At 43.7% G+C, this 72,089-nt stretch overlaps 1 protein-coding gene and 1 pseudogene across 1 annotated transcript; one reads left to right on the forward strand and one right to left on the reverse strand.

The window, feature by feature from the left end:
- The first annotated feature begins 30,348 nt into the window (after positions 1–30,348).
- LOC144696186 (small nucleolar RNA SNORA53) lies at positions 30,349–30,526 on the forward strand (annotated as a pseudogene).
- Positions 30,527–43,654: 13,128 nt separating this feature from the next.
- On the reverse strand, positions 43,655–53,694 carry LOC144696145 (transcription factor Sox-12-like). Its single transcript, XM_078567490.1, has one exon. The coding sequence runs from the start codon at positions 53,599–53,601 to the stop codon at positions 52,555–52,557; it is 1,047 nt and encodes a 348-aa protein (XP_078423616.1). The 5' UTR covers positions 53,602–53,694; the 3' UTR covers positions 43,655–52,554.
- Between the last annotated feature and the right edge of the window lie 18,395 nt (positions 53,695–72,089).

Raw genomic sequence — 72,089 nt, forward strand, 5'->3', positions numbered from 1 at the left:
AGGTCGGGGCCCAATCACGGGCGGTGGCTGGCTTCCCGACCACTCCCGGGCCCGCCCGATGACACCCGGCCCAGGGCACAAAGGAGGAGCCAGCTGGCCTTCCTGTACACAGATTCACAGGGCTGAATTCTCCCCCCGTCGGGGGGGAAGTTGATGGGAGGGTGTGTGTGGGGGCGCTTCCGAACGGCGCCCCCCCAATCAGAGACGCAGCGCCATTTTACGTGGGCGGGCCAATTAAGGCCCACCCACCATGACGTCCACGGGGAAGCGCAATGCGCTCCCTGTGCGGGCGGGGGGATGCCTAAAATCGAGAGTGCACTCTTTTGTGCGCATGCACGTGAAAGAGCGCACTCATCTCCCTGAAGCTAAGTGCTGCCTCAGGGAGATCGCCAGTACTTTCAAAAATATTAAAAATAGAAAAAAAAAATTTCCCTAACATGTCCCCTCATGGGGCATGTTTTTAATTTCCAAAAAAGCTTTATTAAAATTTTTCAAACCCTACATGAAACCTCATCCTGCCCATGGATGAGGTTTCATGTTTTTTCCATTCCCCGCCGGGGCTCCTGGCCTGTCCGCCAACCTTAAGGTTGGACGGGCAGGTCCACTAATTACTTTAATTGATCCTGTCAATGGCCTCAATTGGCCACTGACAGGTCGGTGGGCCCACAGCTGATTTTGCTGCGCCCCCGCCTTCCTGAAAATTTAAATGGGGCGGGATGACATCGGGGGTTCCGCCCAACGTCACCGTGCGTCATTTTGCACGTCGGCGAGCGGGCCCCGCCCCCTGCTCACCGACGGTAAAATCCAGCCCAAGACTCTCAGAGTCGGTCTGACAAACATCTGGGGAAGAAGACTGGCAAAAGGTGCTGCCATGCCAAGCAGGGAAAAAGGACTGTTTTCGGGTTAACCACCCCAAGCAGAGCGAGGATGGATCCCCTGCTCGAAGAAACAAAGCTTGTGGTGAGTAAAAGACCAAGGAGTCACCAGAAGATGCTTTACTTGCTACTGGAGGTTCATTCGCTTATGCTGAGAAAGTTGACTGAGGAGACATTCTTTTAAAAGGGAAATAGAAGATTCCTGTGGGGCAGGGAGAAGAGATTCTTTTAAAGCTGGGTGAAACTTGGGACTGCAAACACAGGACTATGGCTGGACTTTGTGACAGAAAGGCCACCCTTTACGCGTATGTAAAATATGGCGTGGTGATGTCAGGTCAGCAATCGAACGTCCTCACGCCAGTCCCTGATATTACTGAAGGCCAACAGGTGTGGGAATCAGAAGCCCGCCTGCCATTTTAAAATGACCAATTAACAACCCAGTTGTATGAAATTTATCGACGCCTGCCGCATTTTTAGAGCACCGGACGGGAAAAGTCTGGGAGTGTTTTACAGCAGGTACGAGGAGGCGGCACAAGGGCCTGGAAGAAAAGGCCTGTCACTGGAACCAGGACTGTGTGCAGCAGCAGATTCGGGGGGGGGCGGGGGGTGGGGGGTGAAAGTGGCAGCATCTGTATGATTTTTGACTTTGTTTATCCTCAGTTCTGAGCCTGCCTTAAGAAATAAGGAGAGATTGAGAGAGCAGGGGACCTTTAAATTTGTAGCTGAGACCGGCTTCCTATCCACAGCATAACCCTTCTCCCACCTGGTGTCCTGGCCTAGAAGTACAATTGGCTGCAGCGCACCCGGTCGCCCTGCTAATTGGCCACCCAACACTTTATTTTACTGAGTTGAGGTGTTGGGAGTAGAAGCAAGTGGATCAGTCACTTTCAATCCCACCTCCCTCACCCCACTCAAAACCAATAAAAATCCAGTCCTAGGTTTCTGCTGAGAGAGCTGTGTAATTTTTAAATGTGGCGTGGGGTTTTTGATTGTGTTGGGAAGTTAATCGGGAATACCATTTCAGTAGTTTAATGTATTAATTGTTTATTAAATAGTGTCTAGCCAGTGTTGATTTTAGTTTGTTTATTACATTAAAAATCTTAAACTTTGAAATCTTATCGTGTGATCAAGGGGAATGGAGATAGTCCAGGGAAAATGGCGTTGAGGTGGATGATCAGCCATGGTTTTATTGAATGGTGGAGCAGGCTCAAGAGGTTGAATGATCTACTCCTGCTCCTATCTTCCTATCCTCAATTTGGTCACTGAGAAATTCATATCTCTTTTTAAAAGTTATTGGTCTCTACGGGGGTTGTAACACTCTGTAGAACCAAGGAGCACAAATGGAGGCCATTTGATCATCATGTCCATGCTGATTCTTTGCTACAGCAATCCAAAAATTAATCCCATTGCCCTGCACTCCTTGTAGCCCCATAGCTTTCTCTGTTTCAATTATATACTAAAAGGAGTTGCCTTGAATTTAATGGGGTTGGACAATGTACTTTTCATCTCCTGGTGTAACTTTGGTGGTTTGGTGGAAACCATGGTTATAGGGTGTACAAGCCTGGTGGTCTGAAAATTATATTGAGGAATTGGGAAGCCCTGTCAAAAATCTACCTCGGTAGGTGGCCCAAAACATTCCATGCAGTACCTTTAGCCCAGTGGGTGGTGCTGTGTTAGGTAGTTCATGAGAATTATCAGGTAATGTTACAAGTAATGTTACCTATTGTCCTGCAGTGTAGTACTGAGGGAATGCTGCACTATTGGAGGTGCGGCTTTTCGGATAAGATATTAAGCCGAGAAATTAACTGCCCACGTAAAAGATCCTACAGCGTTAATCTCCCAATATCCTGAACAACAGTTATCCCTAAATAAACACATATACACGTGATTTGATAATTTATCTCGTTGCTGAATGCAAATTGGCTGCCACGTTTCATGCATTACCCCAGTGATTACATTGTTTGAAAAAAGTACTTAATTGATTTTAAAGTGCCCTGGGGTTTCCTGATGCTGTGAAAGATGCTATATAGATGGAAGACCCTTCTTTTCTTTCAAGCGCAACAGCTGATATTTTAAATTTTTGGTACGATCAAACATGCAGTTGTACATCCTGCCCACTGGGTGGCTTCGCAGCAGTATACAGTATTCCCTGAAAGCTTTCGTCTGGTTAAAGTGGGTTTGTGAGTTGGTTACGGTAGAGAAATGGCATCAGATGTTTGTAGCTAACTACAGTAATGGAAATGGCTGAAGGACACATCCACTCAAGTCCAGTTGGGTTGATCCGGCTTGGAGCAAGTGATTTGACATTGTCGCATTATTTGCAACAAATGTCCAAGTACTACAACTTAAAAGGTTGTTAAAATGCCCACTTTTGAATGAATTTCAGCAATAATAAATTATACGCCCAAGTCCTTGTTACCTTATTAATTGTAGCCAGTGAGTTCTTAAGTAACTTACTTGTGTTTATACCTTCCAATTTTAATGATGTTTTGCTGTATTTTAATTCCAAAATAACCCACACCTTACGTTCAAGACTACATGATACAAAATACAGTAAGATTTAAAATTATTTAAATTATGCATAGAGTGTAATTGCAATATTGAATAGTAATAATAGACATTCATTTTTATAATTGGCAAAAGCAGTCGTTTGCAATAACTAAATCTTCACTTCATGAGATGATTTCCCATCTCTGCTGTTTCTCTGTGGCAGGCCAGTGCCTTGTGAGGATTGGACCTAATTAACATCGGACCAGCAGACTAGGGTGTGGAAAATGAGCCACTACGTGATCAGGCAGCCCGTACCTGGGCTCCTCTTCAGCTGGAGGGCTAATAGTTCCTGGGTGGAGCACAGCATATGCTTCACCCAGTTGAATCCTAAAATGGTATTCAATGTCATTGGTGCTCAGTTGCCAGATTAGAACCCCCCCCCACCCACCATTGCTGACTCAGGTTATGTCATCAACAACTATTTTCAAGATACAACCCTGCTGTCTACTGAACAGCTAGTTTGAACTTCACCCCTCAACAGTCACTAAAATTTCTTTATAACTCTTTGAAGCAAATACCATAACACTAGTACAGGTATGATTTCCTTGTGTTGTCCTATTTAGTGTTGCTATTTTTAATTTCAAAATTCATTTTATTTGCCTTTATATGATGAGGCTAACTCAGTAATCCATTTTATAATTACCTACTGCACTTTTCCCTTCATACATGATTTTCTTTTTCAGCTTCCTATTATTAGAGTCTAGGCAGGCATTCACTTACTTTGCTTTTTCTTTTGCAATCAAAGAGTTGTGACATTTTGGTGGTGCAAATTGTGTAGAAGGCAGAATGTGAAGAGAAACGGAGAAAAATGGCAGAGAGAGAAAATATGATTTACATTAACTTCAGTTGAATGAACAAGTGTCCTTTTACACTGTGGCTTGGTACAGGCTGGAAGAATAATGACGAAATGGTTTCATGGGATCACTCTCCTCTTTTCACAATTTGAAGCCTGCCATGGGTCTATTGTACATTAATTACATGGGAATTAGAATGGCAGGACAGGTGTTATGTTGCAGCTGTGGAATGTGGGATCTTTTGGACGACGAGGCGATCCAGGACAAACACGTCTGCAGAAAGTGTAAGCAGCGAGAGGAATTCTGCACCAGGATTATTGATCTGGAAGCCAATCTGCAAACACTGTGCATCAAAAGGGAGGGGGGGGCGGGAAATACCTGGACACTTTGTTCCGGAAAATGGTCACACCTCTTAGAATAGGGTCACCTGTTTTGGTCAGCAGTGAGGGACAGGCAAATGTGACCATGAGTGAGGAAGGCAAAGGGACCGAGCAGGCAGTAATGGAGGAGCCTCAGGCTTTGCAATTGTCAAACAGGTTTGAAGTGCTCACAACCTGTGTGGACGAAAGTGATGTCTGCAAGGTGGATGAGCAGGCTGGCCATGGCACCATGGTACAGCAAATTCAAATGGGGGCAGCAAACAAGAATGTAGTGGTAATAGGGGGACAGTATAGTGAGGGGGATTGACACTGTTCTCTGCAGCTAAGAGAGAGAGTCCAGAAGGCCATGTTCCAGGGTTCTGGACATCTACTCAGAGCTGGAGAGGAACTTGCAGTGGGAGTGGGAAGGATCCGGTAGTCGTGGCCCTTTTAGATATCAACAACATGGGCAAGACAAGGAAAGAGATTCTACGTTGTCAATTTGAGAAGCTAGGTACCAAATTAAGAAGCAGAACCTCAATAGTAATAATCTCTGGATTATTACCTGAGCCATGTGAAAATTGGCATAGGGCAATTAAGATTAGAGAGACGAATGTGTGGCTCAAAGACTGGTGTGGCAAAAGCGGGGGCTGTACCGTTGGGACAGTCTACACCTGAACCATGCTAGGATGAGTGTTCTTGCGAATTGCATAACTAGAGAAGTAAAGAGGGCTTTAAACTAAACATGAGGGGTGAGGGATCAAGCTTGGGTACAGGTAGCAAATCAAGGAGTAAAGTCAAAGCAGGAGAGCAAAATAGTAATATGGGAAATGAGGGCAGGAAGAGACAGAGAGAAAAAAACTAAGAAAGCACCAAGAATCAAGACTAGATGTTACAAGATAACAAAAAGACAAAACTGAAGGCTCTGTATCTGAATGCACGTGGCATTCATAACAAAGTAAACAAATTGATAGCTCACATTGATGTAAATAAATATGATCTGATAGTAATTAGAGAGAAGTGACTGCAGGATAACAAGGATTGGGTCCTAAATAAAGGCAACTATGTGGGCATGAAAGCTGAGCTAGTGGAAGCTAGGTTAGGGGATAGATCAATAGAGAAGCAGTGGCAGACATTTAAGTACATTCAGAATAAGTACATTCCTATAATACAGAAAAATTCTAAGGGGAGGACCCATCATCCGTGGTTAACTAAAGATGTTAAGGAAAGCATCAAACTTAAGGAAAAAGTATACAACTCCGCAAAGATGAGTGACAGGACAGATGATTGGAAAGAATATAAAGAACGGCAGAGAATGGCTAAAAGGTTAATCAGGAGAAAGAAATTAGAGTATGAGAGGAAGCTAGCTAGAAATGTGAAAATGGATAGCAAGAGTTTCTACAGGTATTTAAACAAGAAAAGAGTAAGTAAAGTGAGTGTTGCTCCTCTAGACAGCAACAATGGAGAGTTAATAGTAGATAATAAAGAAATAGCAGATGAAATGAGCAAATATTTTGTTTCTATGTTCATGATAGAGGATACAAAAAAATTCCAGTAAAAGCTGCAAATCAGGGGGTGGAAGGGAGAGAGGAACTTGGTGAAATTACAATCACTAGGAAAGCGATACTGAGCAAATTTATGGAGCTGTGGGCTGACAAGTCTCCGGGTCCAGATGGACTTCATCCTAGGGTCTTAAAAGAGGTGATTAATGAGGTGGTTGGTACGCTGGTGTTAATTATCCAAAATTCGCGAGATTCTGGAAAGGTTCCATCAGACTGGAAAGTAGCAAACATAACTCTTCTATTCAAGAAGGGAGGGAGGGAGGAAACAGGAAACTATAGGTTAGTTAGCTTGATGTCTGTTGTGGCGAAGTTATTAGAATCGATCATTAAGGAGGATATAGCTGGGCATTTAGAAAAACTCGAGGTAATCGGGAAGAGTCAGCATGGTTTTGTGAAAGAGAAATCATGTTTGGCCAATTTATTGGAGTTCTTTAAAGGAGTAACATGGGCTGTGGATAAAGGGGAGCCTGTAGACATACTATACTTGGGTTTCCAGAAGGCATTTGGTAAGGTGCCACATCAAAGGTTATTGCGGAAAATAAAAGCTCATGGTGTAGGGGGTAACATATCATCATGGATAGAAGATTGGCTGGCTGGCAGAAAATAGAGAGTATGTATAAATGGGCATTTTTCTGACCGGCAGGAAATGTCGAATGGAGTCTCCCAGGGGTCTGTGCTGGGGACCCACTTTTTACATTTACATCAATGACTTAGATGAGGGGAGTGAAGACATGGTAGCTAAATTTGTAGATGACACAAAGATAGGTAGGAAAGTATCTTGTGAAGAGGACATAAGGAGGTTGCAGATGGAGTGAGTGAGCGGGCAAAGACCTGGCAAATGGAGTATAGTGTGGGAAATTGTGAAGTTGTTCACTTTGGCAGGAAGAATAGGCAGAGTGTTACTTAAATGGTGAACGACTGCAGAATTCCGAGCTGCAGAGGGATCTAGGTTTTCTACATGAGTCACAAAATGTTAGCATGCAGGCACAGCAAGAAACTAAGAAGGATAATGGAATGCTATCCTTTATTACAGGAGGAATTTAACATAAAAGTAAGGATGTTATGCTTCAGTTATACAGGGCGTTGGTGAGACCACATCTCGAATACTGCGTGTGCAGTTTTGGTCTCCTTATTTAGAACATAAGAACATAAGAAATAGGAGCAGGTGTAGACTATTTGGCCCCTTAAGCCTGCTCTGCCATTCAATAAGATCATGGCTGATCTGCCCCAGGCCTCATCTCTTTCATGCCAGCTCCTCGTAGCCCTCAATTCCCCAATATTTCAAAAACCTATCTACCTCCTGTTTAAATACTTTCAGTGATCTAGCCTCCACAACTCTCAGGAGTAGAGAGTTCCAGACATTCACTATCCTCTGAGTGAAGAAATTCCTTCGCAACTCAGTTTTAAATGAGCTCCCCTTATTCTGTAACTATGTCCCCTAGCTCGAGATTCCCCCACTAGTGGAAACATCTTCTCAACATCTACCCGGTCAAGCCCCCTCAGAATCTTGTGCATTTCAATAAGATCACCCCTCATTCTTCTAAACTCTAATGAATAAAGGCCTAACCTGTTTAGCCATTCTAGATAAGTCAACTCTTTCATCCCAGGAATCAGCCTAGTGAATCTGAATTTAAGGAAGGATGTAAATGCATTGGAGGCAGTTCAGAGAGGTTTACTAGATTGATAGCTGGAATGAGCTGGTTGTCTTATGAGGAAAGATTAGACAGACTGGGCTTGTTTCCAGTGGAGTTTAGAAGAGTGAGGGGTGACTTGATTGAAGTAAATAAGATCCTGAACAGTCTTGATAAGGTGGACGTGGAAAGGATGTTTCCTCTTGTGGGTGAGTCCAGGACTAGGGGGCACTGTTTTAAAATTAGGGGTTGCCCTTTTCTCTGAGGTTTGTGTGACTTTGGAACTCTCTGCCTCAGAAGGCAGTGGAGGTGGGGTCATTGAATATTTTTAAGGCAGAGGTAGATAGATATTTGTTAGGCAAGGGAATCAAAGGTTAGCGGGGGTAGATGGGAATGTGGAATTCAAAACACAAATAGATCAGCCATGATCTTATTGAATGGTGGAGCAGGCTCGAGGGGCCAAATGGCCTACTCCTGCTTCTATTTTTTATGTTCTTATGTTGTTAATTGACTCCATGGAGGAGGTCACCCTGATAGCAGGCCAAGGACCTGAAGAATGTAGGTCTCCCATATTGTCCAAACAGTTGTATTGGTGATTAAGTCTTAAAGTCAATGACATCACAGTAATGCGATATACAAGACCTTGAAATGTAAATGGTCCTTCCACCAAGATAACTTACCTCTCAGCTTGCAAGGTTGATGCTTCATCGATAAGATGCTCTTATTAATCTATATTTTACCTGAAATCCCTTTTTAAACTCCCATTGAGAAACGAGAGCAGGAATTGATCAATCAGCCCTTTGGAGCCTGCTCCATCATTCAATAAGATCATGGCTGATCTGTTTGTGTTTTGATTTCCATATTCCCATCTACTCCCGATAACCTTTGATTCCCTTGCTTAACAAAAATCTACCTACCTCTGCCTTAAAAATATTCAATGACCCCCACCTCCACTGCCTTCTGAGGCAGAGAGTTCCGAAGTCACACAACCCTCTGAGAAAAAGGGCGACCACTATTAAGTAAGATCATGGCTGCTCTTCTACCTTAACGTCACCTGCACCACCTGGGGATTTCCTTAGTGCCCAAAGAGTTTACTGATCTCAGTCTTCAATATACTCATCAACTGTGCGTCTACATTTCTTTGGGGGTAGAGGACTCATAACCCTTTGAGTGTAGCCATTTCTCCTCATCTCAGTCCCATTTGGCCAAACCCCTATCCTGAGACTCTGACCCACTAGTTCTGGATTCTCCAGCCAGGAGAAAACATCCTCCAGCGTCTACCCTGCCAAGCCCTTCGAGAATTTTATCAACAGGAAGCTTTGCCAGGTGCATCATAAGGAATGGCTTTTTAATTTTGTATGTGATCAGCTATTGGACAATGTCAAAGCAGACATTCTTATTATAATCGGGTGCCTAGATTTTGAACTTTAACAATGCTACAAGTATAAGATTTAAAAAAAAAAATCAAGTTTAGTCCCTCTCCCACCACCAGAACAACCCCGCCCCTCCCCTCCCCCCAACCAAACCCCAAAGTAGATGATTGTGCACAGGCCTGGTACGTAAATGTCTTTGAAACATGATAGGTGCTGCCAAACAAGGCTGGAGGCTACTAACCTTGTAAACTATCCCTCACAGTAAGCTCCAATCGTCTGTTTGAAAGCTTCCCAGTCTATTCCCCAAAGATTTAACAGGCTTGTTCTAATGCACTTATAAAGCTTCATTTTTAAATAGCTTTGCATTTTTTATTTTTCTTTCTCCCAATTCTGCCCCTCTAGCGTATGGGACTCGAAGATCCATGGCTCCTTCCATTGCCTCGTACTGGGGAGCTGATGCTTCTGTCTTTTTTTTAAACCTTTATTTGTCTCTTATTCATATAAGCGAGGAATGCAATTAGCTCCACTATGGTCTTTCTCCATTAAAGTTCCGATATCCAATTTCCTCAACCAACACAGTCTGTTTTTCAATACTGTCACAGACAAATCCTTACGACATTGCCTTTTATTCCTTAACCTTATTCTACAATTCATTTATTAATATGCCCCATTCACATTCATTGCACTGTATTGAGCATAGAAATGAGGACACATTTGTTAAAAAAAAACACATTCTACAACAAAAGACTGGTGAAGAAAGTATAATCCTGGAAGAACAATCCACTGGCTGGATCTACTGGAAGCTGTTACACCTCTTGGTTATTAAATTTAAAATTAATTTTTAATAATTGTATCCATCAAATATACAGCAGTTGTTTTAGCTGTGCTGAGTCTCCATTTGTTCAATATTATTACCATGTTGTTACTAGTGAGCTGGTTACCCATTTTGCTACGTTTTACTATGAGAGGGTACAGCTGTTTTCTAGCTATGAACTGGAATAATCACAGTTGAGTTTGTGAAATGCGTTCTAAACAAGTGGCCTGAACGTGACTTTTCAATCGTGATGGCATCTGAACACGTTATGACCTGACTGGTTGCTTCATTATCCACATTCTTATCTGAAATATTTTCGATGAGGGCAAAGGGTTAACAACGTTCTTCGCAATGCTAGCCGTCCTAGTACTTCTGAGACACTTAATGTCAATTTATGGATTTTTGGATGAATCATTATATCAGGTATCATCCCTTTAGCCAACCACATGTTAGACAGGAAATGATATGAAGAATAACCTCACCAGGGTATTTACCCTTCTGTTAAACTGAAATGATAGAAGCAAAATTCTTACCAACAATGGCTTTGAATATTTTATTTTAAGTTGACTGGAACATCCTTTGAGCATCTGAATTCTATTACTATAAATGGTCTTGACCCATTGAAAAGGCTAATTGTGGACAACATTTTGTAAAACAGCATGTTAATAATTTTTGGCAAGTTCAGCTCTCCTGATAATTCTTTTATTAAATGCACTTCAGCATTGAACATAACCATCTGGACCCACATGGTTCTAGGTTTGGTCCCCGGCCTGTGCTGAGTCAAATTATCTCCGTTGAGGAGGCAGGAAAGTTGGCAAAATTGGTCTCAGTTCTTCCTGAACTGAGAGGAAGGGTGGAGATTGGGAGGTGGTCGGTGGTTGGTGGAGAGGAATTGTATGTTTGGAATGTTGGGTGAGAACAGGTTGGGGCTCAGGATATTTGGATGAGTGTTTACCCTGATACGATAACCGGCTGACCCTCACGTCGGGACTCACAGTTGAATCAAGTGATTGTTGAAATGCACTGTAGCATCAAGCAGCATCTTCACAGAGGACACAGGGGGAAAATTGATGGAAAATCAAAAAATCTATTTTCTTGAAGAAAGAGGAGAGATGTGTACTCAATGTTATCAGGCAAGGGAAAATGCATGTATGTGGCTATTGGGTGAAGTTCAGGATTGAGAACCAATTATATCAGCACTAATGCCTCCCCAGCAGAGATCCATATCTGGTGATTAAAGCAGTTACCATCAGTGTCAGTATGGCTCAGTTGCAAGAAAATTAAGAATGTAATCTGACAATAAAAGCACCACCAGCTTGAATTGAGGAAAATAATGGGAGATATGAATGCAGAATGTGTTCCAGTACCTAAGTTGCACAAAATAAAGAATGTATTGAAACTTTTGGATTAAAATCATTTCAGGATTTTCAATGGGTGAGATAAAAAGCAGTAATTTTAGGATCAGAAATGTTCAATGTGTATGCATGTTCATATATTAGGCAAAAAAGGAATATAGTTATAGAATGTGTTACACTGTGAGGTTATTAAAATCTTGGTTTGAATAAGAAGTAAATGAATATGAATGTATGTAAACTGTGTAACAGCTAAAAATACACTGAGATCATTTGGTAAGGAAGACAACGTTAGATCTGCATTACGTGTCTAACTTGTGAGGTTGGAGTGTTCCAGCAGCTTTACTGAGAAGAGTATATGAGGGTTATACAAAATGTGGAACTTTGAGATTGCTTAAATATGACAAAGAGGGTCCGTATATTATATCAGCCATAAAAAGAAACTAAATTATGTTCACGAATATTATTTGTAAAATTGCAATTTATGAAAAGTTATGCTGTCACCACAAAAACAATAAATGAGTTTGATCAGCAATGCACCCATATACTTTCTAACCAGTCACCACCTAATCTGCTCTTAAGCAAACTGAATTGCAACTGCTAGTCTATAATCAGACATGTTTCTCTTAAAGCATCCACACTTGCTTTAGATTAAAGCCAATGACTCAGTCCACTTTCAGCCTGAGTCGAGTTGCCAATTGAATACAATTAAAGGATGAATTTATCATGAATTCAAATTTTTTTCCTTCATTATCTTTTATGGGATGTGGGTATCACTGGCAAGGCCAGCATTTGTTTCCCATCCTTAATTGCCCGTGAACTTAGGTGGCTTGCTGGACCATTTCAGAGGGCAGTTAAAAGTCAACCGCATGTGGGTCTGGAGTCACGTGTAGGCCAGACCAGGTAAGGACGGCAGATTTCCTTCCCTAAAGGACACTAGTGAATCAGATGGGTTTTTATGATGATTGATGATAGTTTCGTGGCCACCATTACTGGGACTATTTTATATTCCAGATTTATTGATTAAACTTATATTCCACCAGCTGCCATTGTGGGATTTGAACCCATATCCCCAAGACATGAGCCTGGGCCTCTGGATTACTAGCCCAGTGACACTACCAGTACACCACCATCTCCCAAAATCTCTCACTGTCAGGTCTTTCAGTAGGTGTCATTTGGAGGCGCTCAACTCATTGTGCCTTGATTACTCTTAAAAACTGGCCAATCTTTCTCTTGTTAAGTGTGGCCCAACAATAAAAGGGTGCACATGACACAGATGCAGCAAAGCAGATTTTCATGATTAATGATAAGATGGCTAATTCATATATGTTTCTAAGCCTGCAATAATATTTTTACATGGTCAAATGAGTTTGACATTTCTCGAATTGAGCAGAAAGCCAGGAAAACAAAAGAAAACATGTTTTATTGCTTCAGGCCAGCATTATACCAGCCATCCACCACTGAAACAATTGCTGTTCATTTGTATTTAATGAGTCCTCCCGTTAGCTGTTTAATGGGTGAAAGGTTTAAACACAGGAATGTAGCTGGCAATAAAGGGAAAGCCAGAGTAATTCTTAAATGTTAAATGAATCACGTAGATTAACTGATTGAAATATCTGTTACCTAAGCTCCTCTAGAGTCTTATATATGTTTGTCCATATTGGAAATCAACCAGTTTGTAATTTATCCTGAAGGATTTGTTTTGCAAATATATAAAAATCTTAATACTATTTCTAATTAGACTTTTTTGGTAAGGAATTACAGTGAAGTTCTGTGAATGTAATCTGTAATAATACTCCGGTCCTCTGTTTAGAGGTTTTACAGGGCAGTATTATGTTTCATCATTAGTGCTAATTTAGCAAAGTAAAATATAATGTTAAGTGTAAATTGTTCCCATGTGTGTTGACCAATTGATACTGACTCCCAGAACTCAAGGGCTGAATTTTTCTGTAGGCTTCGGGACTCCGGCTTTCCACGAAAGAGACCAACACAGGGATATTCCAGGAAGGGCCCTCCTAATTGCCTGCCTCCAAGCTCGCCATCCAATGAAGGATGACCAGCGGACTCCTGATGCTGTCGGTCAAATTAAAGCAGGTCAGAAGGCTCGACAGCCCCGATGGGAAAGGTGGGTACTGCTGAGGCAGGTAGGTGATTGAGAGAGAGAACCTGAGGCACCCTCAGCGGGATAAGTGTAAAATGAAAATTTAGAGGGGCCAAGCGAGCAAGTCCCCCAAATCAGAGGTGAAACACCTCCGGGTGCTGGGCCGTGGGGGTCTAACTTTCCTGCCCACAAACGCCTTTTTTTGGGGGGGGTGAAGCCTCTGGCTCCGATGGCCCCACAACCTGCTGCAGAGATGGAGAATACAGCTGGTGGCCTCCACATGGGGCTGGTGGCCGCTCCGCTGCTGGGAAAATGTCAGGGTGCCATCTATATTGCACCTAATTGGGGCCTTAAGTATGCAAAATGGCTGCCCGCCTCGGTTCAATGAGCCAAACTGTCTCCTTAAACCACCATTGGGAAAGTCCCCAAGCGGCAGGGATGCATTGGGGAGCCAGACCAAGGTGCTCCCTTCCCTATTTTCCTCACACCCCGGCCTGCAAATCTGCCAATGCAGGGCTGGGAAAATTCTGCCCCAAAAGTCAGAAAGAATGGCAGAGCTTTTAATGTGAAGATTATATTTTGGAAAGGAGGCACATAGATTCATATGGATTCAACAAGTCGGCACGAAAGAGGAACCAGCAGCAGTTTGATTTAATACTGCAGTGTGAGAAAGGGGGGCACAAAACCAGTATGTTGCTGATAAAAGCAGCATGGCACTTTAGATTAAATTGTGCAAGGAAGTTATAAAATTGTTTTGCTTATGCCAAAAGGATCTGCTACCACTTTCACTTATTCACCGTGTGGGTTTTAGGATGTGACTACAGGCTGCAAGTTATTGTTGGCAATGTGAGTGGCCAGATGTGTAATATACTGATATGACATTCCTCTACCTGCTAATTCAATGCAGTGTTTAAGGGAATCTGTAAAGTTTTGTCTAAAAGGCACCATTTGACCTCCCCCCGACCCCCGCCACCCACCCTCCCAATTTCATTTATTCCAGTTTGATTTCAGGATAGAAGTCTGGTGCCCAGGTCTATGAAAATCAGAACGCAGCAGTAAGTCAGTGTGACCAACCACCTCTTGACTTTGGTTCCACGTCCGCCCCAGTTTTGACTGCAAACTGCCTCAAAAATCATTCCCTGGTTGTCTTCCTCTCAAATACGCACTCCTCTACTATTACACGCATACAGATTAATCAATTAATCAGTACACGAGAGAGATGACATTAAAACATAGATGACTCACACAATATCAGTTAATTGTACATGTTACTCTGTCACCTGAATGATCAAAAGTTGTGCTTAATGAATATGTAAAGGTGCAACTTATTATGCAATATCTCAAAAATCATTCAGCCTGGTCTGATTTTGGTGCAGTTACAGAGACATCTTAAGTACAGATTGATTCCCCTCCCCCACAGATGACATCATAGCTCCAGAAGCATGTTATAGATGCAGACATTAACTATTCCATGTAAGTCAGAGAAGGTAAAGCAAAAGACATGACTGGCAATGTATTCTATATAGACAAGGGAGATTATGCACTAACTACCTGATTCAATCATGCAGAGATTTCTCTTATGTGAAATAAAAGATAAATTATAAAACCCAACCACAATATTTATCTTATAACCACCCTTAAGGCCTATTCATGTTGCACTAGTGCTCCTGGTTGCCCACAGTACAGGTATCTTGGGTATTATGCAGTCAGCTACAAGACATATATAAAACTGCTGGATCTCACTAAATCTGGCTGCACAAGGTCCAAGCTTGAGGATCTTGACAGCACATGTGGGGTCTCAGGCAACATAAAAGTGTCTTCACTTTCCTTTTCAGTGGCATCTTTTGCAAACATCAGTCCAGACTGGGTGAGTGGACAAGAACTTGACACATGGTATATAATGTGGCAAAATGTGAAGATCTCCACTTTGGGAGGAAAAATAAAAAAAATCACAATATTCTTTGAATGGTGAGAGACTGGGAAATGTTTACATTCTGAGGGCCCTGTGTGTCCTTGTATATGAATCACAGCAAGTTAACACGCAGGTACAGCAAGCAATTAGGAAGTTAAATAGTATGTTAGCTTCTGTTACAAAGGGGTTGGAGTATAAGAGTAAAGAAGACTTACTACAAATATACAAAGTATTGGTGAGACTGTGTACAGTTTTGGTCTTCTTAAGGAAAGATATACTTGCCTTAGAGAGAGTGAGCAAAGCTTCATTAGGCTGGTTCCTGGGATGAGGGGATTGTTCTATGACCAGATACTGCATAGCCTAATCCTAAATTCACAGGAGTTTAGAAGAATGAGAGGTGATCTAACATAAAATTCTTAAGTGGCTTTTTAAAAAATCATTTTATGGGATGTGGGTGTCACTGGCTGCGCCAGCATTTATTGCCCATCCCTAATTGCCCTTGAGAAGGTGGTGGTGAGCTGCCTTCTTGAACCGCTGCAGTCCATGTGGTGTAGGCACACCCACAGTGCTGTTAGGAAGGTAGCTCCAGGATTTTGACCCAATGATTCCCCCAAACTGGGGAATCCAGAACACGGTCTCAGAATAAGGGGGCAGCCATTGAGGACTGAGATAAGAGAAATTTGTTCACTCAAAGGATTGTGAATTTTAGTAATTGCCTGCCCCAGTGAACTGTGAATGTTCATTCATTTGGTATATTCAAGACAGAGGATGATTGGTTTTTGGGTACTATGGGAATTGAGGGATATGGGGGTAGTGCGGGAAAGTGGAGTTGAGATAGAAGATCAGCTATGATCCTGTTGAATTGTGGAATAGGCTCAATGCAATGCTTTACCTTGCATTAGAGAGAGGAAATGACAGCCATGGTTCCCAGTCCCCAGCATTGAATCCAATGCTCACTTCTTGAAGCTAGGTGAAGTAGCTATGGTGCGTTCCATTGTCAAATATTTTTTCAACACACATTACCAGGGTGACTTGGCTGACGTGTTGATGCTCCTATGATCCACAGCATGAATCAGTGCCTTGAAGGCAGCTGGACAGGAGTCCAGAATTGTGACAAATTAAACAAGCAAGCTTTGTAATAGCTGTAACAATTTTATATTCCTCCAAAAATATAGGACTATGTACATGTCATAAAAATCACATAGAAGCATTTCTTACTGCCCAGGGATAAATAATCAGCCTGGATAAACAAGGTCATGGATAAATGAAAGCCAAGAATCATAGCTTTTCAGATACACTGCACAGCAGTTTGCATTACCATGAGTCAGGGAACTGGAAATGTGCTCTATTAGATTTCACAAATATCACTCCAATCAAACAGGGATACATTAATAAATTAATGAAATTAAACCTATTTCCTTAAAATATTACATAGACCTCTAGTTACATGATTCTTCCTTACATTAATAAATTCATCTCATTTATGGATCATAACAACTCTGTTGCCTACAGCAACACTAATTAAGAGTTTGACGAGGTTAACTCTTTTCATTTCAACCAGACAACTGTGTTAATAAAATATAATAGGTGGAATTTTCCATTTTTGAGACTCGGTGATATGGCGGGTGGGTTCTGCGGCCTGTATCCCGATGGTCGGAATGGTGGGAAATTGCGGCCGATTCATTGCTTGGAAGCTCATTAATTATGCCCAGGCGAGTATCTCTCTGAATCACCTGGCAGGTTGGGAGCTGATTCCTCCGGCCGCTGTTACCTGACGGGGTTGAAGGTTTGGGCGCCGTATTTAAATGCCACCTGAGCGCACACACCTCACTCTCTCCAGCCCAGCTGTCTCCAGGACACACACACAGATGTCTGGTGACCAGAGGAAGAAGGCTGCAGGAAATAAGAAGAAGGCTGCAACCTGGTTCTGCCCTGATGCCCTCCAGGCCTTGGTGTGAGGAGTGGGTGAGCATAGGGATGTGCTTTACCTGAGGGACGGCGCCAGAAAGCACACCAGCCTCCTCCCTGGCCTGGGAGGCCATCACAGAGGAGGTCAGCGAGGCTGACCACCACACACACAATGCTACCCAGTGTAGGAAGTGGATGAATGATCTCATCCACTCCACCAGGTTCAACTCCCTCAAATATCAAACTCTCATCGTGGCATCATGTACTCAAAGGGCTATTTCCTTCTGGGATCCTGTACAACCATTAGCCTGGGACACATATCCCCACTGACTGTCTCAGGGAAACTTTCACATCGCCACTATCCCATCTATCATGCTGCTCATTCTCCATCCTCAGCCTCTCCTGCTCAACACACACAGGGGCACACATCATTCCCAACCTCTGCTCCATCCCTTTTCATCACATTCTTTTCTTTTGTCTTCAGCCAGGGCAACCTGGTCAACAACAGACATGAAAGATCCCAGACCGGGGGTTGAGGGGGAGGAGACGGCTGACATTGTTCCTCTCACCCAGTTTGAGAAGGATGCTGCTGAGCTGGCTGGGGAGGACAGGGATCGCTCCTGTGGAGAAGGGGAGATCAGCTTGTCCCAGCCAACCTGATACGGACGACACCTCCATGAGCTCATCACATCCTGTCATTCACAGTGAGTGACGTGCAATCTTGTAATCTGCCTGTTCGTGAACTAAAACTCTCTTCTCTCTCTTACAGCAGATCTAGGCAGCTGAGGATGGCCAACATAGGCCCCAGCCCCCAGACCGCCTTGGGTGAGGAAGTTGAGGAAGCCACCGAGGAAGAAGCATCACTGCGCTCACCAGCACTCTCCACCAGTGCAGAGTCACACACCTCAATGGGTCATAGCTCAGGGTCACCTACTGGAGAACTCCTGACTGACACGTCTCGACAGCAGTCGGAGGCAGGGACAGCCCATATCTCCGGCACTCAGAGGGCTGCTGGAGATCAGCCACCTGCTCAGTCCAAGTCAGATGATGAGCCTCTGCCAACTCAATGCTGAGGCAGGAAGAGGAGCATCAGGCAGCGATGCGGCAGTCACTTAGCAGATTGGAGCGAATGATGGAGGAGTCCGTCCAGGTTCTGTTTGATGTTGTGGCTCCGATATGTGAGCTCCTCAAGGTCACCACGAGAAAGTTGGTGGCCACCATGGAGACCTTGGTCCAGCAGGTTTTGCCGGATTTGTGCTTGACCCTGCACTCCATGGCCACACATCCTGGTGGGCACCATCAATGTCTGGGCGAGAGGGTGGCGAGGCACCTTAATTTCCCTCCAGGTGCCCGTCCTAATCAAGAGTCAGGGATGGGCCCTCAGGCACCTACAGGGAGGATGAGCATCAGCCGGACATCCCGGGGCCTCCACTCAGGACACTCCAAGGGTGTCCAGCCACTCTGAATCTCCTCTGCCTGTGACCCCATCCACTCCATCCACTCAGGCCGAGGAGGATACATCTTCCCCTGAGCAGCTGGGCCCTTATCAGGCCGGGTCCTCCAGGTCTCAGGCCACCAGAGGACACCTGCCAAGGTCATCGCAGACATCAGGATGTAGCAGTCAGCAGGCTGCCTCCACCTCTGCTGTGGATATTGGAGTTGCTCTCAGGCGCAGTGGTAGGGTTAGGAAAATTAAGAAATATTGAAATCACTTTGAGGTCACGGGTGTGCAACTACTGTAAAAATATTGCACTTTTGTTAATGCATCTGATGTTTATGTGAATGGCTTGGTCAACTGAAGGTGTTGTGATTATGTACATATGAATCCTCTTATTTCGAAGTTTAGCCATCCTCCCACTCAGTGATAATCTCTCTTTGTGAGATTCACATTCATGTGATGTCAACCTCACCGAAGATATATTCTGCACCCTTGTGTGATGCCAGGGAGATGTGTTGAAATCTTTATTGGCATTGTGTGATTCACGCGCTTGTAATCCTTCTTCCTCACGGCACGCCATTGGCTGAGGGCAGCTCAGCAGCCAGGGTACCCGGCGCACTCGAGCATTATGCGATTCCAATGATTGCAGGCCAGTTGAACATTGAAAGCCTTTATGGTTGATAAACATGGAGCTGCTGCCATGGAGCCCTTAAAGCCACATGGGTGCAGTCGATTGCAGCCTGCAATCCTGAAAAGTGTGAGATAGCTGCAAACCCACCGAATCTCGTAGCCTGGCTTTCTTCATTGAGAGCAAACCTCACATAGCAATGTACCTTGCTGTAGAGGCAGACTGAGTAGTGGCAGACTGTGAGATGCCACACAGGTCTCCTGTGGATCCCTGGAACGACTCACAGGCAAAGAAATTGAGCGTGGTGGTCACCTTCAATGCCACCGGCAGGTGACAGCACCCCCCCACTCAATTGGGCATTAGGTCCTCATGAAAAATGTGGCACGTGTGATCTACAAAATCTCGGAACAAGCACAGACGAGGGTGGCATTGTCTCTTACTCATCTGTATATAGGACAGTCTTCTTCAGTAGACCCTTGGTCTAGCGAGTCGTCTCCGTGCTCTGGGTCTATCCTCCATGTTCTTGCTGTGGCTCCCCTGCACCCTGGACCTCAGGCGGGGCCTCTTCCTGAAGCTGTGCTCAGCATAGTCTTTCCTTTCTTCTGCTCCTCCATTGCATTCGAACCCTCAGAAAGGCAGCTTTGAGACCTGGATCCATAATTGTTTTACCCTTCTCTCTGAAATGAAGGATTGAAGAGATTACGAAGTAACAGATGAATGTAGTGACGCTCACAATCTGTAAACAATAGCAACTGTCATAGTCTACAGTGGCTTCTGCCCTACTAGCCTTGTCACTGATGCTGCCATGTCTCTGAGGCACTAATAGACACATTGAGGTGACCAAGATGCCATCTCCGAGGCTTAACATCTGAATCCACAGTTTAAGCGGTTCAAGAAGGCAGTTCACCACACCTTCTTTTGGGCAAATAGGATGAAGAATAAAAGCTGGCATTGCCAGTGACACCCACATCCCTTGAATGAACAAAAAAAAATCCCACAGAGGCTGGAGAAGGTTTGAATGACACAAGTGACCTGACCTACCTCAGTGCTCCAATCTCTGATCTGGAATGCTTATTAACAACAAGTAGCTCATGATTAATGACTTGATGCCCTTTGGCCCGTTATGAAGGCCCATTCTGGAAAGCACATAGCAGTCCCCTATTGATGTGATTCCATATATGCAGCACTTGTGCCTCCTTAATGGTTGTCGGCATTCCCAAATTTCACATTCCTGTGTGTTAATGTTGAAATACAGCGACGGTGATGTTAAGCCAGGGACTCCAACATTTCCCTTTTTAAAAATTCATTCACAGGATGTGGGCTTCGCTGGCTGGGCCAGCATTTATTGCCCATCCCTAGTTGCCCTTGAGTAGGTGGTGGTGAGCTGCCTTCTTGAACCGCTGCAGTCCATGTGGTGTAGGTACACCCACAGTGCTGTTAGGGAGGGAGTTCCAGGATTTTGACCCAGCGACAGTGAAGGAATGGCGATATATTTCCAAGTCAGGATGGTGAGTGACTTGGATGGGAACTTCCAGGTGGTGATGTTCCCGTGTGTCTGCTGCCCTTGTCCTTCTAGATGGTAGTGGTCGTGGGTTTGGAAGGTGCTATCTAAGGAGCCTTGGTGAATTCTTGCAGTACACACTGGTACACACTGCTGCTACTGTGCGTCGGTGGTGGAGGGAATTAATGTTTCTGGATGTGGTGCCAATCAAGTGGGCTGCTTTGTCCTGGATGGTATCAAGCTTCTTGAGTGTTGTGGGAGCTGCACTCATTCAGGCAAATGGAAAGCTTTTAGAGCATGGCAAAAGGCATGGGTTCCAATAGCTGTCTCCTTAAGGAGGTCTTCCTCTATTCTATCAGCTCTGACTCCACTTTAATCTTGCGGCACCAACAAGTTAGAGTGTGCCCCCAGAAAGAGCCCCTTAGTCCAGCAATGCGCTCCTCCCACACGGCCTCAGATCCCTCCCATGAGAACCACTTCTACTTTTGATTTATAACTGCATCATAACTCCGATACAGCAAGACCAGCTCCCTCCTGTTATTCTCCAGCCTCCCCCAGTAATACTGGATCCCATCGTTATTGGTCAACATTCCCACCCTTCCCCCCTGAGCCCATTGCTGCTGATGTGCCCTTGCCTCATGTGGACCTGCACCCCCTCCATCTTGAGGCTGTGTGCATGGTCACCTACCGGGGAGAACCACACTCCCCCAGAAAGCTTCATATCCCCCTCACCCTCTGCCGCTTTATTATGCTTTCCCCAAATACAGGCTGCAGATGCCTCCCATAACCATCACCATCCCATCTGCAGCCCAGTACAGAGAGAGACAAGCCCATGACAGCGACTGTGAAAATGCCCAGCACAACAGGCTGTGCATTATCCCAACTGAGCACACAGCCCTTGCCCCTCCCTGGAGTGGGAGTACAGTGTACGTATGATGCACAGCCCTTTAGCAGGGCCCGCTGCATCCCATGACTGTCTCAACTCTCTTACTCTTGACTGTGAGGTCCACAGAGCCCCAGGGCTGTCTCTACTTTCTGACTCCGGCCTTCTAGCCCCCAGACCAAGGACTTTGACTTTCACAGAGTTCCCCATTGTCCCCATGACTGAACACTACACTTCCTCCTTTCCCAACACCCCCATTTTGAGTCTCAGTGCGACCCATCCCACTTGAGACACACTGAAACAATCCCTCTTTCCTATTTCAGAGTCTGCATGCATCCTCTCCCATTCCTGCACGTTGCATCCCATCCAACCCCTTGTTCGTCAGCATTTCAGTTTCCCTTGTCGGGCTCCATCTTCCATCACCCCTTGGCCTCCCCTTTACCTATCATTGTTTCCCCTCGTCCTCCATCCCCTTGCAAAGCCTTCCTGCCCCTCTGCCTTCCATCATTCCCCCTCCCCCCACCCCTCACAATGCCCCTTTGACCCCCCCCCCCCCCCACCCTGAGTTTGTTATCCTTCCCACCCCCGCCCCTGGTCGAGATGCCGGTGTGCGGATGTTCAGCCTTGCCTGAGTGCCAGTGGTGTCCTTCACGACAATGGAGGCATCCATCAGAAGCAGACCAACCCTACACCCCTGGCAGTGTGGCATCTCACTGGCATCGCAACGGGACCGGCGCAGTGCTGTGTGGCAGCTGGGCTATGAATGTTGCACTCACCCCGAAGCTGAGGTCTGACCGCTGTACGCCAGAATATTTTCAGCGTGATCCAGGCCGATTTGGTTTCCCGCTGGCGGCCCGTGATTCCAGCGAGCAGCTCATTTAATGAGCATTCGTGAGATGGTAACGAATGCAAATTGCGTTGGTGCCACTAGTCAGCGGGATCTGACCCGCCATTGACCGGCCATCAGGAGAATTGCAAACTGTTTTTACAGTGGCGGCTTTCCAACTTTTTGGCTCCCACTAGGTTCTCCACTCCCGCCCGCCAGAGACCTGCTGCAGGCAGGATGGGAGAATCCCGCCCGTTACCTTTTCCCACTATCGTTGATTGCTCCCCATATTTACTACTAACTTGTAGCAGCAAATGTTGTTGCAAATAATGCCCAAAAGCAGCATTCAGATTACAACGTCATCAACAAAAATAAACTTACTGCATAAGTGAAGAAACGTACAATTTGGATTTCAACCTTGCTGAGTTAGCTCATTTCAGATTGGACTGTGATGGGGGCCACAATTAATCTTCGAACTCCTGATCACGGGCCTGAGCTGGAAATTACACATCTATGGATAAAGAACAAACCTGCCTTGATATGGAGCAATTCACAATCTCGAGATGCCTCAAAACGCTTCACAGCTACTGAAATATTTGGATGTATAGACATTGCTGTAATGTGACAAAATGTGGCAGCCCACTTGTGCACAGCAAGATCCCACAACCAGTCAGATAATTTGGGGAGGCAGCGGTGAAGTGGTATTGTCACTAGACTGGTATTTTAGAGACCCAGGGTAATGCTTTGGGGAACTGGGTTCAAATCCCACCATGGCAGATGGTGAAATTTGAATTTAATAAAAATCTGGAATTGGAAGTCTGATGATGACCATGAAACCATTGCTGATTATTGTTAAAAACCCATCTGGTTCACTAATGTCCTTTAGGGAAGGAAATCTGCTGACTTTACCTGGTTTGGCCTACATGTTACTCCAGACTGCCGGCAACGTGGTTGACTCTTAAATGCCCATTGGGCAAGGGCAATTAGGGATGGGCAATAAATGCTGACCCAGCCAGCGACACCCACTTCCCACGAGAGAATTAAAAAAAAGTAATGATTTGACAATTTGCTTTTGGTGAAGAAATAAATATTACCTGGGACAATTCACTTGTTCTTTTTTGACTAGCGTTAATGGGGTTGATTACGAACAGCTTTGAAAGCATTCAGAGTTTCAGTTTTAACATCTCATCCAAAACATGGTAACATCAACAGTTCAGCAAGGCAGAAATTAAGATTTGCATCTTTCCTGACTCCAGGGTGTCCCAAAGACCTGTTCATGTCCTTTTTGAAGTGTTCCTAATTTAGGAAATGCAGCAACCAATTTGAGCACAGGAAGGCCCCACAAATGAGGGGTAAATACTGGTCAAAATACCAGGGAGAACTTTGCAAATAGTACCATGGGATGGAATTTCCGCTTCCAGAACTAAGTTCCATGGTGGGGGCGAGGACAGGAGTATTTCCTGCTGGGAATTTGCACCATATTGTGCGATCCCGGCCTCGTCAATTCTGCAGCCAGGGGTTTCCCGTAGATTTTTGCAGAAGGACGGGCTGGATTGACACACGCCCCACCATAATATCCAGGCGCCATATTTAAAAGGCACCTGGACAGCTGCTCACCCACCCCATTGATTGAGGAGGTGGGCAGAAGAGGACACGGATCTCTGGTGCTCAAGTTCAGGAATGCCTCCCTGGGCATCCTGCTCAACCAAGTGCAGGTCAGGAGGGACGCCCTCTTTCCACTGGATTGGAGGAGGAGACCGAGCAGGAATACGAACCCTGAGTGGGAGCAGGTCTCCTGGGCAGTCAGTGCCCAGGGCCTCCAGCAGAGGACTGTCCTGCTATGCCGAAAAAGGGTGGATGACCTCACCCGCGTCACCAGGATAAAAGTGAACCCTCAGGTAGAAGCAAAATGCTGCAGATGCTGGAAATTTGAAACAAAAACAGGAAGTGCTGCAAAAACTCAGCAGGTCTAAAAGCATCTGTGGAGAGAAAGACAGAGTTAACGTTTCGAGTCTGGGCGACTCACACGGGTTTGAAACATTAACTCTGTTTATTTTCTCTCCACAGGCTTGAAACGTTAACTATGGCCAGAAGTTTCGGGTTGGCGAGCGGGGGCGGGGCCTGCTCACCGACGTGTAAAAGGACGCGTGGTGATGTCGGGCGTGCATCCTAACCTCACCGTGCATCATTCAGATCTTGAGTTCGGTGGGCGCGCACCAGAGTCGGCTGTGCACCTGGCGAACTGTCAAAGGACTGTCAAAGGCCATTTAAACACCAATTAAGCTGATTAACTGAGCTGCCCGTCCAACCTTAAGGTTAGCGGGGGGCAGGCAAAGAGCCCAGGTGGCCTTTGTATTTATTATGAAACCTCATCCATGGGGGCGGGATGAGGTTTCATGAAGGTTTTTAAAGTTTAATACAAATTTTTAATGAAGTTCATTAGCATGTCCCAGCTCATTTGACACTGTCATCAGCCTTTTAATTCCTGAATTTTTTTTATTGAATTCAAATTCCACTATCTGCCACGGTCCCCAGAGCTAGTCCAGTGACAATACCGCTTAGCCACCACCTCCCCCATGTCCCCCAGAATCAGGCAAGTGCAGGGAGACAAAGGTCTTTGCCAGGACCCATGTGAGCCGTGTGCAAGACATTTCCAGCGCACACTGAACCTTTACTCTTCACACTCTCATCTGTCCCAAGGCCCTAGCATTGTAAATACCACACGCTGGGATTCCCCTTAGTTGTCCAGCTGAGCTGACCTGCATCTCCACCCACGCCCGGTGACCCATGAAGCATCTCAAGATCTCCACCACGAAGCCCTGCAGAGTTGCAGAGCAGCTGTGATTGCAGGTTGCATGGTTGGAGGGTGACCCCCCACAGGAATCACTTTGGACCTTCCCACAGTTGTTCTTCGACCCTCTCCCATCACCTTCTGCCCTGTGTAGGTAAATATAGAAGTCCCTTACCTTCCAGAACCATCCCACCCCCATTAAGATAGACATGCCAACTACCCCACCTTTCCGATCCTCCCGTGTCACCTTTCGCATCCCCTCCAAACGACATCAGTGCGCCTCCACTCAACATCACCGCATCCTTACCCTCCCATCCTTCCGGCTCCCACTGCCCCCTTTAACTGTCACCACCGGTACCCTCAGTATGCCCCCCCACCCCAGGAATCCTCCATTGATTCCACTTACCCCTCCCTCTGAATCCTTTCTCCTCTGCAACCCCACCATGCCCCTTCACACCTGCACAAGTACGTTCCCTGCCCACAATACAGCACAGCCCTTCCCACACTCCCGCTTTGTACTAGCTCATCCATTGCACGACCCCGCTGAATCTCAGTCCCCTACACCCACCCCACCTGTTCAGTCCTCTCCTCCCCGCCCATTCACAGACCCTAACCACCCACCAATACTACCTGCAGCCTTCTACCTACAGCTGGAAGATCCGAATCCCGAGTGAAATTGCTGCACCGAGAATGACCCCCCCCCAAACCGGATGCTGCTGTGCAGAGAAGGTCCAGGTTGTTGATGCTCCACCCAGTGTTGCTGCAGTGTCCGGTTGCTGGAGACCTCCATCTTCTCCTTGTCTCCGTAGGCTGCCCCAGGCTTTTCTTCAGCTAAGTGCTGACATGTACATGTCATGTTGGTCCAGACGTCTCCTGGGCCGGTGTGATTTTACGCTGGTGGTGCAGCCGGCTGGGCGGGGGTGGAGGGGGTGGTGGGGGGTGGGTGGAGGGCGATTCCGGTCGGGCCTACATCTGCCTCTGAGTAAATCGGCTTCACATCGGCCTCTGGCGGGGGAATTGTGACCCGCCATGGTGGGCTGGAGCCAGTGTAAAACGACGGTGCGAAACTGACTTTTCAACTCCCGCTGCATTGTCACCCCCCCCACCCCACCCCCCCCACCAATACACCCCCACCCACCACCCCCACCAACCCACCCACCAACCCACCTGCCATGAGGGGGACTGGAAAATTCCGCCATGGAATCTTTTACATTCATAGGAGAGGGTCCCCGTTTAATGTCTCATTTGAAAGATGGCACCTCTGACAGTGCAGCACTCACTCTGTGAACTGTTAGCTTAGATTATATACTCAAGGTTCTGGAGTGAGGCTTAATATGAGTGTATATAAAATACAGAAGCTGGTCTATTGGCCCATCAAGACTGTGCAGGCTCTTTCGAAAAGCAGCCCAGTTAGCATCACACTCCTGCTCTGTCCCTATATCCCTGCCATTTTTGCTCCTTCAAGAACCTATCTAAATCTCTTCTGAAGGCTACTATTAAAACTGTATCCACTGCCCTATCAGTCAGTTCATTCCAAATCCTAACCACTTTTTGCATGAAATAATGTTTTCCCTCCTGTCCCATCTGGCTCTTTTGCCAATCATTGTGGAGTGGTGCACGTTTCTTATTGTCATGCTTAGTAGAGGCATGTCCTATTCATAACTATAAACATGGACTGCATTCACTATATAATTATAAACTGTCTTTTATTTTAAGATGGACACTAATAAATCGGCTTAGATGACTACCGATTTCTGCTTCAAGTCTCCTGAAAGTTCCTGATTGAATAACCATCTGTGGGATTTACTCCTGCTATTGTTTATGGTTTACCAAAAACTCAAAGTCTATAGACTCCCAGGGTCCACTGTCTCTGAGCTTGATATTTAACAAAAGAGAGTTGCAGAAACCAGTTAATCACAAGTAGGTGTGAATAGCCAGCATCTCTTCCCCCATTGTGTGGCAATAGTTTCCGGACATCCAGACCATTCTGAGCGAACAATAGTAGTTGACCATGTGACTGAAACCGGCTTCAGATCACAAATTCTGGTTAATCTACACAGACCGTCCAGCTGTAGGATATCAGTAGAAGAAAAAGGCAGTAGACCCACACCTTTTTAAACTTGAAGACTGCTCCATCTTAAAAGTCTCCAAGCCTGATTCCTATTCCAAGCCCACCTGTACAGAAACCTAACCTCCTGGTAAGAAAACCCCAAGTAACCAATTTCAAGGCCTGCAGGAAAAATCCATTTCTTCGAGGGAATCCTGCAACAATTCTGACATACCACTCTGGCATTCTGGACTCTGGATCTACCTAGACTAACTCTTCAGGAATGAAAATGCCTACTTCAACAGGCCCGCAATGATTACTTTTTCATAAGACAAGCCAAACATTTGAATTTTTTTCCCCTTGTTCACGGGATGTGGGCTTCGCTGGCTGGGCCAGCATTTATTGCCCAGGCCTAAGTGCCCTTGAGAAGGTGGTGGTGAGCTGGCTTCTTGAATCGCTGCAGTCCATGTGGTGTAGGTACACCCACAGTGCTGTTAGGGCATTCCTATTCTTTTGTTTACAGCGTGTAAAAGGCCAAAAAAGTTCCTCTCTAACTATTTCTTTCTCAAGTGTGTGTGTGTGTGAGTGGGTCCGTGATGTGTGTGTACTGAGTGATGGACATAATGTTGGACATTCGGGTTCAATTTGTGAATAAATAATCATCTTTATTTAAACCCACAAAAGCTTACTGCTGGTTATTAAAACATTGACCACACACTCAGGGGTTGAGAAACACACAAACCTTCCTTTCCAAAACACACTGAAAGGGTACAAGGGATTCAGTTCTCTCCCATCCCTTTCTGTAATAAGAAAACCCCAAAGTTAAGTAATCTGCCAACATTTATTGCCAAAGCTTACCTGTGAAGAATAGCCAATTACATGAGAGACCAAAGGGCTGTTAATACCTCAGAGCAAGTCACTGCTTTCAGAATAGGTTTGGAGAAAACATATGGAACATTTGAAACACGCTATTGTTTATTGAATTACAATACTCTGCAAACCAACTAGCAGGAAGACTAACAACATAGCGCCCTGAAGAATTAGTGAACAATTTTAATTGAATTGAACTTGAATTGAAGACAAACACAATTTTATTCTTATATTCTTACAGAAGCATATTTATGAAATGTTGCATGTAATTTTCCAGTTCAATTAACATTTTTGTGAAATCTCTAACCTGGAAGAACCAACAAAATAATCTTTTTATTTAAAGAAATCAAGGCATTAGGTCAGTATGCAAAGGGTGTGGTAATATGGATGGAAGTATCGAATCAAGCTGGGCATCATAACTCCCCAGTTCAAATGCAATATGGGCCTTGAGTATCTCCTATTTGCAAAGGTCCTGAGCGTATATGCATGATACAAAAACCATTTGGTGCCTGGAGCGACCCTTAAAACAATGATTGTCCTCAGATTTCCATTCTAGCTGTTGGCGCAAGCGTATGGAGTGGGATTTCATATTTTCCCAAATAAGGAAAGATTTTGCATTGGAGGAAAACATGCCTTAGCTTAATAAGGGAATCCTTACGTTGATTCCCACTGTAGGTAATTCCTGAAATGGCAGCTAAAAACACTCATACAAATAAGGCTGTTTTTTGGATGATTCAATTGTTTAAAATTGTTTAAGGTTGGTTAAAATATTCAGCTCAAATGATTCATTTTTAAAATGTTCAGTTTAATTCGATTGGTTTTGAACCAAAGAGTAAACTAGCGCATTGAACTAGTGAACAAGTTCAAATATTGTATGGACTCAGAGTTCCCAACCCACAGCCAACTCTCATGTGCCTTTTCCTATCAGCAATTTTCAGAAGAAATCCCACATATTTCTTCAACAATAATATTTTTATGAAAGGGTGGTTTGGGGTAGATAGAAGCAGACTCTGCACTTGAGATGGTTAGAACGAGGGGCCATAGTTACAAGATTAAATGCAGGAAATTTAGAATAGAGACCAGGCAAATTTTCTTTACACAGGGAGTTTGCCAGGATGTGAGTTATTTCCAGGGATAGTTGTTGAGGTAATAATTAAGTGAACATTCATGATTGGATTGGACGAAGGAAAAAGTGTTGGAGAGATATGGGACAGGGTGAGTAAATGTAATTAGGACTATATGCTCGCACTGACAGTACATGTTGAAACAGTATACTTGAGTCATTAGCCTGTTTCCGTGTTGTAAGGTAAGGGTGGCTCGGTTCACCACAGTTCTTTTGGTCTAGGAAGAGAGAAAATCAGCTAAAGTCTTTGCATGTGATGGCTGTCCAGTGATCCCTGCTGGAGTGTGTACAAAGATGGATGTCACTGAAGACAAGAGAGGACTTGGTTGTGTGCCCCTCCCCCGCCTCCCAATATTTATTATCAGCTTAGGTATGGACTTGAATTTTTCGTTCATCAGGTATGAGTGACTGGCAGGCCCAGAAGTGGACGGGAACTTGGCCTCTGGCCACGATCGGCCCCCAACCCAATTTCACACTGGCTGGCCAATTAACAGCCAGCCAGCGTGAAACACGCACTGAGAAAGGCTCAGCGCTGCCGGGGGTGGGGGCGGGAAGAAAGCGGGTGCTGATGTAACTGAGGGTGCTGGGTGAGCGCTTCCAGAGAGCTCCCCGAAGGCAGACAGTTGTCCCAGGGGAGCTGCAGACCCCCACAGAATAAAGGAAAATGACAAAACTGCTGCAAAATATGTTCATGTAGCGCAATCAAGCGCCTGAAAGTACCTCACAAAAAAAACAGTCCCCAGCTATCTCTGTTTATTTTATTTCGTCCTGCCCTGGATCGAGGTTTGAGCAGAAATGTGAACGCCGCCTGGGGGAATGGCCTGTCCGCCCACCATAAGTGTGGACGGGCCACGTAAAATCGCTGTCAATTACATCATTAATGGGCTTAAATTGCCCTCTTAATTGTCGGCGGGCCCGCCTCTGACTGCCGCGCGCACCCGCCGAGTGAGATATCTTCGCGTGAGAACGCGATGATGTCAGGACACTCACCTGACGTCATCTCGCGCTATTTCATGTCTGTTCGGTGGCAGGTGACATTCATCAACTTGTTGGTTGTACAGTCAAAGGTGCTTGAGTCATTGGCATGTTAAAGTAATATACCTGCACGGTAGCCCCTCAGTTCTGATGTGAACAACACGTTACTCCAGGCTGTTGCTGCCATCAGGACTTTGCCGCTGTGTGGAGACGTTTATCAAAATCGATCTGGTTTAAATATTGCAATGATATCCCACCCGCCGGACGTAAAATTCTGGCCATGAAAGATCTCTGACTTGTGACTTGTGTGAGCCCCGCCATTGCTGCAGTTCCTGTAGGAAAACAAAAATTGGGAGAGGCATAAAATGAAATGAAATGCACACCAACAGCTGTAATTTATTATTCCTTTTGTCATAAATCCAGAGGCTGTAGTTTATGTACAGCAGAAATGTGATTTAAATGGAGGAGATGAGAGACCGAATTCTCTTAGCAACAAATTAAGGTCACTTTGAAGATAATTTACTGTTTCCCGTCTAACAGTGAAGGAGGAAAAAGTGACATCCAAAGAAAATGATCATTTACATAAAAATGCTTTGTAACACACTGTAATTACAATGGTAACAAGCTTAAATCCAACCAATTCAGATGTTTCAATAGATAGTGAACCACAGGATGTCGTCTCTTTCATGTATGTTCAATCTCAGGAGGTTGGTGACCTGCGTTAGAAGTAATTTAAAGAAATGGTGGAAACTGTGTGATTTCACATGAAAAACTTTGTTTTAATCTATAATGAGCTTGTAAAAGTTTAACACTCTTAAGTGTTAAGTTCATTTCATGTTATTAAACCAGCCAGGAGTGGAGTGCAGGGGCCAGTAATTGCCTGAATAATATGTTTTTAAGTTGCAGCATTGTCAGGGCAACTGAGCACAGTAGGATGTCTGTGCAGCATCTGAAAATTTCACACAGAGATGCACAACAAACTAAATTAAAAATATTAGCTTTTCACTGGCCATGGTTATGTCTTGGTATTATTTTATCAGATGGGAAAGTATAGGAGGATTGTGTAAAATTAGGAATTAGACGTGGCCATATCATTAGCAGCAACTACAGATACAGCTCCTGACATTACTTCAGTTAGCAGGTATGAATAACCAATGCATTTGTCTGAAATTCCTCTCTTCACTATTTTCATATTGTTCACCAATTTTCTTTTAGGTAAATTGACATCTCTGTTAAAACAGCAGAGGAATTCTAGACAAAGGCATTAAGTGTTCCTGTTATGCCACAATACAATTCGTGGAGTGATACACATTTGCAGACCTATCTGGAAGGCTATCATAATAATCTATTGCTTTCACCAATGTCAAACAAACTAGTGGAGGGGGTGAGGATGCTAAGTCTATGGCATCACTGCACCAGAGTAAGGTGGCTATCAGTCATTTATATGATCATAATCTAAACTGCATCACAAAACCAACCAGTGCTTAAGCTAAACTTCCAAGATATCAGCAACACTTGGCTGCACTTCTCTATCCTGCATCAATCCACAAAGTTCACACAGAATGGCAGCAGCAAATTCCCACACCTTTTTTGCTTCTGGAACTCTCTCCCCCAAACACATTCACTGCCGAGAACTTAGTTTCTTATATGCAAAACATTGAATATGGAACTAACCATTACTTGGTAACCAGGGTTGCTGGAGCATACATTCAGCCAATCCTGCTATTCCCCACAGTTAGCTCCAGTACAGATTCTTTGGGCAGAATTTTGCCCTTGGCAGGGGTGCTCGGTGGGGGCGGTCGGGAAGCTGACCGCTGCCCACAATCGGCACCGCACCGCGATTTCATGCTGGCGGGGCAAGTAAGGCCCAGAGAGCGTGAAACATGAGTGGCAGTGCTGAGCGCGGCCTGTGTGGGGCCAGGTGGGTGGGGTGCTGGGGGAACGATGAGCTGGCTGAGTGAGAACTTAGCACATGCGTGCGATTGAGTGCTGCATAATCTCCCTGAGGCACGGAGCTGCCTCAGGGATATGAAGAGATATAAAAAAGAATATATAAATGTAATAAAACATGTCCCCTCATGTGACTCTGTCACATGAGGCAGAATTTTGCCATCGGTGAGCAGGGGGCTGGGCCTGCTCGCCAATGTGTAAAATGACGCGGGATCACATCAGGCGGAACCCCCAATGTCATCCCGCCCCATTTAAATTTTCAGGAAGGCGGGGGCGCAGCAAAATCAGCTGCGGGCCCGCCAACCTGTCAATGGCCAATTGAGGCCATTGACAGGATCATTTATACAATTAAAGGACCTGCCCGTCCAACCTTAAGGCTGGCGGGTCGGCCAGGAGCCCCAGTGGCAAATAGAGAAAACATGAAACCTCATCCAGCGGCGGGATGAGGTTTCATGCAGGGATTTAAAAAGTTTAATAAAGTTTTAGTGAAATTTATGAACATGTCCCATCTCATGTGATATTGTCACATGAGGGGGACATGTTAGGGAATTTTTTTTCTATTTTTAATATTTTTCAAAGTGGAAGCGATCTCCCTGAGGCAGCACTTAGCCTCAGGTAGGTGTGCACTCTGTTGTGCGCATGCGTGAAAGAGCGCACTCCCTGCTTAGGGAATCCCCCCCTCACCCACACAGGGAGCACATAGCGCTTCCTGCCGGACGTCACACTGGGCGGGCCTTAATTGGCCCGCCCACGTAAAATGGCAGCGGGTCCCGCTCCTCCGGCGGGGATCGGCTCCCCACCCGCTGGAGATTGGGTCAGGCCCGCCCGCCCGACAGGCAAAAAATTCTGCCCATGAGCAGGAACATGTTATAAATTAAAAATTAATATTTTTATTTTATTTTTATTTGCTTTTGGAAACCTCATCCTGCCCATGGATGAGGTTTCCAAAAAAATGCAAAGGCTGCTTGGCCTTTTCACCTGCCCGCCAACCATTAGGTTGGACGGACAGCGAAAACTTTACATTAATTGATAACTTAATGGCCTTAACAGGCCTTTTAATTGTCGGTGGGCACGCTGCAGGCTCTGGTGCGTGCCCGTGACTGAACTGTTGCGCAACTGCGCGTTGACGTCGGCATGCTTGGGTGAACTAGCTCAAGGGGGTCGTGTGCGTGCCCACCCACTGAGCGAGAATTTCTGCCCTTTGTGCCTTTCTGTGATTTCTGAAGACCACCAGGATTGGGCCAATGACAGATTTTCACGGTTGCCTTCAGGTTGGTTCTGTTGAGGTGCCGTCTAATTTAAAAACAAAAACTGGTAAAATGTAGAACCTGGACAAGACAGAATATATAAATTACAACTAACAATGTTCATTTAATGAGAAATTCTGTGCATTGGCCCCTCATGTTGCTGCATTATGGGAAATTGGAAACATCAACTCAACAAGAGTTCCTGATCTCTGCCATTTGGGAATTTCTCTTGATGAAAATGAAAATAATCAGAAAGGCTAATAGAGTGCTGGCCTTTAAATCTAAAGGGATTGAATACAAGAAGTAGATGTAAAAAGTCCTGGTTAGACCACACCTGAAGTTTTGTGGGCAGCTCTGGGCACTGCGCCTTAAGAAGGATATATCGGCCTTGGTGTGAAAACAGTGTAGATTTACCAGAATGATACCTGGACTCCAAAGATTAATTTACGAGGACAGATTACACAAACTAGGGTTTCATTCCCTAGAATTTACAAGCTTAAGGGGTGATTTGGAGAGAAACTATTTTCACTGATTGAGGAATCTAGGTCTAGGAGGCAGAGCCTAAAAATTAGAGCTGGACATTTCAGGGGAAACATTTCTTCACACAAAGGGTGGTGGAAGTTAGCAACTCATTTCCACAAATGGCAACTGATGCTGGATCAATTGTTAATTTTCAAACAGAGATTGATCATTTTATTGTTAACTAAAGGTATTAAGGGGTGTGGGGAAAAGAAAGATGTATGGATTGAGGTTGCAGATCAGACATGATCTCATTGAATGGGGAGCATTTGAGGGGAATAAAATACAGGCAATTTCTCCACTTTTCCAGCTGCATATGTTGGCTGGACATAGTAACTTAGGAAGAGTATAGATGGATTGAATTCTTAGAACAAAGAAAATGGTTTCAGATCTTCAATTTCTATTTGTAAACTAAAAACATTGGGGATCATTTTCACCTGGGCATAACCTAACAGGACAGCTAGTTTACCCTTTTATAACTCTTTTGAGTTATCAACAGTCACAGAATGTAACCCTTTTTCGAGTACATTCACAGTTCTGGATTTCTGGGAGTGGGTCATGAACCCACAACCTTCTGATTCAAAGGCAAGGGGCTATGGACTGAGCCACAGCTGAGGTGCTGCCTGATTTTCATTCCATTGATTTCAACAGGATGAAACTTGAATGGGTTCTCCAGCAGGAGGACAATCTGTTCTGCCAATTTACCTCCAGGTGCTGAAGGTGAAAATTGTTCTGATTTAGTTCTCTGAGCTCTCCAATTAGTCAATAATTGTACTTTGTGGTCTGGTATTAGTGTGATCCAATGCATTACCTTATCACATTCATGTGGATCAGAAACCTCCCACCTCCAATGCCTAGTTTATAATAAATGGGATTATCTCAGTTGGGTGAGCAATGGAGGATGGTTGGATTTGGCCTCAGAATTCCTCAGCTGGGGAGAATCTGACCAGGATTCCTTCTGTTGATTGCTATCCAGTGTCATCTGACCACAAAGTGCAAGTTGGATATTGGTGAGGACAGAACAGAGTTTGCCATTAGGGTAAGATATCAGGGGCTGCTGTTGTCAGTGGAATTGTGGTAATATCCTAGGCTAGAGGAGAAGAGGGGGGAAATTAGAGATGGGGAGAAATGGGAAACAGAGATGGCTTCCTGTTTTTTTCTCTAACCAATGATAATTGTTTGTAGGGCCAGGTTTGAAAGAATCAGTAACATTTTTTGTGTTTTTAATGGTAATTATTAATGAGAAATAAAATACAATCAAGTATTTCTCTGGTTCATAATAAAAAACGGGACTAGGAATGGCTATTGTGTTCAGCCTATGAAGTGTTACATCAATCCACCACCTTCTCAAAGGCAGATGGGAAGGGCAATAAATGCTGGCCTAGCCAGTGACTCTCAAACCCCATGAACAAATTTTTAAAAATGAACTCAGCCGCAATCTTGCTGGAATCAGCAATGGTTTAGTCAATGGGCCGAATTGTCTCAGATTTGCACAAGGTGCGATAGTGAACGGGAAAAAAGTTGTTTTACTTGTCGGCCACAATAGTGGGTTTTCCCACTGTATCATCCCGTTTCTGCCTCATTAATTGTGCAGCCATGGGACACACGCTGTCTCACTGGCGGTCGGCCTCCAATTTGCCTGTCATGTTGTTACCTTGCTGCATCCTCACGCAGGACGCCATATTTAAACTGCAGCCGCGCGCACACTTCTCAATACTGCAGCCCAGGAGGGTACTGGTGAAGACATGGCCCCAAAAGCCAAGTGGAGTGCAGCCCCCCCCGATTCAGTGACCCATCCCAGGGATGCCTTCTGGAGGCCATGGAGACCCACCGCAATGCCCTCTACCCCTGCTCTGGCATCAGGAGGCCCATTGATCTCACCACTCTGGCTTGAGAGGTAGTGGCAGGGGTGGTCAGTGCCAATGCTGCACAGAAGAGGATGGTCATCCAGAGCAGAAAATGGATGAATGATCTCATCTGTGCAGCCAGGGTAAGGCAACCATCTCATCACTCTAAACACACGCACTCACAAGCCCATCACACATTCACTGGCATCTCACTCACTGTCAGCTCAAGGGACATAACCATTCACTGTCTCACACACTCCCTCACATCTCCTCCAACTGGCCTCATCTCCTCCGGAGACTGCCTCAGCTCTCACCATCTTGAGGCCAGTTGCACAGATCAACACGTGTCCCCCACACACACCCTGGGATACCCTCCTTCCCCAGTACAGCCCTCGCCCTGCAGCCTCTTACTTTGCCTGCGGCCACTTCTCCCCCTTCCCCAAGCAAGCCCTAGTCCTGCAGCAGTTGAAAAGCCACCCCCACCTTATGGCTGGTCTGGTAGATAGAGACCTGCCCGTGAGCTCCCTGCTGCCTGTGAATCCTGGCGCTGATCACCGCGAGCGCTGCCCAAAGCAAGGTAGACAAACAAACCTCGAAGTGTCGAGCGAAGTGCAGCTTGTGTCGTTGGGATTATGGCTGCATTGGACCACCACCATTTCTGGGTTTTTTTTTGCTCCATCTTGTAAAGAGCAGAATCTCCACACATCCCTTTCCTGCCAGTAACATCAGTCGGAATGGAATTGGGGACAGGGACTCCCTACTCTTGGAGTTCCTGTTTTCCCCAGCACAGTTGGGACATTGCATAGGATTGAAGGCTGGTGCTGAAAAGTGAAAGACTGGGTGTATTCCTTCATCGAAATCTGGTGAGGGGGTTAAATCTGTAAAGCTAATCTCTCTTACTCTTTCAGATGTTGACAGGTCTACTGTGAAATCCAGCATTTTAAAAAATCTCTACAATTTTAAATGGTCTTTTACCTTTACTGAGCCAAGTTGACCTTGTTAACTTATGTTTAACATTAAATATGATGCATCAAACCGCTCTGAGCTGTTTGCACATGTTAGCTCAGGTCCAGTGTAGATTCAATACTTTAGTGGGATATTAATGTGTTGCTTTACTGGTTTCCTGTGTGGAGCCACACACTTATACAGCTCAAGTACCCTGGAGCTAGAATGTCAGGGTTTTGTTCTCTGGAGATTTCACTCCAGCGAATGATCTTGTAACTGGTAAAAACAGGACCAGTGAAAGTATTCCACAATTGACAACAGCAACATTGTGGCATTGCTACAATTCAATTACTATTGAAACACACTGCAATGCTACATATTCAGAATTATGCTCTGCTCCCTCTTAACATGCAGCAAATAGTCATGGGTCAGGCTACTTTAGTAAATAGCAAAGCAGAAAAACAAGGATTAGTACAGCTGCTTGTGTTAACTGATAAATGCCTGTGAATTTGTCTTATTGTAGCTCAACGCTATAAAACTTCATTATTAACCATGGTAACCCTTTCATTTAAGGTCCATCTTGGTCTTCAGATTTGACAGTTTAAATCAACACAACTAAGACTGGAGAAAGTAAACCGGAAATCACCTGAGAAGTTAGTGTGGGTAGAATCAGAGAAAAGTGCAGTTAAAAAGAGGACATTCAACCCATTGAGTCTGTGCCAGCCCTTCAGGAGAGCAATCCAGTTAGTTCCACTCCTGAGCTCTTCCTTCATATCCCTGCAATTTTATTTTCCTTCAAGTATTTTTCCAATTCCGTTTTGAAAGCTACTTTTTCAGTCTGTAACCACCGCTTTGTCAGGCAGTGCGTTCTAAATCCTAACCATTTGCTGCATAATTCTTTTTCTCTCATGTCACCTCTGATTCAATTTGTAGACAACAGAAAAATAAACAGCATGATTAGCTGTGAATTGAAATTTAAGCAACCCTAGGAGGACAGAGGCAGGTTAAGTGTTTGGACAGACAGATGTCAAATGAAATTTAATGCCAGGAACTACAATTTAGTGATAAACAGGGGCAGAAAGAATCAATTTCAACACAACGTCTAACACTCAATCAGCGCCTGTCTTACAAGCGTCAGCAGATTAGTGTATGCAGTTTGCAGATTTCGATGGAGTGAAGCAGGTGCTGGGTATGCCCCACACACAGTTCTTCATTGGCCCCTTTGACTGCCAATGAAAGGTAAGTTTATTAAAATTTATAGCCAGGAGCAGCAGGAATGCGTTTCTGACTCTATGGTGGCCACGATTTGCCCAACCATTGTCTGCTCCAATGTTCTCCTGGAATGTACCTTCTAGGCTGCTATCACTGTTGAGAGTGACATTCAGCATCTATAACAAGTGATCTACCCATGCAGGCTCGACAGCTCCACACATAGGGCTGAATTTTACATTGATCGGGCGGGCGTGAGAAATCGCGCAATACTTCACTTGGCGGGTGCGTGCAAAAATTGGATGTGCGCCTGCTGACAATTAAAAGGGCAATTCAACCCATTAACTGTCCGCTATTTTTCGTCACCCGTCCAACCTTACGGTTGGCGGACGGGCGAATCGGCCAGGCGGCCTTTACATTTTTCATGACACTTCATCCAAGGACGGAGTGAGGTTTCTGTTGTGAAATAAAATAGAAATAAAAATCTGTGGGCAGCATTTTTATCATTTATATTTTCACGTGCCTGATTGTGATGCTCGAGCATTTTTGTTCTGCTTTTTAAAAATTTATTGGAACATTTTTGGGGTCTGCAGCTCCCTGGGGGAACTCTCTGCCTTCAGGGAGCTTTCTCTCAGTGCCCGCGGAAAGGTCATTGCCCACCCTCCTCCCGCCCCCACCCCGGCGGCGTTGAGCTTTCCAGCGGCGCTTCCATGCTGATCGCGCCCGCCCACCGAGACAAAGATTCTGACCATAAAGTGTTAATGAAAGCAAAGGCTCAATTTTGGGTGAGATTCCAACTTTCTGGTTGGGGCTTGTGCAACACTAAGTCTAGGCCCAAATGAATTTCTATCCTATTACCTTTCTAGAACAAGATGAAATTTGGAACTTCCAGTAACAAATGTAAGGGGATCATGAACCACCTTGTCGTCAAGATTGAGATCATCCATTTCAGCTGCTTCTGTTACTTGTTGCTGTTTCTATTTCCCACTGTCAAATCTCCCAGCAGGCTCCCCTCTGCCCAGCTTTGAACTGGCATCTTTCTCTAATTTTTCTCCTAACTTTCAACTTCACCCATGGAACCCACCTCCTCCTCCTTTGATCCCATTGCCAATAAATTGCTAACTACCTAACTTGTGCTCCAGTTTGACTTCCATCCTTTCCAATACATCGAAACAGTTCTAACCAAAGCCACAAATGACATCCTCTGTGACTGTAGCCATAATATATTATCTCTCCTCATCCTCCTCAAGCCTTTTGTAGCCTTTAACAGAGTTGACCATCTTCCAATGCCGCTTTTCTGATTTTCAGGTCAGTATGACTTGATTCTACCCTTACTTAACCAATTGTAACCATGGCATCTCCAGCAATGGCTTCTATTCCAATTCCAAAAATTATCTCCGGCATCCCCTGTTGATCTGTCCTAGGCTCCCTTTTCTTGCTCATTCATGTGTTTGCTGATAATATCACCAAGAGGCAGCATGGCATCCACATGTTGATGACACTTGCATCAACCTGTCTTGACTTTGTTACTGCCTTGGTGTTTATGCAACATCAAATCTTGGATAAGCTACAATTTCCTCTGGTTAACCATTGGGAAGCCAAGAGCCACAAACTCATACCCTCACCATTCATTCCATTCTTCTCCTTAAACACACTCAGAGAATGAACCAGACTTAATAATTTCAACGTCTTTTTAGACATTAGGTTGCGCTTCCAACCCCATATCCTCTCCACCACAAAGAAGGTGCACTGACCTCTGTAACATCAGCTGTATCTGCTCCTACCTCAGCCCACCTGCTGCTGAAACTCTCATCCATCCCTTTGTCACCTCCAGATTACCTTGGCTAGGCTCACACACTCCATCTCCATATATCAGCTTTTAGAAAACTCTGCTGCCTGTCTCCTGTCCCACTCCTGGGCTGGAATTTAACGGCCCCGTTGCAGCGGGGGCGGGGCTGTAAAATGCGGCGAGTCATTCTAAACTCCATTGACTTCCGTGGGACTGTAAAATCCCACTGAGGTAAAATTCCGCCCCGGTCATGTTCATCTAGCACCAGTGTTGTTGACGGTCTACATTGGCACCTGGTCTTCCAATTTAAACTTCTCGTCTTCATTCATGTTTAATTTGCTTCAGGCCTTGATCCTTTGTATGTCTGTAACCTACAACACCTCTGAACTCTCCATTCATCCAGTTCTGGTCTTTTGTGTACCATCTCTTCTTCCCATTGGTGGCCTCCATCTCCTTATGCCCTGGACTGGAATTATCTGACTAAACCCATCCACTCTTCCCCAGCCCTCTCCTTTTATATCTACCTCTGTCCAAATTTTTGGTCATTGTTCCTAATATCTGCTTTCTTGTATCTTGGATTATGCCTCCAAGGTTCCTCAGGATGTTTTGTGCTGTTGGTATAAGTATACACTGTGAAAGAGGCTTTGCAGTGCACCATCTCTAAAATAGATCTCACTGGCTTGATCTCAATGTTGAGCAAGAAATTGAAACACAATGTATATATCCTTGTTGGTTTTAGTAAAACAATACCCTCTGCCAAGGAACTAGACCACAGATCATGCTCTCGTAGTCTCTGCTGTGCTTCTCAAGGCAGCTGCCAAACAGGCTGATCCCACTAATTGTGGTTTGGTGTTGGCAGGGATGGAATGAGTGTGCAGTATAAGGGGAAACCTAAAAAGGGAAGTGCGCAATTTAACTTTAATTATCTGCAATAAAATCAATATTAAATTCTATCACAAACACTCTAAGCATTAACTATCTAACTACATGGATGGAATTATATAAACATTTTACATAAAATGTAGATTTTAAACATTGCTTTCAAGTGGAAAGCAGTCTGATAACTTGCCAGAGCCAGCAGTTTGAATGTGATGGGGTTAGTGCACCTGCAGTTACCTTTCTACCTACCTGGTAATGATTGGGAAGTGATAGGTAAACTGCATTTGTCGCCATGGCTGATTGGGAGGGAGATATGATTAGTGTGTTAGATAACTGCTCAGCAACACCAATGGTAAATAAATAACGTCCTGCAAAGGATAATGGTATGTTTTGCTCTCATTTATAAAAATGAATACAAAATACCTACAATTCTTTTGAAAATGGAGTCAAGTCCCATCCTGTAAAAAAAAACATTATTTACAAAAAGTCTTCATAGTCTCCAACTGACCAATCAAAGTTGATTTTATGCAAAACAAAATGTATTATCCACTTACACAGAGTAAATAAAAAGTGGGTGTTTAGTGTTCAAAAAAATGAATGATCAAATAATCTGAATGAAGCATCTCTGAATAAAGGGAATTAGACAGTGTTGATTCCACTCTCACTATCCCGGCTGAATCTCCATGAGATAAGACAAAATTGGTTCATTTATTTTCTCCATCCATGAGGGTACAACACTTTAGGTGACACAATTTTTTTTCTTTTCAAATGTAATAAAAAGGCTGCTAACGCAAACGTTGAGCAGAATTTAATGCAGGCAACAGGGATCTCTCCCACAGAGAGCCAGTGAATTTAAATTTGATTTTTGAAACATTTTCCTTTCAGGCGGGCCCACCATATTAAGTGCCAGTGAGGCTCTTAACTGGTCAGAGGCAGGTCTTCCCCAGGATCAAGGGCATTAATTGCCCACTTAAGGTCCTCAATTGGTGGCCAGGCAGGAAGGCCACCCATGTGCCTTCTCGCCACAGACTTAATTGGGGCAGAGTGGGGAAAGTGGTGGGGTTTCCACTCACCACCCGCCTGCCTGATTAAAAGCCTCCTGCTACCAAGTATCATTTTCCTACATTGCATTAATGACTTGTTTATGTTGCTTTCTCTCAGTGATCTGAATTGTGTGGTTTTGGATGTTTGGAAGGAAGAGCAATTCTTATTGAAACGCAAAACCACTTCTAAATTTCTTTCTGGGGATTAGTTCTAGCATATAGTTTATAAATATAATACATACACACATACATACATAAAAAATATGGCTCATTTACCTTCCAAAGGACTCAATTTTTTTTTCAGTATTTTATTAAAGATATTCAAAGTCAAACAAAAGGCTTAAAATTCAATAACAGTTCAATTGTATATCTGCTACAAATTTTTTAAAAATCTATTATGGCACAAAATAAATTATGAACACATCAATATAACTCAGTACACCAACACTTCTCCTCTAAACATACAAGGACGTCTACACTGTACACATAAAAATCTTTTATACAAACATTTCAATGTCAAGCAGATCCATCCGTGTTCTGAAGTGTTAACTCCTATCTCCCCTAAATTCAAAACTATATCAGAAAGGATCTTAAAAATGTAATTAGTAGTTGAGAATGATGTACCATTGCAGAATACTATTCCAGTTCTTTTACATTGATGTATTGGGATGGAACCATCATTAAATCAAAGATAAAACATGGCTTACATCGTCTTGCCACTAAGTGCCTTTAAATGGTGTCCTATGGAGCAATTCTGGATATTGCTTTATTCCATTTTGTTGATCGAAAAACAAAAAAATTATTGTTGCAAAGTAAATTTTAGTGTGTTTTCAAAGAGTTTGTAACCAAGGACTGGATTTCACATGTCCACCCGCCTTCAAACCCACCAGTGGGAAAATGTAAAATCCAGCCCCTGGTTGTTAATAAAAAACAGATGTATAGATGCCATGTTTTCTATTAGAGAATATGCAAATACATTAATATCCTGTCCACCCTTCTCCCCATTATGCGTGATACTATCACTATTAATGGGTGTGGACTAACAGTATGGAATAGGAAAGTATCCTATGGCCTGACAATTTAACTTATGCCATGGACTTGTGTACTATGGAACGATCTACTGGAATGCTAGGACTATGCTCATCTGTGGCTTAGATCCTGAAGTGGTGAACATGACTGTTTGCAATATTAGCAGATGAACGCTGAATTTTACAACCCCCCCCCGTCGTAAGGCCGGAAAATGCAGCAAGCCGTCCAAAATTCCGATAACTTCGGTGGGATTGGAAAATCCCACTGGCGGTAAGGGCCACAAAATTTGAATGTGTTTGTATCACATTCATTTGTCCATTATTCAAATGGAGGTAATAACTCATTTGATTTAAATAGCAAATGACTTTTTAAAAAAATAGCAAAGAATTTCATGGCCAGGATTTTATGGCCCTGCTGCTACATCGTGTCTCCCTCCCGGCAGATGCGGTGAACCATTTAAACCTTCATTCAGTTCGGCGGGACCATAATATCCCGTCGGGCGGGAGGGGCCATTAAATCCAGGCCCACATGATTTCATATTCACCTGCTAATATCACATCCACTGATAGGCTTGTATCTTTCATCTTCTGACTTTCCTAACCAATAAATAACCTAGTAGTTTTGATTTTCTTTATAATTTGACAAAAAATTGTTTCCATGCTTTAATTTTAATCTTCTCAATGCTTTCTTTGTCTTACTCTGAGCAGCTTGTAGGGCGAGGCTGTCATGTTTGAAAATTGATCTGACTTAACAGGAGAACAAGAGGGACGAAAGAACCAAATGATAGAGAGCAATAATAATTTTGTTTTAGTTTTTAAAAAAAGATTCCATTACAACTTACCTCCCTTTCAGATCATTTGTAAAAATTAATGCTCTGCGAAATAATAAGTTTGCACATTAGAAAATAGAATTTCAAGAGGGCAGGATAAAAATAATTCAAATATTCTCAGAATAAATTAAAAAGGTGATCCTTAATGACTCAGCAAGTTTATCCATTGACCAAGTTAACTGATCTTGGGAGCGAGGCCCCTGATCAGTTTAGGTAGAGAACAAAAAAAACCAGCCAGGATTCCTAATCTACTGGCTCTTGTTCAAAGCTCACCTTGCACAATGACAGGTGAGGACAGGATTGGGATTAGCATTGATGCCCAAAATAGTTAAATAAACTGCCAACCTTCACCACCAAGGCTCAGCTATGAATGGTGCCCAACTCCATAAATAGCCATCGCGCTGAAAACACTGGTGCGCGTGGAGCTCAGTGGACCTCAGCAAGAAATCCATGCCCTCAGGAGAGGAGAAGATGAAAAAGGACAAGACAGTATTTCTAAAAACTGTTACACTTGATAAGGAATGGTGACACTCAATTCCTTCTGCATGTATTTTTAAACTTGCTTTCTCAAGAGGTGAAGAGGAAAATTGTATAATGACTATATTACTCAAATTTATTGTGATTTATTATCATTAAAAGTCTCAATTATTTGCCTCATTTAGATGAATTTATTTAGTTCTCAGGCGGGTCATAAATTTGGGCACCAGTTTTTTTGCCCTAGTGGGAAAAACCTTCCAATCAACTTGTTTTACACTTCTGTCCACTACCTATCCAGTGTCATTGGCACCTATGGGCAAATCCATAATTTAATCCATTAGCATCTCCTGTCTGGAGGAGAATATACAATGTAGAGCTACCAAACAGGATCAGAAATGAGGAGGAAGAACATCCTAACACATTGCATTTGCAATGGAGATAATCTTTTTGACAATATGTTAATAAATCATCATTTAATTTGCATGCTCACAATCTGTTGTGAAGGATTCAGTCAAGCTGCATGACACACTTCTCACTTACAGTTCACTGAGCATCTAAAAATGGTGGGATTTTAACGGAACATGTCAAAATGGCTGAGGTGCTGGCCCATCTAGTATCTGTACTGCTTGTCAAAAATGCCTACCACAATACAACCTTGACTAGGCAATGCCTTACTGTAAAAACGCATGTATGGTTGTGTTCACAGTCTAACAACTTTGGAGGACAAATATAGTGAGTAGTCTTGATGGTAAGCAAAGTGTCAGATGTTGTAATACTGTATTATAGAACAGATCACCATTCATTCTGTATTTAATCTTTCTCTCCTAATTTAAGGGTTTCTTCATACCGATTTTCCAGCCTATCATGATTTGTAACTATCATAATAAAGACAAAATTGATGTTTTCAATGTTATTATGGGTTTACACATCCCAATATATCATGATAGCATGACATCCAAAATATTGACATCATCGCAACATTAAAAATTGTGACAAATCAACACAGCAAAATAAAGGAAAGCCCTTTGAATATATCAAGTGCCCAGTTAGCTAAAAATGTCTAGTAGCTAATTACATCATCACAGTAGCCACCACATCCAGCAATCATATTGTACAATTTGGATATGTTAATTATCCTGGCTATTTCGGATAGTTTAATGGGCAGTTACCCTTTGAAGTTGTCATCCATTACTTGGGCAGTGGGCATTTCCCTTTGCCTAAAATTTCCTGAACAAGAAAATGCAAGGAATTGGTAATTTAGTAGTTAGTTCAAAAATGACTATAATAACCAGTTACACACCACAATGTATTAAATACAGATTTTTTTATAATGATTGCATTCTTACTTTGACAAGTAGATCAGGAATGTTACATTCTCGGTATAAGACAGAGGAAAGGAGCAAAACTCCAATAGTTTTATTATGTACTGCTACACATTACTGTAGAAAATTATTAATGAAAATAGAAAGTGTCTAGAAAACAGTCTGAGGTCTGTTGTGTTTAAATTCTGAGCTGAGAAGAGGTTTAACAGTCTATTGCAGGGTTTGAATTTAACAGTAAGCAACCCATAAATGCACGCGAATAAAGCTTATTGACAAAACTAGGAGGCTACTGTCTTCCAGGTTAAGTATCTATAATGAGGCAATCTACGATGACAGGCAACCACTGAAAATATTTTGTATGTCTTATTGCCATATCGGAATGTGCCCTGATTATTTTGGTTTCATATCTTAAAACGTGTGATTTATTTTAGGATCATGATAGGTCCTGTAAACATATATAAATCTTGTCATCAGCATTATGGATAATGAAAGCCAAGAGTGGGAAGCCTCCTTCTTTTGCCAGTAAGGCACATTAATTACAAGTGCCAGCCATAAAAAGGCTGGGTGTTTCACTGGTTGAACTTTATGGGATTGGTGCTGCTCCATGAGACAAAGGAGCAGCTGAATTAACCTGTCTGTTCAGGTCACCTTGCTCAAGTCACTACCTGTCTTATGCAGCCTCATGTCAAAATTGCCTCTCGCTTGGACTAGGCACCCCAGTACAAACATGTCCCAAGCCACTAGGTCAAATACTATGCTAGTAACATTGGTAAAAAACAACTTGAACCTTCAAACAAAGCCATTATAAGCAAAAATGAAGTGGCCTCGATACCAAGGGTAGAACAATGCCATTGGTAAAGTGAAGCTATTTACAGGAACTACACTATTACCTAGCCATTATCTACTAATTCAATTCACAGGCAATGAAATTCCTATTGTCAAGGTTTCTATGAGTGAAAATTATTAATTTTAATAAGATAAGTCACTCAGGCCTTTCCATCACTCAGGCCTTTCCATCATGTCATCTGCACCTAGACTTTCCACTCATTCCCCGTAAATGGGTAGAATATCTTTGTCATAACCATTCATTAATACCCCTGGGTCACCTACTTCCATATTTGTCAGAAAAGGCAACAGGAGAAAGGTTTCTGCTGCTTAATACAACACAAGTTTGGTAATAATTGAAATGCTGACTGACAGAGAATTTATTGTGATTTCAAAATGAAAATAATTTTGAATAGGTTTAGGATGGAAATCATCTTATTAAAATATCGCCACAATTTTCATTTACCATATGGTCAACTTCAGGAAAATATCCAACTGATCTAAACAGCTGGTTCAATGTACCAACCATTTCATATTAACTCCCATTCCAATTTCTGATTTGAGGTAGCACTTTAAAAAGAGCATTGGTGCTTGACACAGCGTCTGTCAAGACACTTAATCAGAATCAAATACAAAGGAAGCTAACCTGGAGGGGTTTTAAATTTGTACAGTTCTGGTTATTCCAGCAATTTAGTTGGTTTACAAATGGTTCTAATAAGGTAGCAATGCTCTTTTACTAATGTCCTGATTGGGGCGAGAAACATTCCTCAATTATCTATTTGTAATATTCAATCCATTAAATATTATTAATCAATTGAGAAATTTCACTCTGTCACAGTCATAAATTTTAGAACCAGTCACATATAAATAGAACCATTCACATGTAAATAAAATGAACTATTTAAAAAAATTAAGTAGGATATGATACAGGTGCACTAGTTACCTGTGTTTGTGATAATCCTAACCCAATCATCAATCCAATTTTATAGATTTATCAGATTTAATTAATAAATGAATAAACTCAATCTGTCTATATTATCGCCAAACTCAATGCTGTATCAGCAGCAGAAACCTTTGACACACCAGTATTTGCCAATAGGAAGATCATACTTGACGATAAATATTTGAAATGCTATTCTTGGATTGGCACCTGGATTCAAGGCCCTTACCTTCAGCAATCTAGTTGGCCCAGTCTCCATGGTGACTGATTGACAGTTTTCACTGAATTTAGTTCACATTTGCTCACACAATAAAATTTGGCATAAATTCGCGCCAGTCAAAACAGGCAGCTAAATTTGAACCCTGTGTTGGCAGACAGAAAAAAGGCATGGTACCGGCACTCAGGTTTTTAATAAGTACGGAACAGTAAAGTCATTTGGTGACTTTTTTTGCAAAAACCCACTAAAGCCATGTACATTCCTTATAATTTGAGGCATATGGGGTGACATAAGCTTTCTGAAGACCAAAAACTGGCCGTCAGTGGTGTGATAGTACCAGCACTGCAGCATTAAAACATCCTTCTGTCACTAAATGTAAATACAAGATTTTTACTTAGTGGGATGTGCCTACACATGTAAAGAATTATTTTGTTCTAAGTACCTCTAATGGGCAAGAACATCTCGTCAAAAACATATTCTTCACAGTTTCAGCCAATTGTCTCTAGTACAGGAAGAGCTAGCAACAGAATACTTCTGTCTACAATTACATCACTGTGTCAGAAAAAGAAGCCAACATAGTTGCACCATAGCAAGAGTCCATGGGGATCACTGGCAATGTCTGCCATCAGAAATCTCACGCAGTCTCAGTTTAAAAATTTCTAAGTGTAACAAATGGAAATATTTTTGCAATACAACCCACATGGAGCAATCATTCTAAAGAATAAGCCACAACTAAAACTTGAACCTCTATTATTTTCCAAAGATATATGGTAATCATGACAGTATTTCTAATCAAATATTTTTCGTGGCATCTTACTTATATTTTGCCACGTTTTTGTACAGTTCGTTTGTTTCAATAGCATCTATTTCAACTGGTCTACACATGAGCTCTGTATTTGAAAGTTATTTTAAATGGGATACAATATTCCCATTTACTAAGCTAAGGGACTGTTTGAGAATCTACCTTCTAGCCAGAGATAATTTGAGGCAAATCTGGATCACGTCTGGTGCTTGGAAACATAGAATTTATAGCACAGAAAGAGGCCATTTAGCCGATCCTGGTTCTCAGAAAGACCATGGGTAGGGGGGTAATCTTTTGGCGATAGTGCTAATGAGACCAGCTGCTCATTACACACCTCCTTAATTTTAGGTTTAGCTAGAATCAAGAGAGATTTGTAACAGCAACCCAATCCCATATCTCCTCATTTATACCAATCACCAAAAGTTAAAACTACGACCCATCCTTCAAAGTGAAAATGTTTGAATTCATTACACACTCCAAATTTTTTTCCACATATGAAACAAGGCTCTGCAACTGTCAAACTTGAAGCAGTTTGGGGATCTATATTTAACCAATTCCTTTTTGTGTTTTCTTTCTTCTGTATGGTGGATATTACAAAATCTTCCAAAAAAACCCAAGCATTTAAATTGTAATGCTGAACTAATTCTATTCATCAAAAGTAAAAAAAAAAAGGTTTAATCATGGGCAAGGTCATTAAATTTGTGCAAATCAAATGACCAATATTTGCAATATCCAGATACATTACATGGGTAATTTCTTAATTTCCCCCTCATTGAACATTCAACCAACTTAAAAGCTGGTGTAACTTTCATGCAAACTGACACATTGCAGAAACTTTATTTTTGGAAAATCGTCTGGAGTGCAGAATCTGAACAGATATACTTTTGAACTAGCAATCACAACAGACAAAATCATCATGGAAGACTTTTACTGCGTCCACAATGTATTTGCGTAATTCAAGAGGTCTAGGTACTAGAAATAATTTCCACAACTTGTGGGAGAAAGAGACATATGGAGGAAGTTTCCAAATAATGCCATTTGTTGTAACAGTCTAAAAACAAGGCTTTTTTCATACACAGAAGTTTTCTCTAAGCCTAGTACAACTCAATTTAGCCAACTCTTCTATCAGCATGGAGAAGCAACCTTTATTAATTTCCCTACTTGGGATAGCAGCCTAAATGTTTTGTGGTAGGGAGCCCCAAGACTGACCTTTTATTTCCCCTGAACATTTGAATCATTTTGGCCATGGAGCACATGTAGGCTAGTTAAAAAAGGTACTAGTTTTAATCTATCACAACTTTCTTTTTAAAATAAGTCTAAACAGTCAAGCTATAATGTATAAATATACCTACATACACTGGTACACATATACATGTGTGACCATATTTCTATACATACTTATACACATGCATGCAGTTGAACAAGCACACCCTGCAAAAATAAATTAAAATCCACACAGAACCAACCAGTTAACTAAAAAATGCTGGTATCAGAAATTTTTGGATTAAAATAAAATCACATCAGAAAATTCATAATATAAAGGCTTTTTTTCCTGAAATCAATGAGCATGGTCCCATTTTAGGCCAGTTGTTTGAGGAATGATGTGCTGGTCTTTGGATAGAGTTCTAAATCATTAACACAAAATGCAGTTAACTGGAATCTTTTGACTTCCACAGGCTGGTACAATGTGACAAAGTTACCTATGGAGACTATTGGATAGGTGACCATTTCACCACATTGAATTGGAGTGATATCACAATAATTCCACATAAAAATGACCACTCAGTTATTTGTTACAATCTGAGGAAAGAATTTAATTTCATAAAAGGTGAAAAGTCAAGAATTATTGCAGCATCACTCCAATTCAATGCTGATATTGTTTCCTTTAGACTCTGTATTGTTGGTCATATTGCCCTATAATTGTCCATGACCAGTAACCTTCACAATACAAACCTGCAAACATCTAAATATTGCACTGGAGTAATTTAAATTTGAAAAAAACTGAACAATATCAGCTTGTAAAAACAGTTATTCCAAATGATGAACTGTTGAAATGTTTTTACAAGATGGATATTTTCATATTTTGTACTGCAGATTCTTCAGAATGAAAAATGGTCTTCCATTTGTGCATTTACCTCCAGTTTAGAGACTACTGTTGGATTTTTGTTTTTGTTTGTATGGAGGCTGACATTGTACCAGACTATGGCAAAAGCTCCAATTTACAGTATCATGGCACTCAGCTTCCCACTCCCATTCACTTCCTTGTAATAAGGTAACCCTGTGATACAATGCCTGCTGAGCATGCTGTACAGATGAATGAAATGGTACTGATGATAATAGATCCACGTTGCAGCATTGCCAAGCTGGCACACAGCAGAAACGATGTTCCTTTTTCCCTTTATGGACTGTGTTTTTAAAATGCTAGAAAAACAATTCAAGGCGTCGAAACATCCTTTCAATATTTTATCCTTTACCACAAATTAAAAAGACCTACAGTTATTTCAAGATAATAAACGTTTGTTTTTTTTTGCAATTCCAAATTTATGTACAATATCTTGATTCTTATGGCAAAGATAGCATAAATCAAACAATAAACGTGTGCGTTTTTTTCAGTTTGATAAATATTAAAATCCACCTTGTACAGACCAATGAAAAAGGAAGATTGTTTTTTATATGCTGCGTTCATGGGCCCTTCGATTGTGCTGCATCGATTATAAATGAAACAAAAATTGCCCCTCCCTTTCTGATTGATTCTCAAAAAAATAATTCAGCACAATGCTTGTAATAAATGATTTAACGAATGGATAGTGGAGTAATGGTGGGCATTGAACATTTTCAGTACCACAAAACTGTACTGGGTTTTATACTGTGCATAATGCAGGAAATTATACTTCCTTTTGTAAGACCTGCCTGTAAACCTTTAATTTAGAATCCAGTACGAATGCTTGACGACCAACATAGAGCTAGACACGACAAGAAGCTGAGGGAATGCTATAGCGTTCGGCAGCATTGCCTCGAAAGCAAGCTTAACCTGAAAAGCTCAGAGGAACCCTGAAGGTGGCATCCTTATTCTCTGAATTCTATAGTCCTGAGCGGTAAGAAGCTGAGGCTAATCATAGGGTTTCAAATTCACAGTAGTTTCGTACAATGATCTAAAGCCCATTGAGACGAACTGCCAGGCTACAGTACATACGATCTTAATGTTCGTCTTTAAACGAATACAGAAAGCTACGTTGTGTGTCAGTCAGCTCCTAGCAATCACAACTCTTCTACTAAGAATGCCACGAAGATTTATTGAGGTACTGATAGACCACAACATGTTAATTTAATTTCTTCAGAATCATCCCTGTCATAATAGATACACTGTAATAAATTGGCACAATAAAACTCTATTTTCTTCCTCAACTTCATCTACGTTTTCACTAAAAGTCCCACATTAATTGTATCCATATTGTAATATCCTGACAACCCAGCCTCCTTCTTGTCAATCCGCAAAACCATTTAGACTACATTTTAAACGAATCTTTTCCTGCTTATATTAGCGAAGATATCAGTCCTGCACATTTTCATTTTGTAACCAGCTCGTCTCGATACATAACAAAAAAAAATCAGTTTATAATCAATACTTTATTAGTTGCTTTTTCTAAACAGGCTAACGGCAAGGCCAACACTATAAAACCCCCTCAACCCCCACTGTAAATTCACATTTGATCTGAATCGAGGGCGACGCGCTCCGAAATGAATCTACATGTGTAGCGTAAACGGGCTAAAATCACCAACATGACACTAACTCGTAAAAACTAGAACCACAATGAGTTATTATCGCTCTTTTCCATAATCACTGCACAAACCACATGATACTACAGCTGTAACCTTGTTACCCTAAACTTATTTTATTCACCACCCCGCCCCCAGCAAGGATAAACATTTCTGGGACCATCTTTTCCTTCATTTCCTCGAAAACCTTTTATTGACGGATTTATTATTTTGCCCCACCCCGTTCAGGATCTCAATTCAGGATTTTGTTTGTTTCTCTCTCCGCAACCCCCCAACCTCCCCAACCCCGTCACATTCAATAATATTCGGCTCCCTTTTTAATCAATCACTAAAATTAGGAAATTCTTCACTTCCATTGACTAATTGTGCTCGTTATCATCAGTGACAACCAGTAATGCCGTTTCTCTAAAGCACCCTGATAAGATCAACTTCCACTTGTCAGAGGAAAGGTTGATTATAAAAAGGAGGAGGACCCCCCCCCTCAAGATAAGATTTGCATCCAGTATATTCGAGTCGGTCGGTCCTTTGTAATCTAAAATATCCCTCAAGAGGAACAGCAACTGGGAGATGCATTTTCCCCGGGACCCGCTGCCTTCTAGTAGGAAATGTTGGATTCAATCTCCAGCCAGTCTCCTGAGATCATTTTCCGCACCTCGGGGGTCCCGTAATCTGGAAATTCGAAGTGGGAAACGGGGCTGCTGCCGCTGGTCAGCGGGTCAGTGTCCTTGTCCAGCGACAGGTTCCCCGCTCCGGCCGCGCTCAGCTCCAGCAGGTCGGCGCCGGCCGCCACGTTCAGGCTCAAGTCGAAAAGCAAGAGTTCGTGATCCGATTCCTCCGGGGGTCTCCCGGGGACCGAGCGGGCGGAGGCGGCGGCGGCGGCGGCGGAGACGGCGGCCGTCAGCTGGGCGCCTCTCCTGGGGCCGGGGGAAGGCAGCCTGGTGTCCTTGCCGGGATAGCCCGAGATGTCGGCGCAGGAGCCGTCGCTGTCGTTGCAGTCCGGGTTGTAAGGGCTGTCCGGCTCCGGCTCCGGCTCCGACTCGGACTGCGAGTCCGCGCCCTCCGCCGCCCTCACCACCTTGGCTTTCTTCGCCTTGGACCTTTCCAGGTGCAGTTTCGCCTTCTGGGGCCGGCTGTGCTTCTTGAAAGGCTTCACCTCCTTTCTGCAGCTCTTCTCGTCCGCTCCCGCTCCGGACTCCGACCTGACCTTCTTCCTGGGTCGGTATTTGTAATCGGGATAATCTGCCATATGCTTCAGCCTCAGTCGCTCCGCCTCTCTGATGAACGGGGTCTTCTCATTGTCCTTCAGCATTTTCCACTTCTTCCCCAGGCGTTTGGAGATCTCGGCGTTGTGCATGTCCGGGACTTGCTCCATGATCTTTTTCCTCTCGATCTGAGACCAGACCATGAAAGCGTTCATGGGCCTCTTGATGTGCCCGGTGGGGGTTTTGCACCAGTCCGGGTTGCAGCTCGCCTCCTCCTCGGCTTTGGCAGAGGCACTGGTCCAGGGAGCTTCCCCAGGATGAGCGGAGAAGCCGGGATTCGGACTGGAGGCTGCGCTCATATCACTGATCCCGCTGTCTGCCGCTTCCCTGCAGCTGTTGCTGCTGCTTTTACTTTCCGAACTCTTTGTTTGTTGCACCATTTTAAACGGGGCGGCGGGGGGGGGAGAAGAAGAAAATCATGCAACTTTAAAAAATAATAGTGTTTCTATATATAAAAAAAACCCCTTTATTGCAGCAGCAGCAGCGAGTCTTCAGTGCAGCCGCTCACAGCTCATCCCCCTCATCAATTTCTGTCCCCACTTCACGGCCGCGCGGGATGGATACAGTTTCACGGATTGATACTTCTCCCAGCCAATCAGAACTCCCCGGCTCCACCAATCGCAGCACCAAAGGCGTGGCTTCTCCCCGGGTCTATGACATCACTCCCAAACCAACCCAATCAGCGCTGGGTAACTCAACCCCTTCACACTGGCAGGCTCACCAGGACTGAATCAATGAATGGGTCATTTGTGTAAAATATACGGCCAGGAAATAACAATAATAAATAACACTCGGGCTCTGACCATTTTCATTGGATCAAAGGTGAAAGAAAAGGTGGGAGTAGGCACCCCCCCCCCCCCACCCCCAACCCCACTGTCACCAGGACTGCCCCCTCAATCTGAGAAGGACACGACCAATCAGTGTTACACATAATTCAATCAAAGAAAGGCTTGCATTTCTATAGTGCCTTCCACGACATTGGGTCATCCCAAAGCCCTTTACGGCCAATGAAATACTCTTAAAATGTAAATAAAAGCAAATACTCTTAAAATGTCGTTGTTATTGTAATGTAGCAAACATGGCACCCAAATCTCTCACAGCAAGGTCCCCCAAACTGCAACACGATGATGTTTTTTATGCTGTTGTATGAGGGATAAATATTGCTCCAAGACATTATAGAAAAATCACCCGATCTTCAAAATATTGTCATGGATCTCTTTGATCCACTGCGAGGTAGACAGCACATTCGTTTAACATCTCATGGCTCCTCTGACAGTGCAGCACCCCTTCAATACTGCACTGGAGTGTCAGCCTTGAATTTGTGTTCAAGTGATACTTGAACCCACAACCTTTTAACTCCCAGGTAAGAGTGGACCCACTGAGCCACAGCTGGAACTCAATTTACAAGCAGCTTGTCATGTGATCTTTCACATGCACCTTGCTTTAACACCTGATCCAAAAGACAAACAAGAAGCATTAGGTTAAACTGAACATGAGTTCTTAGACAGTTTCTGCTTTGTGGTGCCCACTGGTGGTGAAATGACTCGAGTGTACTGGCAAATGCCACGTGGTCCTTCTCTAGGGCTACCTGAGCATGGGCAAGTTCATGGAAGAGAGTTAGGCAGCCAGACAGATCCATCCCATGGCTCTTTGCCCTGTGGTTAGCTGCTATGGTGAAGACAAGGAGCAGATCCATGAGGAGGGTCTCTGACTTGAGGTTGGAATGTGTTACATTGAGCATGTGAACTGCAAGGTTCTACTAGATTGAGAAGGGATTTCTATTCAGACAAAAAATGACAAAGGATTGCCTTTGGTATGTACAATGCCAAGTTTCCCCATTGACCTCCTCAATGGCTTCACGTGTAAATATGTTACTCTGTGTGGGGCTAAGCCAACACTTGAGATAGTCCAAGGCTCAATCCCCTGTTTGTACTGAGTTGACTGATCTCAACCAAAGCCTGAGTGAGGCATTACAATTGGTTCAGCATTCTAACATGAGGGAGGGAAGAAAATCAGCCAGGGTTCCTGCTCTGACTTTCAATGCACTGGTCCTACTGAAAGGCTCATGTTTGTGGAAATTTAGAGAGGACAGGGTAGACTTGGCTATGATGCCCTCGTGTTGATTGTATTGTTGATAAGCACCAGCTATGTTCATACATATGGTGTCCCCACTTCCACATCTTTGGAATCACATTTCAAAAGGGAACAAGCTCCTTGAGGAAAAGAAAGGATGAAAACAAATATTTTATATTTTCTTTAACACTGTCTATCCCTGACAGCTCTGGAGGTGGGTACATTGGATCATTGTTGGACCAACTGCAGCTATGATCTGATTTCTGATGACTACAAAGAACACAAGGCTGAGCTCCCTCACTGTGCAGCCTGACATCCTCCATAACTCAGTGGAACAGTTCAAAAAATGGTTGGGAGCTGGATGCATTGGGCCTTAATTACAAGACCACTAATGCAGGGGGCACAGCTGGAAAAAGAGACTCCCTATTGTATGTGTTCCTACTTCCCTGGGCCATAAGAATGTAACTGTAGGTCAGTACAGCCAATGAGATAAGATGCACTGGCATCCAAAATGGTGTAAATGGGCCCCACTGCAGAGCTTTAGGTCCAGGTAGACAGTTGAGATGCAGCCACAGTGCTCCTTGTCTATATAACATATACATAGAGGTATGGCTGAAGCTGAAATGAAGGGAAGTCCTTGTAATAAATGCCTTGTCTTCCGTGTTTGTCTTTGACCTCGATTATGTCACATGACAGAAATAGAGGATATACGAGCATTTGTGACAAAGCAGTATCATTTCACTAAGAGGTGGCACAAATTTGGAATTCTTTCACAAACAGCAACTAATGCTAGATTAATTATTAATTTTAAATCTGAGTTGGTAGATTTTTGTTAACACAAGGTACCAGGGTACATGTGGCAAAGGCAGGAATAAGATAGTTAGGCTACAGATCAGCCATGATCTCATTAAACAGCATTTCCTGCAGTGTAATATTGAGCATGATAGATTCTGCATATGCAGAATATATAGACAGTCATTTCGTGGTGCAGAACTTGAGTATTGCTGAGAAAAAGAGATATGTCTATGCTTTTTGCCTTGCAGGACACTCGCAAGAATACTAATATAAGGGGGAAAACAACAATTTATACTGTATGTGAAGAGAGTGCTGATTGCTTGGGGCAAGTGGCATTGCCTTGGAAAATGCACCAGTCGATGGTGACTGACAGTTAACTGCCAAGTATTGTTTGAAATTTAAGCCAGGCAGCTTGATCATGATTGGTCAAGGCATTGCCCTGAGGAATGAGTCAACAAACGGCTGTCACTCATTTTGTTTAGCTGAAACAGGTGCAATGTGTGTACATGCTCTTTCTGTCTGCAAAGAACAGGGCCCCGTGTATTAATATACGTAACTTCCAGTACACGCAAATGAGCCACATTGTGAGCCTGACTGACAATCTTAAATTGGTTGTCAGCGTAATTCTTAGCACATTGAGGATTATTTAGCAAATGTTGTCCAATCACAGAATCAAATCTAATGTTGGACACTGCGTTTTGAGTTTTGCGAACATGGGCTGGTTGGGTACGGTCTGTACCCTGCCTGTCGTGAACAGCGACTGGGACTTGCTGTTTGATATGATCCGCCAGTCTTTGGGACGTACAGCCTACACACTGGCGCTGAAACTCATATACCATAATTTGTGAGATGGGCAGAAAATCTATTTGGCTTGACGGCAGCATCCTGTTAGTGACCAATACCACTCGTGTTGCTACGTGTATAGTAGTAGCGTGAAACAGCTAGCTTCACCTGTTGCTCAAATTTTTGAGATACCTTGTCCTTCCAGGGTGATCTGAGGTAGACTGGGAACTTTTCAGGGCCAAAAGGCGGAGGGGCATGTTAGTATGGTGGTGAAAAAGGCTTATGGGACATTTGCCTTTATCAATCGAGGCATAGATTACAAAAGTAGGGAGGTCATGTTGGAGTTGTATAGAACCTTGGTGAGGCCACAGCTGGAGTACTGTGTGCAGTTCTGGTCGCCACATTATAGGAAGGATGTGATTGCACTGGAGGGGGTGCAGAGGAGATTCACCAGGATGTTGCCTGGGATGAAACGTTTAAGTAAGAGGTTGGTTAGACTTGGGTTGTTTTCGTTGGAGCAGAGAAGACTGAGGGGCGACCTGATTGAGGTGTACAAGATTATGAGGAGCATGGACAGGGTGGATAGGGAACAGCTGTTCCCCTTAGTTGAAGGGTCAGTCACAAGGGAACATAAGTTCAAGGTGAATGGCAGGAGGTTTAGGGGGGATGTGCAGAAAAACTTTTACCCAGAGGGTGGTGACGGTCTGGAATGCGCTGCCTGGGAGGGTGGTGGAGGCGGGTTGTCTCACATCCTTTAAAAAGTATCTGGATGAGCACTTGGCACCTCATGACATTCAAGGCTATGGGCCAAGTGCTGGTAAATGGGGTTAGGTAGGTAGATCAGGTGTTTCTCACGTGTCGGTGCAGACCTGATGGGCCGAAGGGCCTCTTCTGCAATGTGTGATTCTGTGATTCTGTGAAAAGGGCTGAAATATAGGTTGGAAGGAACTGGGTCTAGTTCAAACAGAACATTGTAAAGCTCAAGTGTAGGATGACCAATTCTATGCCAGAAACCATCCTTTCAAACATTTGCAAATTGTAGTTTTAGCTATCAGTCTTCATTGAGATTGTGAGTAGAATTGCACAGCCATTGCTACACATGGTTCAGCTGGAACTCCATGTGTAGGTTGGGGATACGAGCAGTGCTGTGACTGCATCTCAGCTCATCAACACAGAGTAAAGTATAAGTGCAGATAACACACACTGCAGCTTCTGTGGATCAGCTGAAAATCTGTCCCCTGTAAGCAGAGCTTCAGGTGTAAAATTAACCATCATTTCTTCAATGAGAGCAAAATGAAAGCAAAATCTGAAGCTCTGAAGAAGGGTCATATGGACTTGAAACAATTAACTCTGTTTCTCTCTCCACAGACATGCCAGACCTACTGAGTTTTTCCAGCATTTTCTGTTTTTATTTGTGAAATGGGAATAGGCTAGGCTTTAGGAAATCTCTGCCTTGCCCATTCTCACTCCATTTTGAAGTCTTTTTGTGCTTCCAGTGAACACAAAAGCCAAACAAGTGAGTCATCTGTCCTTCTCAAAGTTTCTGCTGGCTGTCTAGCTACACTCTGTTCTTATGACACCTAATATAGAAAAAATAAATTTAAATAAGAATGTGTTATAATTGATTAACAGTTTAATGAATAAAAGCATACTGCATGGATTTTTTGTGCAATGAGATACTTTGTAATTAAACTTTCCTGTTGCTGTCAACACTAAGGGATTATTACAGTTTGTTCAAGAATAGATTTGCTTGCAGATCAAATGTAATATTTGGTTGTTTGTGGGAGCTTGGCATCACCCACCCTGCGATCCCTCAGCTTTTCCTCTGAACTGTTTGCTTCCCCAGTTCCCACTGTCTTCCGAGGAGTGGGGATGACTGGATGAGGTAGGGGGTTGGGGGTGAGAGTGGTAGTTCTGAAAAGTGACTGGTGAAATCTGATGCGAGCACAGCAAATTCGCTGACATACACCACCCGGGACAGTTGGTCCCACAGATAGAAGATGTTTAGCTCGTTTTCTGTGGCGTTGGTCTTGGGTAGCCTGAGGCCAGAACAAAAGCAACTTGCATTTAGATAGCACCATTAAGGTAGAAAAACATTCCAAGGTGCTTTAAAGGGGTATTACCAAAATGTGAAACTCATTGATGATGTTTAGTTGGTAAGATGAATCGATGCTTAACCTGGACTGTCTAGTTAAGCTATTCCCAGTGGTGATGTGTGGAACTTAAGCACACCCTCAGGTCATTGACAAGCAAATTTCTAAGAGAGGGGTGGGAAATTTGACAATTTCTTTTAAATCTGCAGAAGATGATCTCACCAGTTAGACTGTGCCCAGCAATTAAAGCCAAGGCTTCATGATATCAGAAAAAAATGAAGCCTTGCCTAATGTAGCACCTTTCACAACCTCAGGACATCCCAAAACTCTTCACAGACAATGAAGCACTTTTGATGTCTAGTCACTGTTCTAATGCAGGAAATATGGCAGCTAATTTGTGCACAACAGCAATGTGAAAATGAACAGATGAACTGTTTTTGTGATGTTGATTGAGAGATAAATGTTAACTGGGAAGAAATCCACTGCTTTCCTTTGAAATAATGCCACAGGATCTTTTTACATCCACCTGTGAGGGCAATCAGGGTCTCAGTTTTCCTTCTCCTTTGAAAGACAGCATTAGAAGGCCCCCCTCCAAGTTCAACACCATCCTGACTTGGAGCTATACTGCTGTCCCTTCACTGTCACTGGGTCAAAATCCTAGGGCTCCCTCCTCAACAGCACTGTGTGTGTACCTACACCACATGGGCTTCAGCACTTAAAAAAAGGCCGCTCACCAACACCTTCTCAAGGCAATAAGGGATGGACAATAAATGCTGGCCTGGCCGGTGATGCCACATCACATGAAAGAACACATTTTCAAAGGTGTAGAATTCTATCAACAATTAGTCTTGATTTTTGTGCCAAAGTCCAGGAATGGGGTTTGAACTTACAACCCTGTGGCTCACAGTGCTACGGACTGAGCCACGCCTGAAAGAGGAGCATCACCAATAAAAAAAAGCCCTGTGATTTCTTTATTAAAAACAGGATGCTGACACTTACCGACAGGGTGTGAGAACTGTCTGTTGATTCAAGCAGGAGTGGGGCTCATTTCTGACGATTGTGTCTAATTGAAAATTAACAGGAAAAATGGCCACCCCTTCACAGAATCTGGAAAGTTTGTCCTTCTATTGAAAGTTACTTTCTAGTTTCCTCCTGATGTGGTACTTCTCCATTCAATTATCATTTTATTGGACTTTGTTTAATTACAGATTGGCCCAGAGGGAAGAAGAAACACAATTTCAGTTGTACACATAAACCACATAATCATACTGTTCTTTTGGATGCATGCCACTGCCTAATGTCTTCATAACAATTCGATTATGCTAGTGGCAATCAGTGCTTACAATATAATAAAGATTAAAATTAAATTACAATTATTTCACTAAGTGTGTCGCATGCGTTACAAATTGTCTTTCGTATTTCAAATAGTCATGATATTTGTGCTTACATTCCTCCTAGTCTGTTTTCCTCTATACCTCTTTGTACCATCTCTGGATAAGGGAAATTCCACTGGTTTTAAGGTTATGATTCTGTGGATAACATTTGTATTATTTTGGGGGAATGAAGAAAGTACATTTTTAAAACGGCCTGATTTCTGCTTCGCTACTTACAAATTTAGCATTTTCTGGGCTCCTATGGCAGTTGTACTCAGCAGTGGTAACTCTCTAATGGTAAATACAGCAACACCTTGTAATGTGTGTGACACTAAATCATGAAAATTCAGGACATTTTGGAATATTTGACTCCGCAAGTGCAGGAACATAGCAAACATTTCCCTTACTTTGCCAAGGTAGAGCAACGGGATATTTCTTGGGATTTGGAAGGTTGGAATTTGAGACTATTCTCCCAGGATACAAACTCTGGGATAACAGAGGACACAACTCTACACAACAACTGCAGTGGAATTCATTCAATGCATTCACTGTAAAGGCACAGAAACTGGATATTCCTAACTCATCTGCAAATATTTATTTACCTTGACTTGATAACATCAATGGGTATACAGAGATTTCATCCAGGACAAAACAGTCCAATTGGTCGGCACCCCATCTACCACCTAGACATTCACTCCCTCCGCCACTCATGCACATTGGTAGTAGTGTATACCATGTACAAGTTACATAGCATCAACTTTCCAAGGCTCCTTTGACAACACCTTACAAACCCTTGAATTCTACCACCAGAAGGACAAAGACAGCAGGTGCACGGGAAGACCACAACCAGCAAGTTCTCCACCAAGTCACACTCCATCCCAACTTCATTGTCACTCCTCCCTAACAGCACTGTGGATGTATCTACACCGCAGGGACTGCAGCAGTTCAAGAAGGCAGCTCACCACCACCTTCTTAATGGCAGTTAGGGATGGGCAACAAATGCTGGCCTAGCTATTGATGCTCACATCCCATGAATGAATTGAAAAGACCTTTATATGGGTTCGAAAACTGGGGAGTGATATAAAGGCTTTGTAGAATCTTTGGTTGCCTGACCCTTTAGTTTTCTTTGATGATTAACATATATAGCCATATTTTACCCAATAGCAGGGGTTTAATTTTAACCTTAAAAATATTTTCAGAGACTGACTAGATTACCACTCACCATTGAATTCTTGACAGATTAAAAACCCTAAGCCCTGATTATGGAAAGGGGCTCTTGCTTGTTTTTGCTTTTCCCAATTATATCTATTTGCATTATTCTCATTTATATTGCATTTCTTCCCTCAGCTGCAACATACAATATCTCATTTACAGGTATGAAGGAAATTGACTTTGTGTATTAAAAATCTCACCTGACAATTAGAAATAATGTTCAAATTTCATCTACATAAACATCTCCAATGTTCTTCCAGTCTCTAAATAAGTCTCCTTACCCACAATCTTTCTCTCTGAGCTAAACTACAAATGAGTTCTGTCTGTCCTGTGTAATTGCTCCCTCATTATTCAAGTAGCCTGCTCTAGGCTAGAAGGAGATGCTTTGATGACTGGATTTTTAATATCAAGGGCATGGTACCTCACATAAAACAACCTATTAAGTGGGATCCCGATGGGGTCCTCCTCCTCCTTCAACCTCAACCACATCTGCCATATCTCCATTCGATGAATCCATTGAGCTGTATTGTGTAAATCATATCGTCATGAATCAGAGAGGCCCAAGCCCCCTCTTCATTTTTGAGAATGCAGATTCAACTCGTTTGATGCTGCCATTTCCAGAATACAATTTTCTTTAAAGCAGACTCTTCAACTTCTATATAAAATAAAAGACTTGGAACTGATAGACAGCACTGATAATAGATAATTAGATGACATATTTTAATTGCATGTACTAATACAATGGTTCTTACATGAGTGAAGCTTTTCATGTGAATAAAGTATTTGTTTTATGTGAGGTACTTTGCATTATCACAGTGGAAGACACGAGTGACATCCCCAAAGTTCAAGAGAGTCGGGGGACAGAGGTGAGTATTGTGGCCATTACCAAGGAGAAGGTGCTAGGAAAACTGAAAGGTCTGAAGGTGGGTACATCACCTGGACCAGATGGATTACACCCCAGAGTTCTGAAGGAGATAGCTGAAGAGATAGTGGAGGTGTTAGTGGTGATCTTTCAGGAATCAGTGGAATCAGGGAGGGTCCCAGAGGACTGGAAAATCGCTAATGTAACCCCCCTGTTTAAGAAGGGAGTGAGGCAAAAGACGGGAAATTACAGGCCGATTAGCCTGACCCCAGTTGTTGGTAAGATTTTAGAGTCCATTATTAAGGATGAGATTTCAGAATACTTGGAAGTGCATGGTAAAATCGGGCAAAGTCAGCATGGTTTCATCAAGGGGAAGTCATGCCTGACAAATCTGTTAGAATTCTTTGAGGAGGCAATGAGTAGGTTAGACAAAGGAGAGCCAATGGATGTTATCTACTTGGACTTCCAGAAGGCCTTTGACAAGGTGCCGCACAGGAGGCTGCTCAGTAAGATAAGAGCCCATGGTGTTAGAGGCAAGGTACTAGCATGGATAGAAGATTGGCAGTCTGGCAGGAGGCAGAGAGTGGGGATAAGGGGGTCCTTCTCAGGATGGCGGCCGGTGACTAATGGAGTTCCACAGGGGTCAGTGTTGGGACCACAACTTTTCACTTTATACATTAATGATCTAGATGAAGGAACTGAGGGCATCCTGGCTAAGTTTGCAGATGATACAAAGATAGGTGGAGGGACAGGTAGTATTGAGGAGGTGGGGAGGCTGCAGAAGGATTTGGACAGGTTAGGAGAATGGGCAAAGAAGTGGCAGATGGAACACAACGTGGGCAAGTGTGAGGTCATGCACTTTGGTAGGAAGAATAGAGGCATAGACTATTTTCTAAATGGGGAGAGAATTCAGAAATCTGGAGTGCAAAGGGACTTGGGAGCCCTAGTCCAGGATTCTCTTAAGGTTCACTTGCAGGTTGAGTCGGTAGTTAGGAAGGCAAATGCAATGTTGGCATTTATTTCGAGAGGACTAGAATATAAAAGCAGGGATGTGCTGCTGAGGCTATATAAGGCTCTGGTCAGACCACATTTAGAATATTGTGAACAATTTTGGGCCCCGTATCTCAGAAGGATGTTCTGGCCCTGGAGAGGGTCCAGAGGAGCTTCACGAGAATGATCCCAGGAATGAAAGGCTTAACATATGAGGAACGTTTGAGGACTCTGGGTCTATACTCGATGGAGTTTAGAAGGATAAGGGGGATCTGATTGAAACTTACAGAATACTGAAAGGCCTGGATAGAGTGGATGTGGGGAAGATGTTTCCATTAGTAGGAGAGACTAGGACCCAAGGGTACAGCCTCAGAGTAAAGGGAAGACCTTTTAGAACAGAGATGAGGAGAAACTTCTTTAGCCAGAGAGTGGTGAATCTATGGAATTCATTGCCACAGAAGCCTGTGGAGGCCAGGTCATTGAGTGTATTTAAGACCAAGATAGATAGGTTCTTGATTGGTAAGGGGATCAAAGGCTATGGGGAGAAGGCAGGAGAATGGGGTTGAGAAACTTATCAGCCAGGATTGAATGGCGGAGCAGACTTGAAGGGCCGAATGGCCTAATTTCTACTCCTATGTCTTATGGTCTTATTTCCATATTCAGCAATCTCAGTCAGATATTGTGTTTATTTTGTGCAATTTTCTGAATGAAGAGTCAGGATCAAGAAAATTGTCAATAACTTTAGAGGCAGAAAACAAGATAAATTTGAGAAATTCAGCACTGGTTAATGGGCTAGAAAATAGAACTAAGGAGCAGGCTGTGATGGTGGGTGACCTGTGGTATACATTTACACAGAGAGGAAGGGAAACTAAAACAGGATGCTGAAAGAGACTGAGCTTTGAATAAAATCACATGATCTTCAGGGGAGAAAGGTATACGTTTCAGCCTTGAAAAAGGTGAAAAATAAAATACAGATTGCAAGGCCAAGTAACAATAGAAACAGAAAAATTCCAAACGTGTTTGACAACCAAAGAGTAACTCACAAAAAAAGCAGAGAAGTGAAAGAAATCAGGAGAAAGAATGTTAATTAAAGCTTTGCTTTGTGAACAGCTAAGCCTGGTATTGGAGGAGTTCTCATACACACATGCAAGAGAAACCGTAAAGACAAAGTAAAACAGAAGCAGATTAGAAAATGTAGCATAAAAAATTTATAGAAATGGGATGCAGTAAAAACTGGAAAACAGGAATTAGATAACTAAGAAGAATAAGACATGGGGCAGAATTTTACATTCGGCGTGTGGGCGCGCTCCCACACACCGGGACATAAAATGACGCGCGATGATGTCGGGCGTGCGTCCCGACGTTATCACAATGTTGCGCGATATTTCGATCGGCGGGCATGCGCCGGAGTTGGCTGTGCGCCTGCCGATAATTGAAAGGCCTATTAAGGCCATTAACCAGGTAATTAACCTGAATTTAATGCGGTTGGCGGGCAGGCGAAAAGGCCAAGCGGCCTTTACGTTTTTTTATGAAGCCTCATCCACGAGAGGGATGAGGCTTCCTGAAGCTAATACAAATTAAATAAAAACTTTCCTTTGAAATTAAAAACATGTCCCATCTCATGTGACACAGTCACATGAGGGGACAAGTTTCATTGAATTTTCATTGTATTTAATCATTTTTTTCAAAAAGCGCTTCAATCTCCCCGAGGCACGGAGCTGCCTCAGGGAGACTGAATCGCTCTTTCGCATGCATGTGTTCACTGCACGCCAGGCCGGATCTCCCTCCTCCCCCCACCCCGCTCAGGTCGCGCTCAGCGCCACCGCTCACGATCCAAGCAAGGCGGGCCTTAATTGGGTTAATTGTGGTGTGGAGCCGATCGTGGGCGGCAGTCGGCTCTGCGGCCCCCCCCTGACCTCACCTGCCGAGCCCACCCGATGAATGGAAAATCCTGGGCTTGGAAAAATGCCCTGAGCAAGAGTCAAGAGAGAAAAAGAAATGAAAGCAGGACCATAACTTTTACAGTACATAAGAAACTCACTGTCTTATTTAACAATGCAGTTGTTTTGAAAATGTTGCCAGGAATAAAATGTACAATCCACCATTTGAGTGAAGATAGCCCCTGGTTTTTCGTATACTTTGGATGCATTGCTGTCTTCTACACAGACTGCCACCACTTTAGCTTGGTAAATGTTATCTGTATAACAGAGATTGTCTTTAATCAAACTTTACATATAAAAAATGCTGGTTAAAAACAGTACTGGACTCGAAACATTAACTCTGTTTCTCTCTCCGCCGATGCTGCCAGATCTGCTGAGTTTTACCAGCATTTTCTGTTGTTATTTCAGATTTCCAGCATCCGCAGTGTTTTGCTTTTATTTTAGTGTCCCTGAAATGTACCAAACCATTACATTAAAGCACTAGTGGGTGTACCTACACCACGTGGACTGTCGCTGTCCAAGAAGGCAGCTCACCACCACCTTCTCAAGGGCAAATAGGGATGGGCAATAAATGCTAAGCTTGTTGGTAACATCATGTCCCAAGGATGAATAATAAAAACATATTGTGCAAATGTGGATTTACTATAAATAAAATATCTCACCTAAAATCAACAGACTTTGTATTCCCGAATGTAATTAAATACCAAACTCATATTTGAGACACATGGTTTGAAATGCTATCTTTCTTAGGTAATTGTCAATAACAATTGTTAAAAAAAGACAAGTTGTCGATCAATCCCTGGCCTGGATCTACCTCCTCCCCACCTCCCTGAATATTTATATTAGCTTTGATTTGTATTTTCATTGATCAATTTTTACAACAATTGGGAAACTTGCCTCTTTCAAACTTATTATAGAATTGTAAAACCTATCATTTCTAATGAGATGGGCTTTGCAACAAAAACAAAAAATGCTGGAGAAACTCAGCAGGCCTGACAGCATCTGTGGAGAGAGAAAGACAGAGTTAACGTTTCGAGTCCGTATGACTCTTCTTCAGACCGAAAGGGAGGTAGAAATGTGATGAAATATATACTGTTTAAGGGGGTGGGACAGGTGAAGTTGGATCAAAGGCCAGCGATAGGTGGAGGCAAAGGAGAGATTGTGAAAGATGTCATAAACAAAAGGTCAAAGGGTTGTTAATCGTGGTGATATTGGCTAAAGGAGGTGCTAATGGTGGCATTACCAGTGGAAAGCAGAATGTGATAATGGCCGGACCAGGGTAAGCACTCTGGAGAGTGACAGATGGCCCTACTGGTGGGGGAGGGGACGGTCGTGGCAAAAAAGATCAAAAAGGCTAAAAGCTGCGGATAAAACAATGAATAAAAATGGAAATAAATTTAAAAAATAATAATAATGAAAGTAAGTGGGGAAATTAAAAAATAAAAATGAATATAGAAAAAAGAGGGGGGTCAAAAAGGGGTGGGGATGGAGGAGGAAGTTCATGGTTTAAAATTGTTGAACTCAATGTTAAGTCCGGAAGGCTGTAAGGTGCCTAATCGGAAGATGAGGTGCTGTTCCTCCAGTTTGCGTCGAGCTTCACTGGAACAATGCAGCAGGCCAAAGATGGACATGTGGGCATGAGAGCAGAATCGTGTGTTGAAATGGCCAGCGACAGGAAGGTCTGGGTCATAGAACCATAGAACACTACAGCAGACCGAAGGTGTTCTGCAAAGCAGTCACCCAGTCTGCGTTTGGTCTCTCCGATGTAGAGGAGACCGCATTGGGAGCAGCGAATGCAGTAGACCAAATTGAGGGAAGTACAAGTGAAATGCTGCTTCACTTGAAAGAAGCGTTTGGGTCCTTGGATGGTGAGGAGGGGGGGAAGTAAAGGGACAGGTGTTGCACCTTCTGCGGTTGCATGGGAAGGTGCCGTGGGAGGGGGTTGAGGTGTAGGGGGTGATGGAGGAGTGGACCAGGGCGTCCCGAAGGGAACAGTCCCTACGGAATGCCGAGGGGAGTGTGGGGGGTGGGTGGTGTGAAAGGAAAGATGTGTTTGGTGGTGGCATCATGCTGGAGTTGGCGGAAATGGCGGAGGATGATTCTTTGAATGCAGAGGTTGGTGAGGTGAAAAGTGAGGACAAGAGGGACTCTATCATGCTTCTGGGAGGGAGAGGAAGGTGTGAGGGCAGGGGCGGGGGAGATGGGTCAGACATGGTTAAGGGCCCTGTCAACGGCAGTGGGTGGGAAACCTCGATTAAGGAAGAAGGAAGAAGCACTGTTTTGGAAAGTGGCATCATCAGAACAGATGCGACGGAGGCGAAGGAACTGAGAGAATGGGATGGAGTCCTTACAGGAAGCGGGGTGTGAGGAGTTGTAGTCGAGGTAGCTGTGGGAGTCGGTAGGCTTGTAATGAATATTGGTGGACAGTCTATCACCAGAAATTGAGACAGAGAGGTCAAGGAAGGGAAGGGAAGTGTCAGAGATGGACCATGTGAAAATGATGGAGGGGTGGAGATTGGAAGCAAAATTGATAACTTTGTCCAGGCCCAGACGAGAGCATGAAGTAGCACCGAAACAGTCATCGATGTACCGGAGAAAGAGTTGTGGGAGGGGGCCGGAGTAGGATTGGAACATGGAATGTTCCACATACCCATAGAGAGACAGGCATAACTGGGGCCCATGCGGGTACCCATAGCCACACCTTTTATTTGGAGGAAGTGAGAGGAGTTTAAGGAGAAATTGTTCAGTGTGAGAACAAGTTCAGCCAGACGGAGGAGAGTAGTGGTGGATGGGGATTGTTCGGGCCTCTGTTCGAGGAAGAAGCGGAGAGCCCTCAGACCATCCCGGTGGGGGTTGGAGGTGTAGAGGGATTGGACATCCATGGTGAAGAGGAGGCGGTTAGGACCAGGGAACTGGAAATTGTTGATATGATGTAGGGCATCAGAGGAATGATGGATGTAGGTGGCAAGACACTGGACAAGGGGAGAGAGAACAGAATCAAGATAGGAAGAAATGAGTTCTGTGGGGCAGGAACAGGCTGACACGATTGGTCTGCTGGGACAGTCCTGTTTGTGGATTTTGTGTAGGAGGTAGAAGCGGGCTGTTGGGAGACCATGAGGTTGGAAGCTGTGGAGGGAATATATCCAGAGTAGATGAGGTCAATGACAGTCCTGGAAACAATGGCTTGATGTTTGGTGGTGGGGTCATGGTCCAGGGGGAGGTAGGAGGAAATGTCTGCGAGTTGACGCTCAGCCTCTGTGAGGTAGAGGTCAGTGCGCCAGACAATAACAGCAGCACCCTTGTCAGCAGGTTTGATAACAAAGTCAGGGTTGGACCTGAGAGAACGGAGTGCGGCAAGTTTAAAAGGAGACAGGTTAGAGTGGGTGAGAGGAGCAGAGAAATTGAAACGGCCGATGTCACACCGACAGTTCTCAATGAAACGATCATGAGCAGGTAAGAATCCAGAGAGAGGGGTCTAGGTGAAAGGAGAATACAGGAGGCTGGTGAAAGGATCCGTTGAACCAGGGGAGGACCCCTGCCCAAAGAAGTGAGCACGGAGACGAAGGCGACAGAAGAAGAGTTCAGCATCGTGCCGAGTGATAGGCTTTGCGGTTGATCCCAGTATCTGTGAGGCAGGCTGCACACATGCTTAATAGCAAAAGCAGCACACTATGGACAAAGCTACGCAATACCACAACCAACACATCAGATGAAAGCTCTGCAGTCCTGTCACATCCAGTTGTGAATGGTGGTGGAGAATTAAACAAATAAGAAGAGAAGATTCGAAAAATCTCCCCATCCTCAATGATTGGGAACCCTAGCATATCAGTACAAGATACAAGGCTGAAGAATTTTCAACTATCTTCAGTCACAAGTGCAGAGTGGGTGATCCATCTCGGCCTTCTCCTGAGATCTCCAACATCATAGATGGCAGTCTTCAGTCATTCAGTGATTCACTCCACATGATATCAAAAAGGACTGAAGGTACTGGATATAGCAAGAGTAAAGAGCCTCATCATGGCTTCTTCAACAGCACCTTCCAAACCCACGATCTCTACCATCTAGAAAGACAAGGGCAGCAGGTACACGAGAACACCACCACCTGCAAGTTCCTCTCCAAGACACACACATGAACCTGGCTTGGATGTTGTTGGGGGTGGGGGGTAGGCATTCATTGCTAGCAGGCACTCTGCCATGGAAATACTGGGAGTTCCCCCTCAGTGTTCCAATCAATGGGCAAGACCCCCATCAAACCCATTAAATGCTACCCATTGGATGAGGATCCTAAACCTCCAACACGCCTGACTTGCTTTTAATGTATTAAAATACGACCAGTTCATTTATTGGAAGCTAAGGCTTTCAAAAGGGAATTACATACATAATTGAAGTAGAAAAATGAAGGGCTATGAGGAAAGAGTAGGGGAATGGAACTAATTGGAAAGCTCTTGCAGAGAGCTGGTACAGGCAAAATGGCCAAAATGGCCTCCTTATCTGCTGAACCATTCCATGTTTCTAAGCCTATTAACAAGCTATGTGCGAAGATCATTAGGGCATCAGTGAATATTTAAATTAGAAACTGTTTTCACAATGAAATTGGGACATTGCAGGAGTGCTTCAGTTACTCCATTTCTGCTTTGAACAATCCCTTCAGGTGAGGTTGGTGGGACCTCTATATGCTTACAAATTTTTAAATGCATCCCTGACCTTTTGCTCTATGTTGGCCAAATCCTACAAGGTTTGCGTTTACTTGTGAGTGTGTGCAGGAGAAAGCTGCTGTCACTGTTCAGCAGGCTTTACATTGCTATTGGAACTGGACATTTCCAGTTTCCGATCACCCTGGCACACCCAGTGTTTTGAGCACTGTGTACTGGATATGTCCAAAATACGACTGAAAGAGCATTGTGAGGTAAGGTTAGCTCATTTGGGTACAGGTGTGGGCAATACCTGATGGCATTATCAGCCCCAAATGTTATTCAAGGATATTTCCTCCCACCCTTTCTCTCTAGCTGCCTGCTAGACTGTCACACTGAGTATGTTGATCTTCTCATTAATGTTGTTGAGACAGGGATAATCTTTCTTCCATCTAGCATGCAGTAATGATGTGGTACTATTCATAGACTGTCACAAGCTCTCTCATACTTCAAGCCTTTAACAAAGTCAGGCAAAAGCCCCATTGACTCCCAAGCTTTGGTCACTACTCCTGACTCTCGGGGATAGGAAATGGGTGGGACATGCCATTAAATCAACTGAGACAATTCCCCGGTGACATCTCATTCCATTTCCACTGTCTTCAACTTTCACTCACTCGAGTTTGGGATTCTGCTTTAAATATGCAGATCCGGGTTTAATGACACCGGAGAGCCTGGAATATACTTTTAACTTCTGGCCTGAGCAGTGAAGCAATTGTGTCTTTCACACTAGGCGAAGGCAGCGGGAACTGAGGGGGAAGCAAAGCAGAAAATTAAGGCATCAACGTCTCAATTACTTTTACTAATTTTATTTCTCCTTGTGAGGATAGAAGGACCAGGTCTGCTTGTCTGGGTTCTGCAAGAAAAGTTTACGCGTTCCCTGCCCCTGTGCCAGATTGTCCTCCCACTGCTGAATACAAGACCCTCGGGAATCCCCTTCCCCGTGACTCACTGCCAGCGGCTGCTCTACTGGTCCTGGGTGGCAGTCTCCAGTCACCAAACAGTTCACTGCTGCTTTACAGCAGCTGCTGCGTTGGAGGACACCTGACTGGTGGTTAAAATTGCCCGGGCCACATGCTGCTGTGCTCTGGAACATTGTCCACTTGTCACACCTCGCCCACTCTGTTCTGGGTTAAAATCAGGCCTCATGTCTTACGGTCTGTTCTCTTATTCCCTCATCTATTTTTTTCTCTTCCTTTTCCGTGAAGCACCTTGTGATATTTCCTACCTTAAAAGTTTGATGCAAGTTGCTCTTGATTGTTCAGGGAAGCTGGCATAACACGAATGGTTTAGGATCCATGAGGCACATCTTTAACTCAGGCCCTGGCTAGGTCTGGCTGGGAACCTGTGCTGTTTGAGCTGTTGGAAAATGGATCTGCCCAAAATGCTGACCTGTGACACCTCAATTCATCAAATAAAAGGGCACCTTGACCTTCCTCTACCTGCAGCTAATCTTGGCCATTGTGTGGGACATGTGGAAACACTGGAGGTTGCAATTGCCACAAGGTTGCATGCAACTTAATCAAATGTTCTGGCTGCCTTTATAATTCAAATAGAAGGAATAAATGGGAAACAATGGATTCTGAGAGACTTTTATATCCTATTATTATTGACTATGCAGTTTTCTTCACTGGTGAGATAAAAGCATGAGGTAATTTGAGGTGTAATACACCTTTAAGAGAATGTCAGCAGATTGAGCACGTGATTGCATTACCCAGTTGCTGTGTAGCGTGGGCTACAATGTTAATGAGTAGTTTAGAATGGGGTCTGGTTTGAGAAGCACACATTGGGCAGAATTTTGCCCTTGGCGGGGGTGCTTGGCGGGGATGGGCAGGAAGATGACCACAATTGGCACACACCCCGATTTCATGCTGGCAGGCGAATTAAGGCCCATCCAGCGTGAAACATGAGGGGCAGTACTGAGCGCTGACTGTGAGGGGGAGGGGTGGGGGAGGAGGGCGAGCGGGCCCAGCACGAACTTCACGCACGCGCATGAGTGAAAGCTGCTTAATCTCCCCAAGGCCCAGGGAGAGGAAGAGATATTTTAAAAATTAATTTA

This window comes from Cetorhinus maximus, chromosome 21 (assembly GCF_964194155.1).
Source record: "Cetorhinus maximus chromosome 21, sCetMax3.hap1.1, whole genome shotgun sequence".
Classification (NCBI taxonomy): Eukaryota; Metazoa; Chordata; class Chondrichthyes; order Lamniformes; family Cetorhinidae; genus Cetorhinus; species Cetorhinus maximus.

Coding starts and splice junctions, on each gene's coding strand:
- LOC144696145 (XM_078567490.1), bottom strand. CDS start 53,601: ATGGTGCAACAAACAAAGAGTTCGGAAAGTAAAAGCAGCAGCAACAGC.